The following is a 72,089-nucleotide window of genomic DNA, read 5'->3' as shown; positions in this document are numbered from 1 at the left end:
GTCGCTTCCTCTTCATCCTCCCGTCGTTTTCTTCAGCGTCCCCTTTTTCCCTTTGCTGAGATTCCCCTTCTTTTCCTCAGACCAGACGACGATCACCATGTCCCTCTCAAAATAGTGTTTTTTTTTCCCCCTTTTTGCCATACAGCACGCAGCTTTTTGTTACAGAAAAGTTGCGATTGCTCTGTGGAAATAATTAATGGAGGCACGTGTAATTAGCAGAGGAGATGGACATCTCGTGAAGGTCTCCCCTTCAACTGATGGTCCATACCTGAGAATAAATCATCCTTATAGTCCTCTATTCCACCAAACTGGTGTATGGAACGTTACTCCAGTAAATAAGTCATCAGAAGTAGCCTCTGGACTGGCTTCTACTGCTTCAGTCCACAACCCATCACCTAATAGATCCCCAGCTGGATTGGGAGCTGTAAAACTAGTATCCCCTACATTTGAAGAAACATCTGTGCTGCCCTTAGCATCACCTAACAAATCTGGCTCGCTTGTGTCAATTAAATCAGGCACATCATGTACCAGAGAACGCTGTGGAACATCCTTAACATGCTCTGAGCCTTCTGAGTCATTGCTAATAGGACCATTCCCCACTGTGTTAAGCAGATTGAAAACCTTCTTCGCTTTTTCACGTAAAGATGTTTGTGGAGACTCAAGACACTCCTGAATTGCACCAGCATCCTCTTCAAACCTTCGTGCCGCCAATTCATATGCCCAGAGAAGTGCATTCCACGAGACTAAGTTTGGCTGGACACCCTCCAATTCCATAAGTTGAAAAAGATTCAGAGCATCCTCACAAAGCCCAGATTCAGCATTGCCAAGGATACCCAGAGATTAGGGCATTCCAAGAGACAACATTTGGTATTGCTAGCTTATCAAACACTTCTTCTTCTTTTGCGAATGCACCACACTTAGCATACATGCTCACCAATCCATTGCCTAGCACAATATCATGAGTTTCCATTAGCCCCAGCCTCCGGATCTCAGCATGTCAAACAAGTTCCAAAACAGTATGAACCTTTAGTACCCTTCGCTTAATACCAAAAAGATCCACTTATTCCATATGTAAACGTCTTATTTGCAGACTGTAATATAGTTAAAACCCATGTCCAATGGCTGACAACATCTAGACAGACACCCTCTAATTACATGTGATGATAAAAAGCAAGTGCCTTGACACATGATCCATGTTCAGCATAACCTTTTTGGTGGATTCCACATCTCGGATGCACAGCAGTTCGACATCCACCCCCTCTAATCCTGCGCATCCTATGGATGGGCCAACTACCCATGATCGTTATCATCAAGATCCACAAACAGATCAATCTCTTCATTATGCATTTCCAGTATATCAACAAGATTATCTGTCATATCATCTGTCTCTTCCATTGAAGTTTCTTCTCGTTGCTCTTCTCTTGAAAATTCTTCCAATGCATAATCTTCATCATCTCTTTTCTTGAAAATCTTGATTCTTTTTCCAGTAATAGGCACTGTAAGCACTGTCTCATCCAATTCTGTCAACTCATATGTTGCATTATCAAAAACATGTCTGACTATGTACGGACCAAACCATCTTTTCACCATCTTCCGAAGTGCAGTATACTGATTTTCAAGGCTGCTATCAAAGACTAATACCCAATCTCCCTCTTCTATTGCTCTAGGCCGCAAGCGATGCCTGCTGTCAAACCTGTCCTTATTTCTTAGTCTAGCAACCTTCAACCTATCAATAGCTACCTGAATATCCTCTGGTCTTCTCTCCAACTGCCGAATCCGAAGAGCTAAGAGCTCCTCTCTCGTCAAATCCTCCTGCCAAGGTAAAACTGACCAAGTCAAAGCACAAGTCTCAGTCGGCATAACAGGTTTCTGACCATACATCAACTCTGCAGGCATATATCCTGTGGTAACACTATGAGTCGTACGATCAGCCCACAAAGCAAATGGTAGAAGTCTCGGCCATTCTCCAATCCGTCCTCTGCATGCTTTGGCTAATGCTTTCACTATCGGCGGCGAATGCCCTCTTTCACTTTTCCCATTTCCCTCTGGATTATATGCTGTAGTTAGAGCCAACTTGATTCCTAGCTGAGAGAAAAACTCCCTAGCTTCATCTGCATCCAATTCACTGCGATCCGCAGTGATCTTACCCACAGAACCATACCTGTAGAAAATTTCCTCCAATAAGAACTTACACACTGCACTAGTGGTCTTCGTTCTCAAAGATCTGCCCTCAACATGATTGGTAAGATCCTCTCTAGCCAAAACAATGTATCTCATCTGCCATAGACCCATAGGCATAGTAACCAAATCAACTACCCACTTATAATGAATGTATAGTGGATAAGTTGGATGAAGCTCATCTCGATGACGCACTATTGAATATATCTGGCAGTCTCTGCAAGTCTCAACAAAGTGAGAAACATCTCTATACATGCCTTTCCACCAATATTTCTCCTTGATTTTCTCATAAGTAGCCCACACTCCTCTATGACCAGCCCAAGGACTCTCATGAAACTCCCTCATCACCTGTAACTGTGTCTCTCTATCGCAGACAACCCGCAAAGGTAATCCGCCTCTTTTCTTCGGATGCTTCCAAAGAAATCCGTCCTTGAGAAAATAACCATAGGCTTTCCTTCTGATCTTCTTGAACTCTTCATCTGTCCATTCATCTCTTTTGCTTAGTGTACTAAGGTACCTGCCAATCTGCAACCAATCTCCATAGAGTTCTTCTATGAAAGCCACAATATCATAGACATGACAAACATGATCAACCATAGTGGCTAAAATTTCTGCATCATCCTCTTCTGCAAGTAGAGTCTCCTCATCATCATATTTGGCTCTAGACAACATATCTGCCACTGGATTATCCTTCCCTGCTATGTGTTTAAATTCCAGATTTAAAGACTTGATGTATGCAATCCATCTCAGCATAGCTATATCCGGAGTAGAGCAACTCGTAATCATACCAATCAATGGTAAGCAATCTGTCTCTACCACAATTGAAGCTCCAATAAAGTACTCCTTGTCACATTTGAGAGCCGTGACAATCCCCAGTAGCTCCCTCTTGATTTGCGGATATCTCCTCTGTCTCTCGTTTAGGACTTTCGTCCCAAACCGAATAGCATACCTATTTCCATCTGCATCATCTTGACCCACAGCCCAACCTATGCCAATTGGACTAGTGTCAACTGTCAATACAATAGGCTTCCCACAATTATAATCCGCTTTCCTAAGAGTAGGAGCATTCTGCAATAACTTCTTCAATTTCCGCATGGCTCTAGTGTGGCTTTCATCCCAATAGAATTTCTGCCCCTTTCGAAGCAGCTGATATAAACAATCTGCTATGTGTGCAAAATGAGGTATCCAAATCATATAAAACACACAAGCTCCAATGAATCTTTGTACCTCTGAAGTGGTAGAACAATACTCCGCAATCTTGCCTATAGCATTCACCTTATCAGGTGAGGGTTTCCTGCCATAATACCCACACATATGTCCAACAATGACAACCTCATTCACTCCAAAAACAGATTTTTTCCCTGAAAGTGTCAAGTTCACTTCTTCTAACCTGGCCAAAATCTTCTCACATGCTGAAATATGATCAGCCACAAAGTATCTGCATCCCTGCTCATTTAGACTCTCATTTTTCTCTTCTTCTGCACACCCCTTAATGGGCACATCATCCAAGAAAGGCATAGTAAGCTGAGGTATGTAATCTCAAAGGACCTTATGCATGGCATTCATCATATGCGCAACAGAATTAGTGGCACCTTGAGGCAAGGTATACATCCTAACAAGCCCAATAGGAGTTCTCATGGTGGTTATGTCCCTACTTTCCAAAGCCATCTGAAACTGATCATATCCCAAATACAAATCACCTAAAGAATAGATGGCACGTCCAGCAAATGCTTCTGCAAGCTCATCCACAACTGGACCTATACCAACATTCCTGATAGTAACTCTGTTCACTGGCTGCATATCCTGAATAAATCGGAGAGTACCATTCTTCTTTGGAACTGTAAACCACCTGTTTGAGTATGGTGCAGATGAAGGCTCAAGAATTCCCATCCTGATTTTCTCATTCAATAAATCAATCAGCTTTGGCAGGTGTGCTTTAGGCACTGGAATAGGTCGGAGATTCCATGGAATATGAGGAATAGTAAAAATGACCATAGGAGCAACAATATCAGGATTCACACATCTAATCTCATGTGGGAAAAAAGCAAATCCCTTTCCATGTCGCACAAGCATCTCCTGAAAGCATTGCTTCTCTATGGATAGCAAGAAATCACCATTTCCAATTTTCAATTCAGCAAGAGTCTCTGCTGAAAATTTATGACCAATATGCTCCGGATTCCTCAAAATTGGCTGTTTAGCAGCCCTCTCTATTTGCTGATCACTGTCAGGTGGAAGCGGTACAGCTACTGGCTTCACCTTCTTATCCACAGTTTTGTATTTCGTGTCAACCGTGGCTTCATTATGCTCTTCTGCATTACTCAAATCTTGCTGTAAATCAGCAATTCTGCACTCCAATGGCTGAATATCCTCAGCCCTCTGCTCTATGGACTGCATAGAAACAACCCTAAACTCTGGATGCTGAAATATTTCAGCAGTAAACTCTGTTGGCTGAAAGTTTTCAGCCCTCTGTGTCTCTGAAAGCTGATCATAACCAGCTGGAAACTCTGTTTGCTGAATTTCTTCAGCACTCAACACTTTTTGCTGAGCCACCTCAGCCTCTGACTCAATCTGTGACACAAAATCTGCAATTTCATGAAACATATCCAGGGATTGCACTAATACATTACTGTGACAATTCTGCATATCAGTTTTCAGCATATCTTCCATCTCTTCCATCGTATCTGCACAAATCATACTGTCATACATCCCATCTATGTGCTCATCATCCTCCAAAATTCCTGCATTTTTTAAATTTTTCTCCTTCCTGCATATGTACTGCCTGGCAGCTCTAGGCAACCTAGAAATCTTCTGATAACTCATCGAACTGTTTGCTGAAATCCCAACAAAACCGGAGGAGAAAACACTACTGCCAGGAGGCGAGAACTCCAATCTCCTCTGCTCTGTACCACCGTCGTCTCGCGAAACGGCGGTACCTAATGAAAATCCAAATCCCTCACAGTGGGCAAAGGTGCATCTCTGAGAGTATCCCTGTTTCTAACATGGTTCACACACACAGTCATAAACTGAACTGCTCTCATACCATCTTTACTGCGAATCCGTGCATAAGCAGATCCATCATCCATTACCTTTGTTTCCATGCGCATCTCTGTGATGAATGGCTGTCCAAGAATTATAGGATAAGAGCATGAATCCTGCACAAAGAAATGGAAATCCTCCTCTACATCACCAATAGAAACCCTGACACTAGGACAGGCAGCATACAAATCACCTGCAGTGTTATTGGCGGCTCTCATACGCCACCCATGCTCTACATCCATAGGCCATCTGTTACTCTCATAAACTCCACGAACTATGAGATTAATCTCTGAACCATGATCCACCAATGCAACATAAGGCACCTGTTTCTCTCCAATCTTTACCATCGTCTCTGTAGTTGCCCTAGCCCAATGGCTCCGCGAAAAGTGACTACGCGGTATTAAGACAGGCTCATCAGTTTCAGCATAATGCATAGGCTGAACCCTCTTCTCTACCTGCGGAAAAACAGAAGCATTCTCAACCATAACCTCATCCTCATCCTCATCCAACTCCCCAATCAAAACTCCCTGTGTATTAGTGGTAGGCAATGCATGTCTTTTCCTCTTCAGGACCTCCTGAAACTGATCCTGAAACTCTCTTTTCGAGATGCCCAAAACCTCAGAAATAGTGAAAGTCACCTCACTGCCAAGTATCTTGTCATTAAAGATTTTCTTCATGTCTGTAGATGTCTCAATATCGGACATCAATCTAAACCCTGGCTGCTTTCTCTCTCTAGGCTCTTGCCTCTTTTCTCTCTTTTGAGCATCTTCCATCTGTCGATCTGGCCCTGGTCTTGAAGACGGTCCTGCAGTAGGTGGAGTAACAAACTCACCCCCTCTAGTCTTTTTAGCTGCACTTGGATTTTCTTCATCCCTCTTACGCTTCTCCTCAACAAGTACATCTGCTCCATGAGACTTAGCCAAAGAAGCATAAATAGAGTACCTGTCAACAGGCGAATCCCAACCTGTCTCTGATCTGATGCTAGAGCCTGCACTAGTCAAAACAGTTTGCTAAATTTTTCCCTTGTTTGCAGTCTCCATAGCATAAGTCCATAGTGCTGACTGAGTCTCTGATCCCTTCTCAATTTGTACTCCATATGCAGAAACATCACCTCTAGCTGTCACATAAGAAGTACGCGCAGCCATGTCATCCACTAACTTCTTCATTCCACCTTTACCAAAGTTGGTAGCAAGTGGAGCTCCTGTCTCAGTCAACCAAATCTTACCATCTTGTCCCCAATATACCAAATTCTTCCTCCTTGCATTCTGAAAAGAGTCACAATCCCTGCAATGCTGCCTTTGATTATGTCATCAAGAGAGGTAGGCACCGATGGAGCGGATGGTTTTGGAGCAGAAGGTGTAGGCATCGGTCGTGGAACAGGAGGAATAGGTGGAGTGGAAACAGTAGGCACTGGCATAGGCCAAGAAACTGGCTGAGGAGGAGAAGAAATAACAGGGATAGAAGCAGGCATAGGAGCAGATGATGATGTCGGTGTCATGGAACCATTCTGTAGGCGGGTCTTCCATATCCTCCTCTTGGTCAAAGTCACCCAACTCTTCCTGAAGAGCAGGATCTGCAGCTTGTAAGAAAAGCTCAACTTTTTCAACATCCAATGCTCTTTGTTCAATGGCATCAAGGTGACTATACCTCTCTTCGAATTCTCGAATCAACTCTAAAGCAGCTAAACCTTTGTTTGGCATGTAGACCCACTCTCGGAATGACCGCCGAGTAGCCATACCAAAGTCCTCAAGGAAATATTCTTCTTTTAGGGCCTTCTTAAAATCTTGCCAATGTGTATTTTGAATAAAAAGATCAGTCACTTTTGCCCTCAAAGCGGGTGTGACAAGACGAAGGAAGTACTTACTTCATAAGTCCAGCTGGAACTCCAAAAAAACCCATCTTGATCTCATATGTCTTCAAATATGCTGAAACATTACGGCCATCAAATAGCTTCTTCTCATTCTCAACTGCTTCAATCGCTTTAGTTGCGCTATTTGCATTCTCCTGCTCCGAATAGAGTTGCCTTTGCTGAGACAACTGCTGTTGATGCAATTGTTGCTACTGCTGAATATACAATTGTGTCTGCTGATTTTGGAGCTGCATATACATGGACATATTCTGCAAAATCTGCTTTAGATCCTCTGTTGAAGTACTTGACGCAGCAGTCATTGATGGAGCTGAAGTAGAGGACGCAGCTGGAATCTGGAAGAGGCTGAAATAGAGGCTGAAGTATCTCCCATCCTGAAATTTCTGCGACGCGATCACGTCGGGTTCACCAAAGATGTCGAAGGGTTTGTGAAAGCAAAGTCGCATCTTCAGAAGACCTTGATAAATTTCAGGATAAAAGATCAAACAGATGAATAAGCAAGATGAGGAAATAATGTCAAGACTCTGTTTTATTTCTGTCAATAAGAGATTCAAGATTCAAGATGAAGAAACCCGAGCAGCCTCTGGATTGCATAGATCATCTATACATTTCAAAGAAAATTTTCAAGAGTATGGTCTTCATCGATGAGTAAGAGAAAGTGGATGAACATGGATAATTTTCTGATTCAAGTTCCATCATGATGACTATTTACTGATATTGAGATGGCTTACGGTTAGAAACAGTTTTCAAAATTTCCATTTTTATATATAATGTTAGCCTTCAATCTTCCCTGTTCCTGGATTATCGTCTGTTGCCTTTCAGTTCTTTCAGCCTGTCAACAAGATAAGCCACCATGCTGCTTGAAGTTGCTTGCCAATCTGGATCCCAATTGTCCTGAACATATGAAGGCTGCAATTCAATTAGATCCTGTGGCATTGGCCATTTTTGGATTGGGATTCTCAGGCCGAGTTAGATCTTCAAAGTTTTGAATTTTATATGGATTTCCACAGCCAGGCAAGGTGCATGTTTCCCTATCCAGAGCTACACAGTCCAAGCAAAGTAAATGTTTACAAAGGGGTAATTATCAGTAAAGAGTCTGCATCTGCAAGGTTTTTCAGATCGTCGACAGCAGAGCTACTTTGGTTTCTAGTAGCATCTGCCAATTCTGTAATAAAGAGGCGTCGATGTGGGGCTGCCAAATCAGCTAGCTTATTGAGCACCTCTGAAACTCGTGAATATGCCAGCTCTGAGAGCCCTTCACGTGCAAGAAGCAAGCAAAGCTTTCAAAGCTCCTCACTCGGTAAGCTCAAAAGAATTGCACATGGATCCAACTTTTCTTCAGAGCCAGAAGTTGATGCTTCAATGCGTTCCTCCTTGGGAATAACATCACTGCTCCTGATTTACTGCAGATGCCTCAATCTTACCAGCACAATTGCTAAGAGCTTGCCACAAAAGCTCAATTGCTGTATTCAAATCCCTTACTATAGACAAGCTTTCCTCATGGTCTTGATCCATATTACCCTCTTGACTTCTATCTTTGATTGCAGTCCAAGCACTCAAAGCCAGCATCACTCTTAAGATTGCTGTTCCTACCAATTCTTCTCAACGCCTTCCATCCTCCAACACTTTCACCATCGTCTTTCCTTCTTCTGTGCCTCACAATCTTTGACTTGTGCGCGTATTCTTCTGATGATTTTTTTTATGGTAGAGGATTGTCCTTTGCTTACTTTGTAAGCATGGCACCCGAACAGGTCAAGCTAGTCGTAGCAATTGGAGCACAAATATTTGACGTAGTGGAGTGAGACAATGTGTCTCAGGATGGACAGATTGATGATGTCGCAGTAGTGCCGAGAGAGGTAAAGCGGAGTGTGGCTGACGTGACGATAATGCTCTTAATCCCCCCCTTTGTCTTCTCCATCTTCATAAACAAAGCGTCGGTTGTCGCTTCCTCTTCATCCTCCCGTCGTTTTCTTCAGCGTCCCCTTTTTCCCTTTGCTGAGATTCCCCTTCTTTTCCTCAGACCAGACGACGATCATCATGTCCCTCTCAAAATAGTGTTTTTTTCCCCCCCCCTTTTTGCCATACAGCACGCAGCTTTTTGTTACAGAAAAGCTACGATTGCTCTGTGGAAATAATTAATGGAGGCACGTGTAATTAGTAGAGGAGATGGACATCTCGTGAAGGTCTCCCCTTCAACTGACGGTCCATACCTGAGAATAAATCATCCTTATAGTCCTCTATTCCACCAACTTGTGTATGGAATGTTACTCCAGTAAATAAGTCATCAGAAGTAGCCTCTGGACTGGCTTCTACTATTTCAGTCCACAACCCATCACCTAATAGATCCCCAGCTGGATTGGGAGCTGTAAAACTAGTATCCCCTACATTTGAAGAAACATCTGTGCTGCCCTTAGCATCACCTAACAAATCTGGCTCGCTTGTGTCAATTAAATCAGGCACATCATGTACCAGAGAACGCTGTGGAACATTCTTAACATGCTCTGAGCCTTCTGATTCATTGCTAATAGGACCATTCCCCACTGCGTTAAGCAAATTGAAAACCTTCTTCGCTTTTTCACGTAAAGATGTTTGTGGAGACTCAAGACACTCCTGAATTGCACCAGCATCCTCTTCAAACCTTTGTGCCACCAATTCATATGCCCAGAGAAGTGCATTCCACGAGACTAAGTTTGGCTGAACACCCTCCAATTCCATCAGTTGAAAAAGATTCAGAGCATCCTCACAAAGCCCAGATTCAGCATTGCCAAGGATACCCAGAGATTAGGGCATTCCAAGAGACAACATTTGGTATTGCTAGCTTATCAAACACTTCTTCTGCTTTTGCGAATGCACCACACTTAGCATACATGCTCACCAATCCATTGCCTAGCACAATATCATGAGTTTCCATTAGCCCCAGCCTTCGGATCTCAGCATGTCAAACAAGTTCCAAAACAGTATGAACCTTTAGTACCCTTCGCTTAATACCAAAAAGATCCACTTATTCCATATGTAAAAGTCTTATTCGCAGACTGTAATATAGTTAAAACCCATGTCCAATGGCTGACAACATCTAGACAGACACCCTCTAACTACATGTGATGATAAAAAGCAAGTGCCTTGACACATGATCCATGTTCAGCATAACCTTTTTGGTGGATTCCACATCTCGGATGCGCAGCAGTTCGACAGCGGTGGGTTCGGTCCACATTCTCGGCGCAGATTCATAACCCCCTTGGTTAGGGTTTGGCGGTTTGTGGGGGTGGCTAGCACCATCCTTCCTTAATTATCCCTGTAGAAAATCATCCATAGCTGTAGCAACCAGCTTTATAACATTTACTAGGGAAAACATCCCTTTTGTTCCCATGGCAATTTATCCTTACAGTTCCCACCATGAAAATATAATCACTTGGATATTCATCCAAAACCACATCAAGCATTCACCTTTCTTATGATCCACCAATCCTTAGTAAGATTCTCTCCTCTTATCAACACAACTAGTCGATATCCACTTGGAGATACCTTTTTCAAACAACCAAGCATAACTTGGGTCAACAATCCATTTAGAGTTAGGTCACCAGTTTCTATTAAGCTAGGAGCGTATCCATTTGTGATGGTCTAGAGAAAGAGTGATAAAAAAATTCACAGGAAATTATACTTGACCTCTTAACTTCTTTTGAAGCTCTCTTCCCCTTGGGCATTTCCTTGTGGTAACTTAGCCCTAACTTAAAGCATTGATTGGCCAACCAAGGCAACGGGCAAGCCTTATTCGCAACCCATACAAGAGCCTTTTATTCTTCCATTTCTTTACTCATCTCTCTCTAACCAAGTAAAGTTAACACACTTGGCAACACAAGACTTTTCACCTAGGCCTTCAGGATACAATCTAGATGCATGTGTCCCTTCCATCTCTCTTAGTGCGGTACTATGTAGAATTCTCCAATCAAACTTACCCATCATGCACATGGTGCATTTAATATATTAGTACATTCTAAACGACCTTTAACTCTCTTCATACCTGGCAGCGAATACTTATTCCTAATGCACCGGATCTCATGTGACTTGTGTATATGAAAGTCTAGGTTTCTATCCATCGGTGCAATTGCATCCTATGAATGGAAACTAACATTTCGTGTGTTTAATTTTTATGCAGATGTAAATCGTGATTTTTATTTGTTAATTTAAGCATTGCTCTACGAACACCATATTGGGGAATATGGGAATTTCCCATAAGTTTGGGACACGTGGTTAAATCTTTGGATTTTTCATAACTTGAACACCTTAACTCCAAATCAAGCGCTCTATAGCTCAATGGATTCCATTTTTCAAGAGCTTTCCAATGATAGGTCATATCATATGGTTTTGAGAAACTTATGGGCATGTTATCCTGGTGCCACCTTTTTAGTATTCAAAAAGTGGGAATTGGGAGATTCCCAAACTCATTAATATTGTGTTTACGTGAAGGTCTATCATTTTATGTAAAAATTTATGAAAACCTTATCATTTCATGTGTGTCAATCCATGAAGAATCCATTCTATTTGTCCACTTGACTCCCATGCAATCATCCCGTATTTGTAATATTTTGTGCAACAATATTTCATGTACTAGGCTAGTCAATATTTCATGCAACTCATGCACTTGACTTTTCATAATCATGCACTTTAAGTATGGAAGAAAAACCATGAACAATAAGCGATAAGAATAGTGGGAGGGTTAGAGGACACCCTTTTCAAGTGGGTAGTCAATGTCATCTTTCTAGGTGTCATGAGCCATCCACAGACTTCCGGTCTCATGCGTCTGCGTAACCCTTAGTGTCTTTGATTTCTCGATGGCCGCGAATGAGTCTTCATGCTTGGCCTTCTGATTTCTCTTCAAGTTCTCTTCTTTCTCACCTTCTTCTTCTTCTTCTCCTCTCTCTTCTCCTTCTTCTTCTCCTTCTCTCTCTCCCTTTCTGTTCTTCTTCTTCTTCTACTCTTCTTCTCCTTCTCTTTCTCTCCTCTTCTTCTTCTCCTTCTCCTTTCTCTTCTCTCTTCTTCTTCTTCTTCTCTTCTTCTCCTTCTCTCTCTCTCCCTCTCCCTCTTCTTCTCTTCTTCTCCTTCCCTCTCTCCCTTCTTCTTCTTCTTCTCCTCTCTCTCCCTCTTTTTCTGCTTCTTCTTCTCCTTCTCTCTCTCCCTTCCTCTTCTTCTTCTTCTCCTTCTCCTTCTTCTTCTTCTTCTTTTTCTTCTTCTTCTTCTTCTTCTCCTTCTCTCTCTCTCTCTCTCTCTCTCTCTCTCTCTTCTTCTTCTTCTTCTTCTCTTCTTCTCCTTCTCTCTCTCCCTTCTTCTTCTTCTTCTCCGCTCTCTCCCTCTTATTCTCCTTCTTCTTCTCCTTCTCTCTCCCCCTTCCTCTTCTTCTTCTTCTTCTTCTTCTTCTTCTCCTTCTCTCTCTCTCCCTCTTCCTCTTCTTCTCTTCTTCTCCTTCTCTCTTTCCCTCTTCTTCCTCTCTTCTTCTCCTCCTCTCTCTCTCCCTTCTTCTTCTTCTTCTCCTCTCTCTCCCTCTTCTTCTCCTTCTTCTTCTCCTTCTCTCTCTCCCTTCCTCCTCTTCTTCTTCTCCTATTTCTTTGTCTTCTTCTTCTTCTCCTCTCTCTCCCTCTTCTTCTCCTTCTTCTTCTCCTTCTCTCTCTCCCTTCCTCCTCTTGTTCTTCTCCTACTTCTTTGTCTTCTTCTTCTTCTCCTCTCTCTCTCTCTTCTTCTTCTCCTTCACGGCTAGAGGGGGGGGCTGTGCCTGTGTGATCGCAGGGGCTGCAGCCTGGAATGGAGGGGCTGCTACCAACGCCAAAGGAGGGGGGGTGTACTACCGTTGGAGGGGGAGGGCTTGCTGCTTTTAAGGTGGGGGGGAGGTGGTAAGGGGGAGGGGAGACAGCCGTCTAACGGCCGCCACCCCCCACCTGGGGGGTTGCATGCCCCCCTCTTATTACTACTCTCTCTCTCTCTCTCTCTCTCTCTCTCCCCCTGCCATGCACACGGCAGGGGGAGAGAGAGGGAGAGTAAAAAAATTTACCTTAAATTTTAAAAAAAAAATCATTAAGGGGGGGGTTCTTATGGGGGAAGCACGGGGGGAGGGGGGAATATTACAAAAAATACAAGATTTTTGGATCATTTTAGCCTATTTTTCATATTTTGGATATTATTTCTTATAATTATCCTAAAAAGGTATAGAAAACTTCTAGAATAGGGTGACATGCAAAAAAGAAAGTTGATTTTTAGCGAGTTTTGGGAGATCTCATGCAAAAAAGAGGGCTCCAAATTTTTGTGACGAGAGATCGTAGTTTTTAAGTAGCAAATAGCACTCCGAATGGGAGGAGAGGAGAAGGAGCAAGAATTTTGATCAGGTGTTCTAAGTTTTTACCCTCCTTCCGAAGCCAAGAGAACCATTAGATTTATTGTTTGAGCAACAGAGAAGAAGCTAGTGTTTGGTGCACATTTTTGTGGAGCTCTAAGAGATCTAATGCTAAGAGATTTTTTCCGAGCAGTAGTAGGCATTGTCTAGATAATCCAAGAATCATTTGTCTTGAAGTTTACCCATCAAACAATCATCTTATGGCTATTATAATAACCAATAATACACAAGGCTGAATTGTATTTTGGAGTTCCATATAAGGATTTTGTTTACCTTGCCAGGTTCTATTAGTACAATCAAAGGTACAAGATAGATATAGTGAAGCTTACATGAGGAAACACTCATTCATGAAAAAATAGGTGCAATCTATTATCATTTGCTATATCTTCATGTTGTTGTAGAGAAGGTAAAGGCAGCTACTATGGCATCATTAAAATGTGGGTAGCAAGTATATATAAAAGACAGCTACATGCAAAGATTTTGACAAAAAAAATTACGCACATGTCTACTACAGAATGCAGTAAGGGGGGTAGCCATGAAATAAAAAATGATGAGTAGCATTTAGCTTTCCAAGTGAAGATGGAAGATTGAGATTAGGAGCAACTCCTCCTACTTGAATAATAGTCAACGTCTCTATTATCACTTCTTCCTGTGACCCAAGACATTGATGCTTGTTTTGTGGAAAGTTTTGTGCATCTATAGGATAGGTTGCATTGGTTCGTATGGTTGAAAAGTCATGTAGAGACAAATCCATGTGTGCCATAGGGTTGCCACAAGGCCTCATGTACTAAAGATAATAGTCTATACCCTACAACACCCTGATGAAAAGGGTTTGTATATACATTTTTGTAAGCATAAATATTTGCGTATAGAGTTTTCTTGTTTGTCTTATTTTCTATTATCTAGTTGACCAAATGCATGAGCATTATCCATGTTTGGTATTTGTGGCAACTTGTTGAATGTCTTTAGGTAGTGGGTTGATTTTCTATTTGAGAGTATGCACAAAGGCAATGTGTGAATGGGGATCCATGGCATGACATCCAATATCATAGTAGGCTCTTCTATATGTCATAGCAAGCCCTTTTATGTGTGGATCACTAGCATTCCTTTATCTAGTGAAAAATTTCAAAGACATTTCTTTGCCATAGAAGTAGTCTTTGAAAACTAACAATAAGATCATCATGATCTTGATTCTTACATGTAAATTGGAGCTTAGGCTTTTGTCTTTCCAATTCAAGATGTTGTGAGAATGGTTGCCAATCTCACTACTCAAAGCAAAGATATCCACCATGATATATACAACACATAGTGGGCTTCAAAGTTAATTCCACAAGAAGCGGTCGTGAGAGACTTTTAAGCATTCCATGTATGCATGTTGTAGGTGGTCTCAAAGTAGGATTCACTTATCAACAATTCATTACTGGCATGTTTAAGTAACATTGAGGCAACCATACTTGGAAAGCTATAGTTTATATAGGCACAACCATGCATATGTAATTATAGTTGTCAATGTGCACACATGGCTACAAACTATGCATTGATGATTGATCTCTGTGCATATTAACTTCACTATATTGTTGGTTCTAGTTGCACTTGTTGCATTATCTTGGCAAAGCTACACTCAACTTATTTTTTTTGTATTGAGATATGCAACCGCACTATCATAGTGGCCTTAAAATGGCCTCTATGTTAGTGTGCCTAATCTTCTTCCTCTTCCATTTTATAGTAACGACCTAATCATTCTTGAAGGAGAGAGTGGATTGGTTGAAAGTGAGAACTAGTGTACTGTTGAGATATCGAGCTCCACTCGTGATACGCCAGGGTGACCGTTGTGTATTTATGTCACCGACTTGTCAGTTGCAGACGCGGTTGGTACACCGCCCATGAATAATAGCTACATGATAGCTATCCTTATCTACTCTAGTTCGTGGCTCAGTTAGTATGCCACTTTAGTTATTTGAGTTTGGTTTGAGACCCATATATAGGGTTCTTCTATTTCTTTGTATGAGAGTTCTTTTGGCCTACACAACTAAGAAGAGGAAAACTGTTTTCAGCCTCCACCTCTGTGTGTATTCCCCCATTGTGCAAGCAAGAAAGCTACAAGTGAGACTCCTTCCTTCTCTCCCACAATCTTGACATGGTATCAGAGCCTTGTTCGTGGTAAGGAGCTCAAGAAAGCAAGCCAAGCTCGCGGTGTTCTGGTAAGAGGAGCAGTGTTGCTTTCATTTTCTGTTTTGGGAGCAGATCTCTGCAAGTAGCACAGCCGGAAATTGCAAGAGTGCATTGTCTCAGGTTGAGACGCCCTTCGCGACCTTGTTTTTTTGATTTGAGGCCATTTCGGGGCCTGTTTTGGAGGTGAAAGTTTTCTGCACGCACTCAGGAAAAGGCTCAGTTTTATGCTGTGCAGCCACTGTTTTACAGGTCGGTGAGTAGTTATTGTAGAAATTGCATCGTATGCTTGTGCGCAGAGACTTTGGGAGTTTCAGAATCATCCTTGGTTCCTGTTTATGCAAAATCGTCACTAGGAAGTGACTGTGTGGTCAAATACCACTTTCGCCAGTTTTGCACATTTGCCCTTGTGAGGGTGAAGCTGTGTTTTTTGCAGTGACATAATTTTTTTTGCAGTATTCTGTAATGGCGTCTGATTCTCTTTCACAGATTGTCACTGAAAAGCTTGACAAGAACAACTTCCAGGCATGGAAGTTTAGAATGACGAATTTCCTTATGGGAAAAGGATATTGGGAATTTGTTGCAGGAAATGAAGAAGAACCAGTTCTTCCTGATGTTCCCAATCAACAGCAAATGCAAGCATTCAAAGCATGGCATGAGAGAGCCATGAAAGTTATGTACTTGCTATCTATCAGCATTTCAGACTCTATGATTGTGCATATTCAGGATGCAAGTACGCCAAAGGAGGCATGGGATACTCTGTCAAAGATGTATGTATAGCACAAATACGCAAGCCAGGAAAATGCAGCTCAAGCAAGAGTTGCACAATGTGCAAAGAGAAAATATGAGCATCAATGACTACCACATGAAGGTGAAGAAGATTGCAGATGCACTTGCTTCCATTGGGTCGCCAGTGGAAGATGATGATTTAGTTTCTGTGACCTTGAATGGTCTAGGAAAGGATTATGCACAGTTTTGGACATCCATTTCAGTTCGTGAAAGATTTCCTGATTTTGAGGAGTTGATTGCTCTTCTAATTTCTGAGGAGCAGAGAAATGGTGGTGCATCTTCTTCAGGAGGAACTTCAAAATAAGCTGTCTTCTACTCAAATACTGGAAGAGGTAGAGGCAGAGGTAGAGGAGGCCGATTTGGAGGCCGTGGTAGAAATCAGAATATGCAGCAAACTCAAGAAAACCAGTCCTATGGAGGAGGACGTGGTAACTCTAGAGGCAGGGAGAGCCAAAGAGGTCGTGGTGGATGGCAAAGAGGTCAAAATGCAAACAGTAATGTTGAATGCTACTACTGTGGTAAAATGGGTCATATGGCTAAAGACTGCTATAAAAAGCAGAATGATATTATGAATGGAAAACTGCAACAAGGGAATTATGCATCTTCTAGTAGACATGGTGATGATAGAAATGAGCATTTGTTCATGGTGCAGCACATGAACAATTCTGTGACAAGTGCAGAAGAAAGCAATGATGTATGGTATGTTGACTCAGGTGCATCAAACCACATGACAGGTCATGCAGAATGGATGGAGGATGCAAGGAAAATGGAAAAACTAGGATTTGTGGAGACTGGTGATGATACTGCACATCCTATTGTGCAGATTGGAAAAATTCCTTTGTCTATGCAGGATGGGAAAAAGAAATACCTGTCCGATGTATTTCATGTCCCGAATATCACCAAGAATCTGGTTTCTATTGGTCAAATGGTTGAACAGGGCTTGCAGGTCAGATTTAATCCTCATGGATGCTTTGTTGAGGATATGAAAAATAAAGGTCGCTTGATAGCAAAAGGAAAGAAGAAGGGCAGAATGTTTATGTTGGATGCACGCATGTCTGAATTGAGTGCCTGCAAATAAAATGCCTAAGGTCAAATGGAGGGGGAGAGTACCTCTCAAATGAGTTTGCAAGATTCTTACAGGAGCATGGCATAAAGCAGCAATATTCATGTAGTCATACCCCACAGCAAAATGGAATTGCAGAAAGAAAAAACAGACATATTGGAGAGGTGCCTCGTGCCATGCTCAATGAAAAAGACTTGCCAGATTTTTATTGGGCTGAAGCAGTTGCTACAGCAGTCTACATAATGAACAGGACTCCCACTGCAGCAATACATGGAATGACTCCAGAGGAGAGGTATACTGGTAGGAAACCAGATATTTCTCATTTGAAAATTTTTTGTTGCATTGCCTATGTACATGTGCCAGATGAGTTGAGATCCAAGTTGGATCCAAAAGCTGAGAAGTGCATCTTTATTGTTACTCTCTGCAACAAAAAGGGTATAGATGCTATAACCCTTCTACTCATAAGTTTACAGTGAGCAGAGATGTTGTTTTTGATGAGATGAGTAGCTGGTATAAACCAGTAAATGTGATTGATGATGTAGAAGCACAAAATGGTAATGCTGCACAGAATTCACAGCAGCAGTCACAAAATATTAGTGGACCTGGAGCGTCCTCTAGCAGTGGTTCACATTCTTCACCATGGACAGGCAGATTGAGATCAGGAGAATCTTCTCAAAGTAATGCAGATAGTGGTATGCAGGTATCACGAAAAGGAAAAGAGAAGGTTGATCAGCCCATGTTTGATGTGAATGCAGGTCACTCTTATGTGGATGGTGAATCTAGTGGCTCAGAACAGAGCATTGATGATGAGTTGGGTATTCCTTCTATTGTTACACCTGGAGTAAGGAAGACCAGGGATGTTTTGAGAGCACCTGGGAGTGAACCCACTTTGCGCAGGTCTAGCAGAGTTAGGTATCCTGTGGATAGGCTGAAATATGATGGATTTACAGCCATTCACTATGCATATATGGTCAAGGTGATACAGGAACCAGAACCCACTTCTTTTGAGCAAGCCATGCGAAAAGAAAAATGGGAGAAAGCCATGGATGAAAAAATGGATGCCTTGGAAGCAAATGCTACATGGGAATTGATACCTTTGCCTAAAGGTAAGAATGTAATTGGCTGTAAGTGGGTTTATAAGGTGAAGCACAATGCAGATGGTTCTGTGAACAGATACAAGGCAAGATTAGTAGTCAAGGGGTATGCACAAACATATGGCATTGACTATGAAGAAACATTCAGTCCGGTTGCAAGGATGGCAACCGTAAGAGCAGTCGTTGCTATGGCTGCATCAAAGGGATGGTCTTTACATCAGATGGATGTAAAGAATGCCTTCTTGCATGGTGATTTGCAAGAAGAGGTATATATGGAGCAGCCACCAGGTTATGTGCATGCTGTTCATCCTGAGTTTGTTTGCAGGTTGAAGAAAGCCTTGTATGGCTTGAAGCAAGCACCTAGAGCATGGTCTGACAAGATAGGACAGTATCTTGTCACTATTGGCTTTCAGATTTCCAAGGCAGATTTCTCACTTTATGTGAGAAAAACAGAGAAAGGTATTATGCTACTTGTCATTTATGTTGATGATTTGATTATGACAGGTGACAGTGATGAAGATATCCTTCATGTGAAAATGCTATTGAAGCAGAAGTTTGAGATGAAGGATTTGGGAGAGCTATGTTATTTCTTGGGCATTGAGGTGATTAGATCACCAAGTGGGATACAGCTCTTGCAGAGGCAGTATGGATTGGACATGCTGTCCAAATATGGGATGACAGGCTGTAAGCCTATTTCAGTTCCTTTGGAGCAGAATGTGAAGCTGAGCACAGATGCAGGTGAGCTTCTGGAAGACCCTACTATGTACAGATGCATAGTAGGAAGTTTGATTTATATGACTATTACCAGGCCAGATTTGAGCTATGCTGTTGGATTGGTAAGTCAGTTTATGCAGGCTCCAAGGAAACCGCATTTGGATGCGGCTAGACGCATACTCAGGTATGTGAAGTCCACATTGCAGTATGGACTATTTTATGAGACTGGGGTTCAGATACAGTTGCATGGATACACTGATGCTGATTGGGCTGGTAGCATTTCTGATAGATGATCTACCAATGGATATGTGTTCTCTTTTGGGAGTGCTGCAGTCACTTGGAGCAACAAGAAACAGCCTACAGTTGCCTTGTCGAGTACAGAGGCTGAGTACAGGGGTGCAGCAATGGCTGCATGTGAGGTAGCTTGGTTGCATAAGCTACTTTATGATATGCATCAGTTTACAGATGGGCCAGTTGTCATTTATTATGACAACATGAGTAGTATACACTTGGCAAATAACCCAGTCTATCATGCTAGAACAAAGCACATTGAGGTGCATTATCACTATGTGCGAGAGAGGATTTTACTAGGTCTTATTGATCTAGTTTATGTCAGCACAGAGGATCAGGTAGCTAACATATTCACGAAGGCATTGGACACAGAGAAGCTGCGCAAGTTCAGAGACCTGCTTGGTGTGCAGGAATTGGGATTGAGCTCGAGGGGGAGTGTTGAGATATCGAGCTCCACTCGTGATACGCCAGGGTGACCGTTGTGTATTTATGTCACCGACTTGTCAGTTGCAGACGCGGTTGGTACACCGCCCATGAATAATAGCTACATGATAGCTATCCTTATCTACTCTAGTTCGTGGCTCAGTTAGTATGCCACTTTAGTTATTTGAGTTTGGTTTGAGACCCATATATAGGGTTCTTCTATTTCTTTGTATGAGAGTTCTTTTGGCCTACACAACTAAGAAGAGGAAAACTGTTTTCAGCCTCCACCTCTGTGTGTATTCCCCCATTGTGCAAGCAAGAAAGCTACAAGTGAGACTCCTTCCTTCTCTCCCACAATCTTGACATGTACTTCCTAGTTGACCTCAGATTATGGAAGGTCTCCAGTTTTTTTCAATTGGTATATGCCAGATAAGTAGGAAATAAGGGCTAGTTGTTTGTGGGATTAAGTATAGAGAACTAGTTTGATGGCAAGCATTCCATGATTGGCTAGGTGTGGGCAAAATTTTGGTTGTATATATTAGATTTAATGTATGAGATTGCACTTGCCTGCAATTTTAATGGATCTTCAAGTTGTTGACATTGATAAAGCTGAATAATTCAAAAGCAGGTGATCACAAAATTCTTGGAGTTTGAAGCAATACTACATCACATGTGGTGTCTCTTTAAAGTACCATCATTTTAAAAAAATTGTGATGAATGTACTATTTAGAGACAGGTTTGAGTTATTTGGAAGATCAACCTATTCTTAGAAGGTTTGAGTTACTTGAAAGGTCTAGGTCCTTTTGAATTGCAAAAAGCAGTAGTTAATCGATAAACTCTTATCTAAAATTATGAGGCTGACATGGACATCAATTATGTCACAGAAAACAAGAGTATCATACTCGGATACATCTCGTAGGTGAGGAGCTAGCTAAACTCGATGCCGAAGGATGGAAAATCCACTTGGGTGTGTCTACACAGCCAAATGGACTTACTCATGGCTAATATTTTTTATGAAAGGGCATTACTATAGGGGATCAACATTTGCTATTAGGCTAATGGAGTGTTGCTCAAGTCTGGCATATAAAGTGAAACTCAAAAGAGGTTGCACCTTCAAGCAAATATGAAATTTTTACAATGGCAAGTTCTATATAGTCTTCTATTATGATCCAAGAGAACAAAGAGAGGAACATCTTGTATTTTGCTAGTTGGGAGACCAGAGCATTGTGGTAATCAAAGATGTTTTGTTTGATGACATGGTGTGTATATGTCATTATCTTCTTTTTTCACAATTGCAAGCCTATGTCTTGGTAGGAGACCCCTTTTTCAATAGCACAATATGTGAATGGAATTGCATGTCCCATGCTTGAATTTTTAGTTCAAGTAATTTGGAAAGCATGATTTTGAGTTTGTAAACAAGGTATCGAGTTGTATAAGTAGAAGTATGATGAAGGAGAAGGCCTATGAAATTTTTGAGTTGAAGTAGCTTGTGTCTTTGGCTTCAAGGATGCAGTAATTAATAGCCTTAGCCTAGAAAGCTACTCAAAAGAAGAGTTTCTAGCTTGTAACAACAAAAATTTTGGAGAATTTTCATCTCATTGTACTATCAAATTTCCTTATGAGAAATACAAAGATCTTTTAGTGTCTATTATTATTTTTGCTTAACTCTCATCTTGTTGACTAAGAATCCTTGTGGTTTGTGGCTATTCACCCATTGCCCTAATGCCATCTTCACCACCCTCGATTGCAACCATTGTGGGATGTTGCTTGATCAATGTCAAATTTTCACATGGCTTGGATATGCTCAGCCCTTAATAGGGATTCTTTGGCCGAGTTCCTCCATTGCTCTCTCTCTCTCTCTCTCTCTCTCTCTCTCTCTCTCTCTCTCTCTCTAGCAAATTCATATATTTGCTCCACGATTTCTCTATGGTGCTTGGCAATTGCAAATAAAAAATATTGAATGAAAATGACCTTGAATTTATTTACATTAAAGTGGGAGAACATTTGTACATCAATATCATGGAAACAAAACATTGTTACAAAATGTGATCTTTGATTGCTCAAAAAGCTTGTATAATAAAATCCACTCATATTTGGAAGTTCAAATATACATCTCATGTGAAGAAAGCTATTGTGACCATTCTCCACCCACAATTGACACCATTAGTAGGCTATTGCAGGACTTGAATAACCCATGTAGTCATGTTTTTTACAAGGTGGTGTTGTACCAAAAGGTGATCCATGAAGCATAAAATTTTGTATGTAGCTCTAATGATACATAAAAAGTTATTGATATTAATAACACCATTCATAAACACAAAATAATCTTGAAGAAGAGGTTTAGATACTTTTATTAGACTACTCTTGTGTGCTAAACCCTACCAATAGTATTTCTAAACTAAGATATACTTGTATGTAGATCATACATTATGAAATTCTAGTGATGACTATAAAATCAATTAAATCGGGTAAATATTTCCAAAGCATGTACAAGAGTCAAAGTAGAGAAGCTAGTATACAAAATTAAGATATGGTCTTGATTACACACTTACTCCCCATTTAGATATGTAAATGATTTAAAAATCATCAAGGATAATTGTAGGAAACAAATTCAAATTTCACAAAAATGAGATGTTATTGTTCTGAAGATGAGTTGAAATCAATGGATAAATGCCATATATAGCCCTTCAAATCTCCAATGGTAGTAAATATATTATATAGCCAAAAACAATAAGACATATCTATTAGAAATAAGAAAACAAAAAGTGATTGACTCAACATACCTAGTGAGAATAAGAACAAAGATATCCTAATATTAAGTAGTAAAAAACTATAATTGGACCTAAGAACAACAAAGTCAATGAGATTCTCTTCATTAGTGTGTGAAAGCACCCAAATATCAACAATATTGAACTATACTACCTCCCATTGCCCTCTCAAGGCTAAAATATATTGCTTGTGAAAATTGGTAGTTATTTAGGTATATATTGAGTTGAACTAGATGAGGAGGCTTAGGCTAAAGAAGAGATTCAGGAAGAGGTGGGTCTCAAGCATGAGTTTTCACGTAGGTACAAGTTTAATAGGGATTGAGTGCTAGGATAGGCAGGACTTGGGGCTCGAGCAACATTGACACAAATGTAGGATGGGGCTTGAGCATAGGTTGTCATAAAGGTGTGAATTGGAAAATTGGGGCTCAAGCACTCACACATGTGCATGATGGGATTCTAGCATGGGTGCTAGCATGAGTGAGGGTTAGAGCTTGGGTATGGGCCAGGTTTGAGATGGATATCACTAGGCCTAGGGTTGGGGATTGAGATAGGGCTCTTCTTAAGGATCTAAATTAGCCTTTGGTTGGGGCTTAGATTGGGTCTCAAGCTACAACTCAATCTTGGGATGGATCTCTAATTGGGTCTCGAGCTATAGCATGGGCATGAAAGGGATTGGATTGGGGTCATAATCAACCTAGGGCTCAGATTGGTGCTTGATCATGGATTTGGCTCAAGCAAGGGTTGAAAGCATCCCCCAAGTGCTATTGTGTGTTGTGAGCTTGTGTCTCTCTCATGGGAGATATCAAATCTCAGACTAGCTCATGGGTGACGAGGGAGGATGACAAGAATTTTTTGCGTTGAGGGATTTACTTGAAGATGAGTTGAAATCAATGGATGAATGCCATATATGGCCCTTTAAATCTCCAATGGTAGTAAATATATTGTATAGCCAAAAACAACAAGACATATCTATTAGAAACAAGAAAACAAAAAGATGATTGAGTCAGCATACCTAGCTAGAATAAGAATAAAGATATCTAGATGTTAAATAGTAAAAAATTATGACTAGAGCTAAGAACAATAAAATCAATTAGATTCTCTTCATTAGTGTGAGAAAGCACCCAAATATCAACAATTTTGAAGTGTACTACCTCTCCCATTGCCCTCTGAAGGCTAAAACATATTGCCTATCAAAATTGGTAGTTATTGAGGTATATAACGAGCTGAATTAGATGAGGAGGCTTAGGCTGAAGCAGAGATTTAGGAAGAGGTGGGTCTCAAGCATGAGTTTTCACATAGGTACAAGTTAGGGATTTAGTGCTAGGATAAGCAGGATTTTGGGCTTGGGCATTGACACAAATGTAGGATGGGGCTTGATGATAGATTTTCATAAAGGTGTGAATTGACAAATTGGGGCTTGAGACAAATTGGGGCTTGAGCACTCACACATGTGCATGATGGGATCCTAGCATGGGTGCTAGCATGAGTGTCGGGGGTATGGGCTAGCTTTTGAGATGGATATCAATAGGCCTAAGGTTGGGATTGAGATAGGGATCTTCTTGAGGATATAAATCATCCTTTGGTTGGGGCTTAGATTGGGTCTCAAACTACAACTCCTACATGGGATGGGTCTTTGATTGGGTCTCGAGCTATAGCATGGGCATGGAATGCCCTAAGTTGGGGTCATAATGAGACTAGGGCTTAGGTTGGTGCTTGATCGTGGCTTTGGCTCAAGCAAGGGTTGAGAGCATCCCCCAAGTGCTACTTCATGTTGTGAGCTTATGTCCCTCTCATGGGAGACATTAGATATTGGCCTAGCTCATGGATGAAGAGAGAGGATGACTAGAATTTTTTGCATCATGCATTGAGGGATCTAGATCCATATTATAGCAAAGTCATAAGTGGCACAATTTGTGGAGATTGTTGAGCATAACTATTACTGTTTGAGCATGGATTTTAAGAAAATATGCATCTTAAAAATATTAGACAAGATGTCTTTAGTAATCTCTAACACTCATATATTTCACAAACCAAACTTTGGAAGAAAAGGTATTGTGTTAGACGTTGCATGTGGCATTGTATCCTATGTACCTTGGAAGCACCATTTGGTGTACCTAATATCTTCTATGCCTTGGGTGAAAGCAACCATGTGTTATGAGCCCTAAATAATGAAGCAAAAAGGGCCAATTCAAAGTGATAGAGATTGTGGATGCTTATGAGGCATGAACTACTTGGTTCTGACTCTCAAATATCATGAAAGAACTAAATTTTTCTAAGAGGAGGCACTAAGAGCAGATCACTATAGTAAGAGAGGTTGCTCCATGACAATGTGTTTCCTTCAATCACTTGATGGTGACCCTCCAATACCCTAATAATAGCGAGCCCTTCATGGGAGGAGCATCATTAAGTGAAATTGGGCTGTTGACTATAAACTCATCCAAGAAATTGCTTGACAATGACTCCTAGAATAATCACAACCTTGTGAGACCCATGCATTGGCATTGATGGTTACCTCAAAGAGAGGGTAGCAAGGTAGGTCAATACTAAAAAATAGATGCCTCTCTCAACCTTATAAGGCCCATTCATTGGCAATGATTGGTATCAAAAGGGGGGGGGGGGCACTAAGGGAGGGCCACTTCTAAGCAACAGAGGTTGATCCATGACAATAAGTTGCCTTGAATTACTCTAAACCTCAAAAATCTTGATAGTATTGAGCCCTTTGTGGGAGGACTACTACTAAGCAAAATGAGTTCATTAGCTAAGGCCACTAGCGATCACTTGGCAATATTCCCAAGGTTACAATTTCATGAGGTACATACATTTCTTAGAGGTAAGTGGATTGTTTTGAGAAACAAAATATAATATTACATGTGAGTAGACCATGGGATGGGTGCTATGGTTATGATGGATGCATTTCACAAACTTTTATTATTTCCATGTGATCCTTTCTCTTAGAATTATGTAAGGTGTATATGACTTTGGGGTATATAGCTTAAGTCTTATGTAGGAACCAATGCTTATAAAGGCTTGCACATTTCTACAAAGTAAGAGTCATCTACTTTTCCCTTGGAAAATTTGTTTCTGAAAGTAATCCTCTTTAAAAATATTTATCTACAACGATTCTAGCATTGGGCTTGGATGGATTTGGAGGTGGGCCACATAATATTAAAAAACCTTAGAGTTGATCATGAAAGTCTCCTCACATTTAAAGAAATGGTGCAAGCATACAAGGAAGTCAACGTTAGGATAAGGATATGATGAAAGTCTCCTCACATTTAAAGAAATGGTGCAAGCATACAAGGAAGTCAACATGAGGATAAGGATATGATGACACCTAGAAAAATTCCAAATTTGTCACTCACTTGAAGCCAAGATCTTTGAAAATGAAAGAAGATGGGGCTAGGCTTGGACACACATATCTTTGAGTATTTTAAAAAAATACTCCAATAACTCTCCCATGTGGTGCATATATCTTATTCCCTTTTTCTCTCTCTTATATTTTTATCTTTTTATATGTCTAACTTTTCTTATCCTATTATTAAATTAAATATGACATCTTTTCTTTTTCTCATTTTATAAAGATGATATCTAAACTTATTTTAATATTTGGAGTCTCATAAATGGTACATGTGTATGGAAAAATCTTTGGGCCATCAAAAGAAGGAAAGACATCAATATATTTGCATATGAAAGATCACATCTACAATGGTGGAAATTTTAGACCCTTCTTCTTAGAAAAGTACAAATACATATTAGTTGCATAAGGATTCTCACAAGTTGAATAATTTAATTATTAATCCAACTACTAGAATGACTACTATTCACATAGTACTTGTAGTGGGTACTCATTATACATGGTTGGTTTTGCAAATGGATGTCAAATCAACGTTCTTGAAAGGTGACCTCAAGGAGGAGAAGGTGTATGTGGCTCATCCCACAAGATTTAAGGCCCCCTATTTTGAGAAAAAAGTTTGTAAGTTGAAGATGGCATTATATGGGTTAAAACAAGCCCTTACAGCACGATACTAGCATATAGATAAATTCTTTCTAGGTTTAAATTTCAAAAGATGTGCCTTAGATGTTAATTTATATGTTTACACGGATAATAAAAAGCATGTAGTGATTTTTCTATATGTTGATGATCTTCTTATTATAGGTGACTATAAAGATATGATCCATATGACTCAAAAGGCTTTGAGCTCTAAGAGTTTGAAATGATAGACTTGGGCTTGTTGCACTATTGTTTGGGGATTGAAGTTGCAAATTTTTCATCTCTCAAAAGAAGTATACATAGGAGATCTTAAATGCATTTGGCATGACTGAGTGTAAGAAGATAGCTACACCTTTGGAGGTCAATGTGAAGTTATCCATTGAAGATACATCAACACATTACCATAAGGTTGATGTAATGCTAATTTGCATCATTCTTTAGAAAATGAGAGTTTTTTATAGAGCTCACAAGGCAAGGAGTAGTAGTAGGATGTGCATAAGCCAAATCAAACTTCTCAATAATATCTTCAATGAGCTTTTTTTGATGGAATAATAAAATACCCTTTTCTCCAGAGTGTTGAATTTGAATACCAAGACATGAGTGTATGTCTCCAAGATCCACCATGTCAAATGCAGAAGACGAACCCTTCTTTACTTGTTGGAGGAAGTTGAGATTATCATCCACATATAGAGCATGAATAACAAAATTATCATTGTAGCACTTGACATATAAGTTAGGATCTAAAGAACAACACAGTACAAGAGGTTGATTTTGGTAGCCTCATCTACTTGTGTAACACTAGGCTAGATATTAGTTTTTCTATTGGGGTTTTGAGTAGGTTCTCAAACAAATCACAAGAAATTCATTGGAAAGCTAGGATGCAGGTGCTCAGATACTTCAAGAAAACTCTTGACTATGCTATCATTTATAGTTCCAAAAGTGCTCTTATGGGAAACTATGACAGATTGGGAAGGTCACAGCAGTTCCAAGAAATCAAATTATGGATATTATTTCTCTTTAGATTCAATAAATTTCTCTTGGATTAGCAAGAAGCAACCAATTGTGTCATTGTCTTCTATTGAAGCAAAGTACAGGGTAGCTTGCTTTGCTACATGTGAAGTAGTATGGTTAAGGAGGATCCTATGGCATATGGGAGTACATGATGAAGATCCAATAGTTCTAAGATGTGATAATGACTCATGAGAGTGGCATCACCATTGCCAAAAATCAAGTTTTTCATGCGCACACTAAACATATTGAGATGTGGTATCACTATGTGCATGAGTTGATCAAGGATGAGATAGTAGAGTCGGTCTACTATCTAGGTCTACTATCCAATGGAGGAGAGTGGAGCAGATAACTTCAGTAAAGCTCTTATGAAGAAGAATCTCCTTCACATTTATCTTTAGAGACTCGACATTGGGCTGAGAATGTAGTTCACATGTGGGTGGACATTGAGGTGTGGATATTAGATATACTCAATGCCCCGCCCCCCTCGTAAGATGCTGCCAATGCCCCATGGTACTCTAAGTTATAAGACCCCCATTATGAGAAGAAGCCATGTGTGAGGATAGACGTTGGGTTGGTCCTGATGGCTCGTATATCTATGTGACTGGATGGAAAAAAGGTGACCTTTGTGGATCTAGCCTTTGGATTAGATAAAGTAGTTATGCTAGTAGCAACTCAAAGCCACGGGGGGTTCACTCATAGTAAAGAAGACATGTCACCTGCATGCAAGGAATTCTTAAAAAAACCCTATTTATGAAGCTTGTAAGACTAATATATCCCCCTATTTAAGCTTATAAGATATATACATGTATGACTTTTTATGTATCCCCTTCCTTAAATGTATGTCTTCATAGAACATATACTAACTTTCTTTTTAAAAGTTGGAATTATACTAAGCAATTAAAAGTATCAAAATGGTCATATCACAAAGTGATTTATGTAGTGGCACTTGGATACCATCAAAGTATGTGTCGCAATTTTTTTGAGTGACTGTGCCCCCTTACCACATGAGGAGAGAGAGTAGGGGAATTGAACCCCTTTATACTTAAAGTGACTACACATACCAAGCAGACGCCAAGCTCTCTTTGGAAGAAGGGGAGTTGAATCTCTCTACCAAAACCATGGGAGAGTGCCAGCTCCCCCCTCCCACACTATGATTAATACGAGAAAAAATAATAATTAAAGATTTAATTTTTTTCTCTAAGAAAAACTTGGGTTTAGCCTTTTACCAAGCACCTTGAAACTCCTGATACTAATATCTAGTTAGTAGTCACAAATTACAGTATACATGAATAAGTGAACTCAGCAAAGAGTAGCAATAACACAAGCATCGCATGTAAGTGTTTAAAAGTACTTCCCTTCATAGATATCCTTGAATGAAGTACATGTTGAAGATACCTCCAGAATTGTAATGCTGCTTCATTACCATAAGATTATCAATACATATACTTTTCTTCACCATCAAAGGATTGCCAATGCAGCCATATGCCTTTTCTATTGCATATTGGTGGCTGAGATGGACCCAAAACTACTCGCTATTGCCAAGTTTGGTTGCAAGTTGCTTCGTGCACATGAGTGATGGAGAGAGTTTATGACCTTAAAACTCAAATTACACCCAAAATGGTCATAAATGTTTATGACTCTAAAACTCAAATTACACAATAACTAGATGGCCACAAAAGTTATTTGATATTTCTTGGTAGCATGTATGATGTATACATAGCAGCTTTCAATCTGCAAAAAAAAACATGATTATTAATTTAATACTTATTCATAAGGACAACACATTAAAACTATTATAGATTTGTATTTTACTCCATGTGCTTCAAATTACCTTATGTATCTTTTACATAGTCGTTGAAAATCTTATAGTCATTGGGGTCAAGCTGATATTTCTTTGATATTGGATCATAGCTCAAATTTGCCAGAGCAATTATAGATTCCAAGGACACTGATTGATTATCAACAAGATCATATGTGTAGCATCTACTTCCTTTGTTTTTTTGATACCATTCTAGATGAATCTCCACATTTGGAGGATGATCTAGAATATCAAAAGGGCCCCTTGTCTATTTCATACCATTTCCTAGCTTCATTCTCATACTCGTTACTCTTCTGAGGTACCATATGCCTTTCTTGGCCCCTTGACTAGTATTTGCAACCTTTCCTTTTCTTTTGAGCTTTGTATTATCTCTAAGTATAATATCTTCAAATAGAACCGCCCAATCATATCTTATTCCAAGGCACTGGTTTGAGGTTTTGACTTCATCTGAAATGAGAAATATACTCCACTTTTTACCCTTGTTAATCTATCCTTTGATAACGTTGGATTTCCATTCAATTGGCTCACAAGTGTGCTCTTGCACAAAGTCTTCCCATCAACCTCCACAAAAGGTGATATTTGGCTCACCACATTCTCCTCATTGTCAACTATAGAATCCATGGCATGGCGAAGCTCACTTTGTGCAATTGTATCCTCTTCATCAACATCCAATATTGTATCCACGATTACATCTCTAACAAAATCATCCAATGAAACTTCTTCTTCTTCTTTAAGATTGTCATGTGCATTGTTTTCAAGCTACTCTAAGATATCTTTTTCTTCCCATAAGGCACCCCATGAAGCTTCACCTTCCATACCAAGCTCGCGACACATGAACTTTGCTTTTGTTAAACCCTCCTTCAATATATATATAATTTGCTCATCAGTACTCACAACCATGTAGCCATTTAAATTTGCCAAAGGAATGCCATGCATATGATTCATATCAACCCATATGTTTTCTTGCTTTGAGTGAGCTGCTAGAAAACTTAGATTTGAACCTACTTGAAACTCTGAAATTCTATTCAATGCTCCTACACTACTCAAAAAGTCATAACCATCATAACACTTCTCATTGCTAACCATTCCACCTACTTTACTAAAGAAATTCTCACAAGCATCAGATCTCCTAAAAGATAAAGGAACTGCCAAGTGACTATATCTGTCTCTGAAGATCTTTATGAGAAGAACCAAAAAGTGACATGACAATTGGATGTCCATGAAAGTTTCTCTACTAATGAAGTTCTACTTGAGAATATATACATCATGCTTGGTGATCCACATGCGCCAAATCCTAATAAAACATCATAAATCAAGTGATTAATAAGACATAATGGTGCTACCATAGCAACAACATGAACATACAATATCAGTTAACTATTTATATATGCTCAATAGATAACATGAATTCTGTACCTAAAAAAGAAGATACCATTCCGACAACTTTCACACGCTCATACAAGTTGAGCGTAGGAGATAGAAAAACATCAATCTATGTTGCCACAATTGAGAGACACACCTTTGTACCAAGTGTTCACTCTTGATGATGATTGGATCCCATCTACAAGAGCTCTATACAATTTTGAACTTTACGTTCGGCTATCCTTTGTGCTAATCTCCAATTTTGTCTATCTTTTCTCTCTATATCTCCTTCTTGCAAACCATGATCATCAACCTTGAAACTTTGATATACCAAGGCTACATGATTCAAGGTGACAAGATCATTACCAATCACTAATCATTTAGATGCATTATCTAGAGGATTAATCGTCTTCTTTCCATTATGTATATAATATCGGTCATGTAATCCAATGGTGCTTCCATCATCTTCCATAGAAGCTGTGAATGGCCAACTTTTCCAAGGAATTGAGTATCGAACACGTGTAAGAGAGCTATAATCTTCAATCTCCATTAGAAGCATGACCAAGTATTGGTCCATTCACATCCTTCACATACATATTCCAATGCAATTTGACTTCTTTCCATTGCTTCTTGATGGACATAGAGTCAAACCTATTACAAGTTAGTTGTATAAGAAGAACTAACTTTGCCAAGCATTCAGCAAGAGGATTTGCAATCAATACTCTTGCATAGTGGGCAATCACATTATGCTCAAATGCATCAACAATTCTATGATAACCATTTTCACCATCTCTAACAAGTACTACGAAATTTGAAACACATGTGTGATCCATCTTCTTTCCACAAAAACCAACAAGTTTCTATCCATCTCACCATCCTCTTGATCATAGTCTCATCTTCAGCAACAATGACAAGTACACTTTCCATGCAAAGCCCATTTTTCAACATATGATGCTTATATGTTTCTGCCACATTCTTGAATACATCCTCTCTCAATCCGGTCCTATAACAAATGGATTTTCTCATAGCCCTAGATGTAGTTGAAAGATGTGGGCCTCATGGAGGGAAATTTATGCAATCTTGTACCTCCCTAAATCTTGACAACTTCAAAGAGATTTTTTGTTGTATCAGAATATCACTTTCCTTGACCCACTCTTCCTATGTTTTGAGAGATGTTGATGAAAAGGTCCCACAAAGCTTTCTTCCCCTCAAATAAGCCATGCTTATGTGCATTCACAATATCAGTGCAAAACTTCTTTACATCTCCTCGTACCAAGGCTTCAGAAACACTTTCTTGAAGACTCCTCACCTGTACACTCAAAGTAGCAACCTTTGTCCTTGTGAACCATATTTCTTTTTTGAGTCGTCGAACCATTATGTTTTTAGTCCTAGAAATTCTCAATATCTTAGAATGAGTCAAGTAATCCAATCTTCTACCATCTCCAGTGTCTCTTAATCCTCTTTCCCTTCTAGAGTGCATGTCTCGATACACACCCATGCAAAAGTCTCTCTCCTTGGGAATGGATGCACATGATGAGCAGTGGAGATTGGAGAAGGGAAATCCCTCCAAACTTACCCTCTTGCAATCATTATGACAAAATCTGCCATTGATCTCAACAAACTCTGTTCCCAATAAAATCATTTCCTTTGTGCTTGGCTCACAAGTCCAATGCACACCTCCTCTACTATCATCAAAGAAACACTTTACATTGATCATGTGGTTTCTAAACTTATATGATCCTTGCAAAAATCCCCAACAAAGAGCAGCAAGAAAACTCTCCTCTGCACAGTATATAAATTCTATCACGTAGTAGTAGTAGCCCAATGTCAGTTGCCCATCTTGAGCGCTCCTTCCTCCAACAGAGTAGGATTAATTCCCTTAGCATTATACAATCAAAAGGTTGTTGACTATAGCACATCAATTTGCATTAGTCATCGTCCTACCAGGTAGCAATAATTCTCCTGTTATATCAATCACCTAGTTGCTTCTTGGGTTCCTACTCTAAATTTTAGTATTAGGTCTAGGAGATCTCGATTACCAGCCATCAGCCTACACACTTGTAGCACCAAGTTTGGATGAGTTCAGTAAGTTATTCAGAAGCTAGCATCACCTTCCTCATTGCACCCACTTGTAGAGTATCATGCATGTGTTTTTCTAATGATGGAGGAGTACATATGAGCCTCATGGAGCAATCCACCACTTGCATCCACATGGAGGGGTATATGAAGTTGACATACAAGCTCAAGCAGCCCATGAGTTGAGAATTGTAGTTATTTGAAGGAAGAATGAATTAATCAGTTAATGACCTCATTTTTCCTAAGGTTTCTCTAAGGGTGCCAACTACAATGAGGGCACGTGTGACAATGAGGCTTCACATGTCATATTGGAGGCTGCAAAAACATAGACCAGGGAAAGGCACACAAATGTTGAGCAGATCTCAATGTAGAAAGCAAAAATTGGCAGGCTGAAGTGTGATGCAAGTGTTGACTAAACACTCACAAACCATTCTCTTATTGTCATTTTGAGACCTAGAGCCTTGATGAGCAATCCCATAGCTAAAACTCCAATGGTCAAGTGTAAGGATATATCAAATATTGGATGCTGATACGACATCAACATGTAGAAAATGAAAATTCCCCTCACTTGCCCCTGCACTTGGTGCATCCCCCACAAGGAGTTGCTCTCAACCACATAAGTTCATGATGTGTAAAGTGGATGAAGAGGCTGCCTATATATGGAGGTCTATCTTTACAAAAGACAAGAAGCTGCCATGAACAAAGGTTGATGCCCAAGAAAGAGACAATATGAATTAATGTCTAAATTTTGTTGCTACAAAAGAACAGATGGTGCTCCAAAGGATGTTGGTTCAAAGAAAGGACCATCAATAATAAAGGAAATGCTACTACAAATATGAAGCCAAGAATGTGTTGCTACAAAGATATTGTTGTTGTTGTTATCAAGAACTAAAAAAGGAATGGTTGCTTCAAAGGAGTCACTGAAGGTAGGCACAATTTTGTATATTCAGTGCAAATGTGGTAACTTTCATAATAGAGAGAGGATTCTGTCATTGTGAGCTCATGACAATGTGTCAAATTACGTACTATTTTATAAATGTAGCAAGAAGGAAAAATCAAAGATATTGAGAAAGAGCAGATGTCTCAAGGAGAGGAGATGGTGTTGATCGATGATTCAAAATGAATAGTGGGATGCTTGAAACCAACCAAAGAGCCAACCAAAGAGAAGAAATTTTTTTTGGGTCCATTACGAACAAGATCAATTGCAACACAAGTAGGTCGAACAAAAGCTAGTGCGAGGATCCTTACAGGAGCTTCGAGAAAAAGAGAAGATAGTTAGCAATGCTATTTAGAGAGGAGAATCAAGCTCGCAAGAAGAATGGAGTGGTCAAGGGAAGTTGCATACCTGTTCATGAAGACAAGGGTGTTTGTGGAGAATGGAATAGTGCCATTTTTCTGTGGAAGCTCAGATAGCATATATCCGCCCAATAAAAACCTTTGCAACCTGCAACCCATCGACCAAAAGAGAGAAGGTTGATCATGTTGTACAAAAGCAAGACCTGTAGAGAGAAAGGAACAACAGAATTGCAAAAGGAGAAATCTATGGAAACACTATCCATGGTGGGAAAATGTGATGACTTAGAGCTGCCCCTGCTTTGGATCCTTGTCTCCTCCCCAATTTGTTGATGCAGGTAACTACCTTCCCATCAAGTTGATGAACAATGTGGTAGCTTTGCTACTGCAACACAAAATTGCAAATTAGTAGTGGAGTAGAATTTGTTTTCGAACCCTTCACACCTCCTCACAATGAAGCTCGATGGAAAAATGTTGTAGGAGGTGGGTTGTCATCCCCTGAGCTATGTGGAAAGATTGAGGTAGGAATTTTGGACGTGCACTCCATTGATGACACCGAACTTCTATCATAGGTAAGGTTTCCTTTGTTGCCCTTAGTTAATACGCAAATTCTGTATTCGCATCTCTACAAAGGCAATATTTGCTCTGGCTTAGAATGACCACTACCTAGCATAAGAATTCTACTTACTAGTGAAAACAATTGCTGATCTGTGACACAAGAAGTGAGTCATTCTCTTTTTGGAAGTCTAAAGTTCTCATGCTCAAGCTAGCAGATGAAGGAAAAGAATCTGGAGTTACGAAGGACGATGATCCAAAATTGCAGTAGGAGGAGAAACAACAGTCGATGCTTATTCACAGTTTGCTTATTCACAGTTCTCTTGTATGCCATGGAGAAACCAATCTATGGAGAGAGGTGATAAAATGCATCCCCCTCTTCTTTTTTCCCTCTATGCCCTCCTTAAATTTAAGTTCCATATAAGAAATTAATAGGGGTCTACCTCTAATCTATATGCTTAAGTGGCCCCTTCCAATAACCCCCTCCCTTACACTCACATGATACCATACAACATCTATAGTGAACCCCTCGGGCTCAAAGCGCATCGCATCAAGTCATAGGATGTGGGAGTTAACAGGGGCCTTGAAATGTTCCTTGGAATATTCCTTGGTCGACTAGGAAAGATTCATAATATGGCCAGACATGTTGACCAGACTACCTTCTTGGGACATAAAAGAAAGACTCCTCTAAAGCCATCATTAATCCTTCACCCAATCTGAGTTCTTCCAACTATCCTAAGCTCTTCGCATATCATCTATTTGGATCGCCATCTAAGCTTCATAGTGGAAGCGCATGGGTGGATAAAGCTATCTTTGTATCAGCTTGTTTGAAATTAAAGCGGTTTCTATTCTTCTCATATTTGTTGTGTGTTCTCTACTCCTTTCTCAGATTGTGTGCCATATAATTTCTATAATGACTGGACTTTGCTCTATACCTATGTAATCTCTATTCATCTCTCTTCAAAGCTAGAAACAAATTTATAAACTTTCTCATTCTCTTCTTGAAATATTTTTTTCAAAGATTTCCATATACTCTTAGGAGTTTTCCTCAGTGCAAACTTGGTAATAAAACTAGTTCTAAATTCATTTCAGTTTACTTTAAATGTTTCCCGATTCAACAAATCCCACCACAGACTTGCAAAACTTCAAGTAGCATATCAATCATTCGAAGGTTATCAACATCATTGTCTTTGCAATCTTTTGGGCCATCCATTCCCATTTCCTGATAAACTTATTTGCATCCTCATTTTTAGTACCATAAAATGGTTCATATCCAATCGATACCATGCTCTAGTTTGTGTACAAGCTTGTTGTCAAAACTTACACTTTCCAATTGATATGATCAACAAAAGATCCTCACTAGGGGCACCACACCATTGTGGAAAAATACACATTTCAATATACTCTTCACTAATAGAAGAGCACAAAGTTTCAAGAGCTATTGTAGGATTGCTGCTACATGATCATATAGTATCACTTTGAAAAATGTAGGATATCAAGTAGAAAACTATCTCTTTCTATTTGAAATATGGACTGAGTATGAAAATACATACATTTTAGCATACTCTTTTCAAATATAAGTACTACAAATCTTCAAAAATTGTAAAACTTCAAGAGTTGAAGAAGTTTAGATCATGCGGGAGTGTTAAACATGTCCATGTGAGCTAATCTTTCCATTTCCAAGAAACCTACAATTTTATTACTCTTGTTATCGTAAATCCTTTGAATGTTTCACTAACTCAAGTCATATATTCAACCTTCAATAGAAATACATAATCTTTGGAGATAACAATTGTTGGGAGTAAAGGTGGCTGTGCCTACACACATCGCCTATGTATTCACTATACTAATGGTATCTATACACCTATATAATATAAGTGGTGGGCACCCATCACTATCACTTCATTCTTTATTCTTTCAAGGACTAATGAATAAGGGAGTTTTGGTGACACATTGTGACTGTTGGAGTTCCCACATCTTGAGTCTCTCTCTCTTGCTCTCTTGCTCCATTTGTTATAGCTCATACCTCCCTTGCTTCTGCTTGCTCACGCTTCCACTTGAGCTTCTCACTTCACCAATTCTTCAATCACCAACACTTTCATTTTCCTTCTCTAAGTGATGAGAAACCTTTGATCTGCGACATATACCATCAACAATACAAATTGAAAGAACCCTCCTATTATCTCTCTCATCGATAACAACACCTTTAACAAAAGATTGCACTCATTGCATTTCCTATAGTAGGAGGATAGCAAAGAGAGCCTAAAAGCAAACCTTTATTGTCATAGTCAGAGAACAAAGGAATTGTAGTAGTAGAATTCATCCCATGATTCCATTCTTTAGCCTAGTGCCATTAGCTCTCTGAAAACACATGCAATCTTCAATCACATCTTGTAGATCTCTTGTCCTCACACTATGTTTTTAAAATTCTTCCCACATCTTCCACATTTTTCATTTATTAGTAAGGTCGTTCTCCCATGCCAAGTGTTAAAAAATACCATTAAACACTAACAAGTTCCACTTGAGATTCCAATTATTGCATCAAGATTGTAAATCTTGCCATTAAGACTAACTTTCCATAATAGAGACATTTTAAAATTAAGTAACAAAAACACATGGCAAACCTACGAGTTACCACTTAAGACTCCCATCCATTACTAAAATTCTTGCAATGGGTAAGCATTGAAAAGTCAAAGAAATGACATTTACACCACTTGTTCAATTTGTCCTCATGTCATATGTGTCCACGCTTAAGCATTTTTACACACCAACATCTTCATCATTTTCATGTTTTATCTTGTTATTTTTTATAAAGTGATATAGAGAGGTTGATTCCACTCTTGAGAAAGCAATACATGGTAGTTTTCCATTAGTAAAACATTGGCCATTGTAATTCATGGATGTTATGGTAGGTAATCTTTTGTACACACTATCCAACACTTTGCATGGATTGCCAAATATCACCCTCTCCCCTCTTGCAAAACATGGCTTCACACCCGTGCATGCTTGTACAAGCAATTCATTTGCACCAACTGACACACAATTCAAGGCCTCTCATTTGTGAAACATGCCCTCTTGGAAATGAGGCCACTGACAAAAGGCCACCCATGGTCTCTCTCTCTCTCCATATCTCTCTCCTGTGCAAGAATAGTTCTCTCTCTTTGTCTATCTCTCTCTTCATGCAATAGCCCTCTCATCCCATCGAGCCTACTTCCTTATTACTTTTCATCCTTTGTGTGTGTGAGTGCATGTGTTTGTATATATATATATATACATAGAGGATCCTTATCCCTCCCTTGAGTCTATTTTCCTCTTGCATTCATTCTCTCTCTCTCTCTCTCTCTCTCTCTCTCTCTCTCTCTCTCTCTCTCTCTCTCTCTCTCTCTCTCTCTCTCTCTCTCTCTCTCTCTCTCTCTCTCTCTCTCTCTCTCTCCCTCTCTACACACACACACACACACACATTTATATATGTATGTGTGTGTGTATGTGTGTGTACACATACTAACATAGATAAACACATGCACACACACAAATAAATAGATAATTAAATAAATAAACTTTTATAATTGTAATATTAATAATATAATATCAATTATCATATGTAATAAATGTAATTATAGTATTTACGTATAGTATTTGATATTATGACTTCTTTTTGCCTTTTTCTTCTTGGATTCTCATTTTTAGAACATGTGGCTATAAACTATAAGTTGATTCATAGGGGAAAGAAGACACGTGAAAGACTCAACCAAGATCTAGGCTCTTTGAATGTATGGTACGAGTGAGGTGGAGGAATGATGAGAGAAAAATGGAGCACATAATATTCTTTGTAAATGTAAAAAGTTCATAGTGCAACGTCATCTTTATGGGATCCCATTAGCATTTATTGAGGGAAGGGTGTGTCCTTGTATGATCTAAGACTCACTTAGAATAATAGTTACAATAGTTTACAAATCATAGAGAGAGAATCTAAATGGCAAACAATGAGATGAGGGAGCTTTGATATGGCATAAGATATCTCTTTAGATAGCCTCCAAATCTCTCACATCCTAATTTGCTAGAATTTCCTAAAAGACCACAGAATTATAATGGTTGGATTGCCCAACAATTCTTGGTTAATCTTGTTTATGCCTTTTTAGGCTTTCAATTAGACAGATCCTATGACTTTATGTTAAAATACTTCATATAAAGTGTAGGTTTGGATAAAGAAAGGTTGAGAGATGAATCCATGACCAAAAAATGCTAGATGGAGATGATTGTGAAAAACAAAAAGGCTTACTATGGAGCATGGATATGGGGAGTAGAGTGAGCTTCTTAATCATAACATTTGATTGCACAACATCTTTTTTCACTATGGTCATCTATCCAAGCTCTTTTTATGAGCTAAAAATTATAAGCATTTTTGGCACACATTATGAACTTGATCTTATAACTAGCTACATACTAAGGTTCTTTAAGAGTAAACCTTACACATTCCATGTATGAGGATATATAGAGGTCTATATACATTTGATTATATAATAGCAACAACTTCTAAGCCTCAAAAGGTGTCTTTCATGAATGATCTTAGATCCACAATGCATATCAATAACATTAGTGTAAGCACCCACTTGGTGCTATGCTTTATGCAACCTATATGTGAACTTGCTTGCCATACGAAATGTGTCTTAGGACATGAAGTGCCCTAATTGTTGGTAACACTAGTACAAAGTACTGACCTAAAACTAGGTGTGGTGCTTAGTATAGAGCCCCTAAGTTTCTCTATATTAACAATTTGAGAAAAGCTTTGGGGGTCTCTCAAGGTTTGTTTCTTTGTGCCTCAACCATCCATTGCTTTAGTGGATGCTCACATAATAATATTAAGTAGTTTGTAACAACTAGGAGGGTATATGGCATGACTTTTTATGTGAGTCATAGAACCAAAAGATGATACATTTGTGTGAAGCCTCTTGCAACATGAAGCATGTGTTGGGATGTAGAGATCCCTAATTATTACTAACACCACTACAAACCACATGGAGAATCTAGGCACGCAACACCTAGTTTATGGATATATGCATCGATAGCAAGGATCGTCATAGCAACATAACCATGCCAATGTAGTAATTCTCATATAGTAGTGTGTGAATTCCTGTTCCAAATCTTGTCTATGGATAGAAATTTAGTTTAGGAATTGTTCAATGTCTTATCAATGCTATCAATGAGAGATGCCAATAAAAGTCACCATTGGGATTGGAAAATATAATAGATGACAAAAAGTACTACATCATAGCCAATCGATTTTTAGCCAAGTACTTTGAGTGGGTAATTGAGCTCAATTGGTATGTGGATTCATGCCATGCATATAATAGCACAACACATATCAATTAGATCTAGGGAAAATTATCCAAATTTGCCTACTTTTGATCAAATTCCCAAATTACTACTTACATTTTTTGAAAATAAGCTCTCAAAGTATAGCTTATATCTATTTAAATTTTGATCCCATTATGCCACCCCACCAATTTGGTGAGAACTCCTAAAATGCTCCTCAAATTTCACGAGAGTTTCATCGAAATCACTAAGTATTACCCTCCTAAGCCTTAAAAGCTATTTAATGCACTAGGTTTTGAATATTCTAATTGTTAAGATGAATGTGAGTATAATAAATATAGAATAGAATGACTAGATTATGTGATAATTCGCATAAATGAGATAGAGAAGCTTACGAGCTATGGAGATGAATGCCAATATTCGATGGACAACATTGCTTAAGGAACTCAAACATTTACCTATGATATAAAGTAACATGCATCTTAGTGACATCTACCAACCCCTTCATTAGAAAAGCTAAACATGGATGACAAAATTAATCAAAATGAGATAGAAAAGGTTACGAGCTATGGAGATAAATGCCAATATTCAATGGACAACATTGTCTGAGGAACGCAAACATTTGTCTATGATATAGAGTAACAGGCAATTTAGTGACATCTACCAACCCCTTCATTAGAAAAGCTAAACATGACAAAATTCATCAAAATGATCCTCCATCCATGTCGTTGATCAAATGACCAAACTACAAAAGAAATATTAGGCATAACCAATCCATGGCAGAGGCAATCTCGAGCTTTGACATAGATTTAGACATCACTACAAGGGACTGGGGCAATAGCGACGCCGATTAGCGACGGCGTTTATCGGCGTCGCTATTTGCGTCGCTATATGCGTCGCTATTTGCGTCGCAAATGCGACGCAAATAGCGACGCATATAGCGACGCAAATAGCGACGCCGCAGGGAAAAAAAGCGCGGCCGAAACCAGAGCGCCGTTTTCATTTTGTTTTCTTCGCCTTTTGAGAGCGAGAGCGAGGGAGAGAGCCAAGGCTTTGTGAAAGAAGAGGAGGAAGAGACTTGTTGCCGCTGCCGCCGCCACCGCCACCGCCACCGTCGTTGTTCGCGAAGGAGAGGAGGAGCCCTCGTTGCAAAGAGAAGCCGCCCACGCTCGCCATATCTCATTGGTGAGTCTCCCTCTCTCATTCTTTTACTTGTTGAAGGTTTAAATCGTTCTCTTTTGTTTATTTAGGAGAGGAAAAGAAAGAGAAGGAGAGGGAGAGGGAGAGAGAGGGAGAGAAAGAGAGGGAGAGGGAGAGAAAGAGAGTGAGAGTGCATTCTCTCTCTCTCTCTCTCCCTTTTGCTTGTTTAATGTTTAAATTACTTTCTTCTTTGCTTGTTTAGGAGAGGAAACGAGAGAGTAAGAGAGAAAGAGAGGGAGAGGGAGAGGGAAAGGGAAAGAAAGAGAAAGAGAAATAGAGGGAGAGGGAGAGGGAGGGGGAGGAAATAGGAGAGGGAGAGAAAGAAAAAGAGAGGGAGAAGGAGGGAGAGTGCATTCTCTCTCTCCCTCCCTCTCCCTTTTGCTTGTTTAATGTTTGAATCACTTTATTTTTTGCTTGTTTAGGAGAGGAAATGAGAGAGAAAGAGAGTGAGAGGGATAGGAAGGGGAAGGAAATGAGAGAGGGATATAAAGAGAAAGAGAGGGAGAGTGCATTGTATCTCTCCCTCTCCCTTTTGCTTGGAGGATGTTTAAATCACTTTATTTTTTGCTTGTTTAGGAAATGAGAGAGAAAGAGAGATAGAGAGGGAGAGGGAGAAAAAGAGAGGGAGAGGGAGAGGGAGAGGGAGGGGGAGGGGAAGGAAATGAGAGAGGGAGAGAAAGAGGGAGGGGGAGGGAGAGGGAGCGAGGGAGCGAGGGAGAGGGAGAGGGAGAAAGAGGGAGAAAGAGGGAGGGAGAGGGAGAGGGAGGAGGAGGGAGGAAATGAGAGAGGGAGAGAAAGAGAACGAGAGGGTGAGGGAGAGGGTGAGAGAAAGAGAGGGAGAGGGAGAGGGAGAGGGAAGGGAATGAAATTTAAGATAATATACGTATCGATAATGGTATGCAATGTGCTTTGCATACGGCCACGTACTTCATCAAAATTAACCCAAAATTATTGTTATAGAAGTGGAGATCCCTTAAATTGAGTATAGGATAATTTCTCTCAGGTCTTATGACTATGAGTAGAATTGATTGAAATAAATTTTATTTCTATAGTTGTAAAATTTCATAGATGGCGCGCATTAATTTTAAAATGGATTACTTATACTCAAAGCCGAGATATAACAAAAAATTATCTACCGGGACAAACAAATTGTTGAGCATGATACAAGGCCGAGATATAACATCGGAAAATCTCTCGACTACTATATACAATGCAAGGTTTATGGTCAACTTGCAAGTTGACGTACATCTCCAAAAAGCTATCCATTTAAGCCTCGTTTGCTGTAATGTAGATAAGATGGCAAACGAAGAAGGTCCTATTGTTCAAGACCGCGAGTCGTATCTTAATCAGCGTGTCCCATGTCCTTGCTCTCAATGCAAGTTGGCAATTAGACGAAAACGCCGATTGTCTATAGAACACGTACGACGATTTGGCGAGTTTCAACCTGAGATTATTGATCAGGCGATTGCAGATTTTCAGCAAACGGTATTTTCAAGTTAGCATTTTTCATGCATTGTACTCTCAAGCTAATTGAAAACCATACACAATAAGATTGGGTCTTGTTGGCAAATTTTGTGTCCAGGGGGGTGATGTCTCGACCCAAGGGGGAGTGCACCCTTTGCGGCCAATTAGAAGAGTTCGTGGACGTGAGATGGATGGATGGCAGGAGCCAATAGACCACTTGCAAGGCCCATCTATATCGTCAATGCTAGAGGAGACAGACAACCTTCCCGACTTGCCTACAATCTTGGAGCCTGAGATGGAGGCAATGATCGATGCATTGATTCCCATGGATGTTGAGACATCTGACCCGCTTAGAGAGGAAGCATCCATACCATTATATGATGGGTGCCAAGTATCTCGGTTGAAGACATTGCTTGCACTCTTAAGTGTGCAAGCGAAATACGGTTGGAGCGATACGAGTGTGACTGAGTTATTCAGGTACCTTGCATATAGACTTCATTGTTTTTTTTAAAAACAGTATTATTGTAAATATGGATGGATTTTTCAAGGTGTTTTATGATGTTTTCAGGTTATTGAAATATCATATATTGCCACCTGCAAACACCATGCCTGAGTCTCGTGATGATGCACGACATGTTTTACGGAAGCTTGGCATGGACTACAATAACATCCATGCATGTATCAACGACTGCATATTGTTTCGAGATGAATACGAGACTATGGAGACATGTCCAAAGTGTGGTGCTCACAGGTATCGACAGGACTTGCAAGGGCAGACCATCCCTCAAAAAGTCCTCAGACACTTTCCGCTCATCCCCCGCATAAACCACATGTTTCGCACGTCTGCCATGGCAAGCTTGACAACGTGGCATGTGCAGAATAGGTCTACGGATGGAGTGCAATGAATATCAGCAGATTCGCGCGCATGGAGCCACATTGACTCTACCTTCCCAGGCTTTGCGCGAGAGCCAAGGAATCTTCGGCTCGGTCTCGCCATGGATGGTGTGAACCCATTCGGTCTGCGCTCGACTTCTTACAGTGTGTGGCCTATAGTGCTTGTCAACTACAACATTCCTCCATGGCTTTCTACGAAGAAAGGACATCTCATCCTTAGCTTGCTCGTCCCGGGCCGCTACAAAGTAAAAAATATGGACGTGTATCTTCGTCCATTAGTCGATGAGCTTAAGATTTTGTGGGAGGAGGGGGTCACGGTGCAAGATATGAGCAGGCGCGATGGTCGGCGGTCAGCCAACATTCGAGCCATTCTCATGTGGACGATGCATGACTTTCCGGGATTGGGAGAGTGCTCAGGTGAGCAGACCTTTGTTCACGCCGGTAATATCTATATTTTATTTCATTCAATCAAGTATTCACTAGGTCGTGGATCGCCTTGCAGGTCTCGTTACCTCAGGTTATCATGCATGTCCATTGTGTGGGCCACAGTTAGACTCCCGAAGGTCACGAACCATGAAGAAGATGGTATATCAAGGACACGCCACTTTCTTGCCGGAGGATCATGAACTCAGGGAAGGTTTTCTTGGACGACCTCCAGCACGTATGAACGCTGCAAGCTGGTACGAGCTGAAAATGGTAAACCCGGAATCACATCCAAATGGAATGCGACGGTTCTCAGTTTTCTACGAGTTGCCATATTGGACCCACTTACAGGTCAACCACTTGTTGGATCCCATGCATATTTTCAAAAATGTGGGCAGCTTGCTATGGGACCACATCACAGGAAAGAGAGACACTATAGGGTCACGAATGGATTTAAAGGAGGTAGGTAAGATGGAGGCGCTTTGGCCGCAGTCGAGTGTTGAAGGGGGAGTGCAGCTTCCTCGCGCTCCCTGGGTTTTGTCTACCAAAGAAGAGCGCATTGTGAAGCAAGTAATCAAGTCTATCCGCACTCCGACGGGTATGATGCGTTCTCTCAGGTCCGCATTTTCTAAAGATGACCAAATGTCTGGGCTAAAATCCCATGATTGGCATAAGATATGTCAGGTTTGTGAACAGAATGGATTTTAATTAGCGTGGACATTTTGAAATTTGAAAAGTGACCATTATTCTTAATGCTTTCTCATTTGTGGCAGTTTGTCCTACCGATCGCGATCGCGGGATGCCTAACTCCAGAAATTCGCGGGGCCATTTACAAGCTGTCGACTTTGGTGCAATGGATCTCACAGAAAGAGATTAAGATGTCCTCTATTGAATCCGCAAGGCGGGGAGCAGTTGAGACGGTCTGTCTCTTTGAGAAATACCTGCCCACTAGCATGCTCACGATACAAGTTCACCTTCTTGTGCATCTTGTGGACGAAGTGGAGATTGCCGGACCTGTCCATACGCGATGGATGTTCTTCCTGGAGCGCTTCATGAAAACCCTGAAAGGCTTTGTGCGACAACGAGCTCGTCCGGAAGGTAGCATGGCGGAGGGTTGGTTGGTGTCAGAGGCATTAGTGCATATCTCACAATGGCTACCAACGGTGGAACCAGACAATGAAATGCTATGGACGCTCAAGGACGATGACATGCTGACTGGAGATGTGGTGGTTGGAAATGGGGTAGAAAAAAGAATGGATGCCTCAATGGAAGAGAAAGTGAATCGCTTTTGTATGTTGCACCATGCCTCCATGGAGACGTGGCTCGCCAAGTACCAGATTGCAAGGCAAGATCGAGAGGAAGCGCGAGCTGAATTCCGACGCAGTACGCGTCACCGACCGATTCGATATCCCGAAGGCATGGAGGAGATGCCGCGGTTTATGTCAACACGATGGTTGCATGGAGCCTTGATCGCAGCATCCAGCGAAGGGGCAGAGGTCTCAATGGAGGAGTGGGAGTTCTCGAGGGGATGTAGTCCAAAGGTAATGAGGGGTTTAGAATGTGTCGTATCTGAATTTGTTTGCTACATCTAATTTGAGTGTTTCAATGTGCAGTACAAAATATATAGTGCAGCGTGGTCGCGCGGACGGCATTTTCGGGTGGAGCGTATTGACAAAATGCGCTCCACAATGGACTGTGGTGTCATGGCAAGGTTTGAGCAAGAGAGCCGGCGACGAGCAACGGATCCGAACACGGTTGTGGATGAGATGGAGTATTTTGGGAATTTGCAAAGTATTATTACGGTGGATTACCGTAGCTTCTCCATGATAATATTCGATGTGCAGTGGTTCAAAGTGGTACTTGGAGGAGCTGGCGCAACGGTTCGACGAGGTCCATCTGGATTTCTCGAAATAGATTCCGAAAAAAAATGGACGGATTTGCGCGACACCTTTGTGTTGCCGGCACATTGTGAACAGGTAATCTTCTAGTCATTTGCTTGCTAATTGTAATACGACATGCTTTATGTCACAATGGTTTGAAGACGGTTTGTAAGTGTTTGTGAACAGGTAATCTTCTATCCAAATCCCCGACAACCTCGATGGTGGTATGTTATACCTTCAACTCCTAGAGGTGCGAGAGTATACGATCAAAGCGATGTTCCAGGCATAGATGAAGAATATATGCAAATAGAGGGATCGAAATTACAAGGGGTGGAGGCCACCGCAAGCTTGGAGACCGCATCGGCTAACAATGATGGAAATACAGAAGTCGTAGAATTTTTTGAGAACGAGGCAGACTCGTTCTTTTGTGGTGACATGTCTATCGACCTTCCAGTGTATGCAGAGTTATGTCAGGAGATTAACATGGGACCATAGAATACTTCATTCTTGGAGAATTGTATTACTCAATTCGTTGTTTAGATCTTCCATAAAGGTAGATAAGATATGCATTTTAAGATGGATTTTTCAAAAATGATTTATATTAATGCGCTTTGTATAGTTTCAATTGATTATTCTAACATTATTTTTTATCTCTGCAGGTATCTTTATTTTCAGGATGAGTCGAGGGATGAGCGATGAGGAGTTTCAGGAGATGATGGCACGTATGTCTCCAGATCAGCTCGCGAGATTCAGAGAGATAGCAGATCAGGAGCTGTCTCGTTCTTCGTCAGGGCGCTCTGCTAGATCAGCTTCAGTGCGATCAGATGCTTCAGCTTCGAGCAGACGATCTCGACGCTCGCGACTTGGGCCAGAGGGAGGGACTGCGACTGCAGGAGGATCAGGGGGGTGCTGCTGTGGAGACACGGACGCGGTGTCTCCGTCTCGTCGTTCAGCTAGAGCTCGGTCACCTCCAGGATTTGTCACACCTGTGGGGACGTCCACTCCAGTTACTCCGGCTTTTGCGCAGCCGTCGGCAGATGTCACGCCTTTTGGTGGCACTCCTTTTGGTGGCACCCCCTCTGGTGGCACTCCTTTTGGTGGCACCCCCTCTGGTGGCACTCCTTTTGGTGGCACCCCCTCTCGTGGCACCCCTTTCAGTGGCACTCCGGGAGAGGGTACCCCCGTCGGTACACCGGATGTTCAGGGGTCTCCTGGATATGCCCAGGAGCGTGGACGGAGATGGGAGAGGGCCCATACGAGGCACACTCCTAGGGATTATGGATACCTAGTGGATGGCAGGTCAGGAGCTATCATCATGAATGATGAGGGGAGGAGGGTGATAGCTCGCATGAGGGAGTTGTGCCAACAAGTTTTTCGGCACAACGTCCTGGATCATTGGAGGAACATACCGGAGGGGAGCAAGGAGTACATAGTAGCATCCTTGCATGAGGAGTTCCCGGTGCCAGCCGCAGTGGATAGATTCTCTACGGGCTGGATGATGGATTGCATGCGTGCATACATGTCACATAGACGATCCGACGCACGCAAGGCAATCAAGAGTGGGGCTCCAAAGCTCGAGTGGTTAGATGCAGAGGACTGGCGCCGACTGAGGGAGGAGGCTACAAATTTGCCAGGACGTTGGAGTCAGCAGCGGGAGGCGGCGAGGGCACGAATCGAGGCCGGATCGGTACATCATCTTGGGAGTGGCGGCCACAGGACATATTTGGAGGACTTTGTAAGTTTCTCTTTTGTTTTGCTTATTTGTTTTTTTGAGATATTATTTGTACTGACAATCATATTTCTAACAGTTAGCATTTTGTTTTCTTTGCAGCACTCCATTACAAATCGCGATCCGCAAGGCCTTGAGACTCAATATGCAGAGAGGCACGGTCTCAGATCATTGATCGACCGATTGTACAGACGCGGCGGCGCAGTAAGTCTCTCATCTTTCATGTCCGTAGTTACCATGAGATATTTGAATGCATTATTGTATGGTGGATTGATATGTTGTTTCTTTTTCTGCAGAATCCGTTTGATGCTCCTTTGCAGAGGGACGAGCTTTCGGGGGACGACGATTTGTAGCTCGCCCTCGGATCCTTAGCGCTCACATACCTTTAGTTTTTAGTCGCCCGATCTATGTAGACATTTTCTATGTATTAGTGATATTGTTTTATGATTGTACCAATCGCATTTTATGCGATATCATGTATTTATTTCATCTATCAGTTTTATGATTTCAGTATAGATTCTTTTTGTTTGCAAACGCTTTGTATGCAGCAGTGCAGAAATTATTTTGTATGGCTCTCATACAGCACACAGTGCTATATGTGGCAGGGCAGCTTGCTGCCCTGCCACAAAATTTTTTTTTCCTCTGTTACCGTCGCTATTTGCGTCGCAAATTTACTGCAGGCGTCGCTATTGTCGTCGCTATCAGCGTCGCAAATTCTATATAACTGTCGCTATATGCGTCGCTATTTGCGTCGCTAAATGCGACGCATATAGCGACGCATATAGCGACGCTAATAGCGACGATTCCATGGCGTCGTCAATAACGACGCTTTTTGCGACGACGGGGGCAAATTTTGTTGTTTGTATTTTCGTCGCTTTAAACGTCGCTATAAGGTCTATATCTTGTAGTGCATGCAAAAAAAGCTTGCCATTTTGTAACATTGATCATGCCAATTTAAGAATAAATACACGATAACATCTAAGGCACTTGCTCAATATATTGTTGTCCATATGAAACAAATATCATAGATGCTATACTTAAATATAATGGTAGCTATGGAGCATACATGATCTATAAGTGGTAAGTTTATACTACTAAACATGGATCTAGACAAGGCACATGAGTGGTTTAGTTGGGAGTTCCTAATTCATGGATTGGCTAAAGTAGTATTTGGTCAATGATTTTTCCAATTAGTTAAAATGTTTTTAAGCACTATAGTAGCTAAGGTTAGAGTGAGTGGGTACATGTCCTATGCATTTAATCCTCTAATCAAGATGTTAGATTTCAAATTCACCAAGGTATAATTAGAGGATTGCCTCTTCTAGATGGCCAAAGTGCTACACCCAATTATTTGTGTATGAAATCTCAAGTGTTCTAAAGGCAACTAAGAGTAATATAGAAGGTGTATTGGAAGTTCTTGAACTATATCTTGAACTTCTAGGTGAAATGGTCATCGAAGCTAGGTTACAGACGTAACTTTATCTAGGTTGGGATCACCCACCTAGTTGGCTAAATGAAATTTTCTTTAAATTGGAAAAGTTCTTAAAATACTTAAGAGTTATGTTAGGGTTGGGACTCTCTAATGGGAGTAAGATGCAATTGCTGTCCTGACGTTGCACGTCCACACCACTGCGAACCTGAGGGTGGAGTTTTTTGCCAAGAATTTGAACACATCAGTCAGTGTCATTAGGATTTTGTTTCCAATTGTGTGTGTCTTTTTGTTTGCATTTTGCATGACACACGAGCACATGTAGTTAGGTTAGGCACATCCTTTTCAATGCATTCATAATTTTTTTGTGGACATTGTTTGATTGCTTGCATCGCATGGATCCAACATTGCATAATTTCTTGAATCATGAGTGGATGAGCACAAAGTTCTATTTCAAAGCATATTTTCTTGTTAGGGCGCACAATGCATGAATCCAACCAGGAAGTGATGACAGTGTAGCTTCTTTGGATACGGCTCTTCCTAGCACAAGCAATGAAGGAAAGAAATGGGAGAAACATTTGAATCTTGGATACAACCCCACTACAAACTTGGACACTGGCTTTACAGCTTTTTGTTAATTGGTCTCCCTTTTGTTTTTTGAAGTTAAGATCAAAAGTGATTTGTACAAGCAAGAGCAGAGTATGGACTTGGATGCTCCGTTTAGTCAACAACTGAATGAAAATGAATCAATAGAGTCTGATGGGGCACCACTACATTGTGTGGGAAGTCTTCAAGTTCAATGTCTATTGAAACTAGAATTTCTATGTGGTAGTCTCTTGGTTCCCACAGACAATGATGCTATGACTTGTGGAATCTCATCAAGCTCAGATGCAACAATTGTTCATGCAATAAGTCTCCAAAATGAGAGGAACATTGCACCCCGCTACAGGATGCTCTCTTCACAAACCAACTTAAACACTCTTCTCTTGTCAGGGAAATTCATGGGAGATGATGTTCTGAAGAAAAGCAAGGGCAGTGACTCAAGCAAAAGCTTGAATGCAGGTAGAGGAGGTTCACAAAAATATCATAATTAATGGTTTTGAAATTCTTCAATACCTACGATAGAGGAGAATAGCTTTTAAAAGCCTTATCTTTAATAAGAAAAGCTACAAGCTTTTCGGCAACCGCGCTCTAAAGTGGATCTGTGAGGATTCGCGGAAAGGGGAAAGTTTGAAGGGAAGAGGCATGATCATAGCAACTGTTGTAAAAAAAAGCTTCACGGAATGATTGCAGGTTGGAAAAGAGAGAAGAATCAGAGAAAGGAGAAGAAGACCCTTGCATGGCAAGGATTGCAGGAAGCATCCCACCTGGAATGCTAGTGCCGTAATCACTGTTCTTCTGGGTAAAATTTCAAATTCTGATGCTCAATTTAACTCGTAAGATGGACTGCACCTGCACACGATGTCATCTTGTCACCCTAAAGGATGAACGCCTCAGCCAACTTGACGCTTCCGGAAGACCGCCGTCATGAAGGGCCATGAGTTGTAGGGAGAGCTCTGCATAGAAATCTGAAAGAAGTCCCTCATGCCCGCAAAAAAGTCAATGACATATGCCGGATTATGTAGGACGAGGAAGGTTAAGATGATGCATGCTTAATGGGAGGTGGCAAAGCTCACCACTATACAGAGGTTGTGAAGCAGAGAAAGCAAGTTATTAGAGCCGTCGTGATTAGGGCATGATTTCTTGGGCTGTGGAGGCTGCCTAATTTTGGAAGACCGCCGTCATGAAGCGTCGTGAATCAGCGCTAAGCGGATTGTAGATGTATCTTGGTGGTGATGCGCACTACAAGTGGCATCGGGCCGTGGTTTTATGAAGCCTTATACTACAGTCGAAGTATGGCAGATGGCAACACTATCACGATGGAAAATAGGAGGAAAGATGGCTAAGATTGAATGAGGGCTGTGTTAAACTTTAACTGTCTTTCAATAACCGCCGCGTGATACAATAGTCCTCAACATGCATGGAAGATTAGCTGTTCATGTACCATTGCAAGGTGGTGACAACGTCAGCTTTGTCTCTGAAGATGATGTCCTGAAGTAATGTTGATGGGCATGCTAAGTGACGTAATCAATATTTCTATTAGGAAGAGGCCTTTCTCAACGTTTGGAACCTTATTACTTAGAAGTAACATATCAACATCGTCAAATGCACTTTCAATTTGCTTCTCGTTTCATGCATATCCATGACATATTATGCTCTCCTGTGATAAAACTTTGAAGATTTCTTGTGAATTGATTCATTGAACTTCTTCTAATCTATCCTTTGCATGCATCAAATCAAGAATTCTATGTATGAGATCTTGTGTTATGATGTATTGTGAAGATTGAATTCATTGTATTCCCACTTCTTCTTTTTATGCCGACATATGTAATTGATCGAATGTGAAACCCAAGCATTCTTTTTACTCCATGTACTATATCTTGAGATGAGTACTCTAACATCATCTTTTGCTCCCATCTTGCTAAGTGTACCTACGACGAGTGACTTTCACGAACTTCCTCGCATAAGATGTGTGGCATTGCTCTCAAGGAGAATGCAAATGAAGGTGGCTAGGTTTGCCTCAATCTCCACTACCTCTAAAGCATGACTTACCATTTTTAATAAGATCCTCTCCATGATAGCTATGTTAGTAGCTAAAGGAATAGAGGATTAGGATTAGAGAAGGATTATTATATGTTAGGAGATTATTTTTCAAGATATTATCCAGATAGATAGATAGTGAACCTTAGGTGGGCATTTTCTACTAGAAGGTAAATGACCAATTCTAACCTATGCGGAACAACCATTGGCTTTGAGAGAAAAAAAAATGATTAAAAGGATATGACATTTTCATGAAATTGGTGGATTTGTGGGGATCCTCTCTTCAAAAACTAAGCTTAGAAAGAATAAGAATATAGAAAAGGGGATGTCAGCCTACCACAATGTATTTTGGTTTTGTGTCAATTAGAGGGAGGGATGGTAAGGTGAATAGATATATGGAAAAATGATAGTGGCATTATGAATGTGCAACAAATGGCCGACAAATTCAATCTAGAAGAAGAGGATAAAAAGTATGTTGGGGAAGTTTTGAAGAGAAAGGTAGCTGATAAGTGGTGAGTGGCCTCCAAAGTTGACCCTAATAGTGCATGCCAAAGCTGCCTCTATTGTCGGAGGGAACCAGTGGTTAAAATGAAGAGAAAAAAGGATTTCAAGCAATGTATCAAGGATATGGAAAGATCTATACCCTAAAATACTAGATAACACATCGAAAAGAAAATTGGCCAAATCTTGGGAGGCCACACCAAGCTGAAAAAAATTGAATCTAGGTATTAATTGCTACAATGAATGTGTGCATCATAAATATAGGATAGAATGAGCACTTTTTATGGTGGTATGCATAAGTGGGTTACAAAAGCTTTTGAGCTATGGAGATAAATTCTAATGTTCGTGAGCTTCTTCAATGGAGAGCATTGTCCAAGACACACAAAGATAGCTCCCTAGTATAGAAGAAGAGGGATAGGTCAGACTTAAAGCTCAACTGGAAAGAAAGAGACACACAAATGACTTTTGTTAAGTTTTGAGATTTTACGGGTATCTTAGAGAATTTTAGAAACTAAGGGGCATTTTGGGAGTTTTCCCTTGGATCCAATCATCCAAGATTAAGTGCACCATGCATGACTATAGTAGATCAACTTTTCATGTTTAGGATTCAAGTAGCTTTTTGAGAGCCTAGTAAATTGAATGCAATATTTAGGAAAAATGAGGTTTGATTATTCCTAAAATTAGCTCTAATTAGCAAAAGACCTTGCCAAAATTGTGTGAGAATGGAAAAATCCCTACCAAAATTATATACAAAACAACACAAACAACAAGTATTTACAAAACCCTCAAACTTTTTTGATGTGCCGATATGTTTATAATTCATGAAAGTGACAAGGCAACTCATATATAGTATGGTATGTGGAAGCTTAACTTTCTTGATCATAATATCTACTAAGAGCACAGACATCACTACCATTATAATGCACATTTGTTGTTTATAAACTTATAGATATTGATAGTTCTTGAACGATATACTTAACTTTTAAGTGAAATGGTCAACAAAGCTACGTTCGAGTAACTTTGTGTAGGTTGGGATGACATGCCTAGTTGGCAAAATGAATTTGGCCTTAAAGTACGAAAGACTTGAGAAGTTTTTTAAATACTTAAGGGTTGTGCTAGGGGTGGGAATCTCTAATGGGAGTAACATGCAATGGCTCTCAAGGAGAATGCAAATGAAGGTGTCTAGGTATGCCTCAATCCCCACTAGCTTTGGAGGAAGACATATCATTTTGGATAAGATCCTCTCCACGAAAACTATATTTGTAGCTAAAGGAGTGGAGGATAATGAATTTGGCCTTAAAGTACGAAAGAATTGAGAAGTTTTTTAAATACTTAAGGCTTGTGCTAGGGGTGGGAATCTCTAATGGGAGTAACATGCAATGGCTCTCAAGGAGAATGCAAATGAAGGTGTCTAGGTATGCCTCAATCCCCACTAGCTTTGGAGGAAGACTTATCATTTTGGATAAGATCCTCTCCACAACAACTATATTTCTAGCTAAAGGAGTGGAGGATAATGATTGGACAAGGAGAATAAAATGTTAGGAGACTAATTTTTAAGCTATTGCCGAGAGAGGAATGTAGTGAACCCTAGGTGGGTATTTTCAAGTTTGCTATTAGACAAAAGCCACATTGCTGGAAGGTAAATGGCCAATACTTAACTAAGAGGAACAAGCATTGGTCGTGAGAGCTAGACTGATGATTACAAGGGAGTTGTGGGATCTATGGAGATCCTCTCTTCAAAATATAAGCTAGAAAGGAGAAGAATATAAAAAAGGCAATGTCGGCCTACTACAATGTATTCGGTCTTGCCCATTTGCATTCGCTCATAAATCAACCTCAAATACAACAAATCCAATAAAAAATGCTGAAATAGCAGTCAGAGGGATGCTTAGGTGAGGATAGATATTTGGAAAAGAGATAGCAACATTATGAATGCAAAGCAAATAACAAACAAGTTCAATAGACTAGAAAAAGAGGGTAAGAAGTTTGTTGGGGAAGTTTTGGAGAGGAAGGTTGATAGGTACCTAGTGGCCTCAAAGGTTGGCCTCAAGAGTACAAGGCAAACCATTCTCCACCAACGAGAAAAACTCGTGGATAAAATGAATAAAATGAATGAATTTGGCCAATATAGCAAGGGCATCTACATTTATAAAGAAGTTTAAAGTATTGAAGATTAAAGAAGTTTTTCAAATACTTAAGAGTTGTGCTAGGGGTGGGAATCTCTAATGGGAGGAAGATGCAATGGCTCTCAAGGAGAATGCAAATGAAGGTGACTAGGTTTGGCTCAATCCCCCCACTATCTTTGGAGGAAGACTTTATCATTTTGGATAAGATCCTCTCCAGGACAACCATATTTGTAGCTAAAGGAGTGGAAGATAGCGATTGGAGAAGGAGCATGAAATATTAGGATACTAATTTTTAAGCTATTTTTGAGTCTACAACAAGGCAGTGAGCCAAACCCTAGGTGGGTATTTTCAAGTTTGCTATTTTGCTATTAGACAAGCCACATTGCTAGAATGTAAATGGCCAAAGCTTAACTAGGAGGGACAAGCATTGGCTCTAAGAGCCAGACTAATGACTACAAGGGAGTTGGTGGATCTATGTTGATCCTCTCTTCAAAATCTAAGCTAGAAAGGAGAAGATATAAAAAAGGGCATGTCAGCCTACAGCCTACTACAAAGTATTTGGTCTTGCCCATTTTCGTTTGCTCATAAACCAACCTCGAATCCAACAAATCCAACATAAAATGTTAAAATGGAAATTATAAGGATGGTTAGGTGAGGATAGATATTTGGAAAATAGATACTAGCATTATGAATGCAAACCAAATAACAAACAAGTTCAATCTAGAAGAAGAGGGTAAGAAGTTTGTTGGGGAAGTTTTGGAGAGAAAGGTTGATAGGTAGCCAATGGCCTCAAAGGTTGGCCTCAAGAGTATATGGCAGAGCGTCCTCCACCACCAGGGAAAACTTGTGGTTAAAATGAAGAAAAAGAAGGACTTTGGCCAAAATAGTGATGAAATAGAAAGGTCTATACCCTCATATACTAGTTAACACATGGAAAAGAAAATTGGCCAAATCTTGGAAGACCATACATAGATGTCGAAACTTGAATGCATTGTTAAATTAACAAACAAAAAGTATTTACCAAATCTTGGAAGGCCATACACAGAAGTCAAAAATCAAATGCATTGTTAAATTAACAAGTAAAAAATATTTACCAAACTGAAACTTTGTGATGTGCCCATATGTTTATAATTCATGATAGCAACAAGGCAACTCATATACATTATCTTTTAATGAGACAATACATGACATTAGAATGCTTCTGTCATTTGTATAACCTGGCATATGTCTTCTAATTGTTTGGTGGATTAAGAAGAGTATTGGAGACTACTAAATGCTGAAGGTTGAAGATGGAAACACATGCATTGACATCTACTTGAATGGTTACAAATAGTAAATGCATTATATGATATTGCTTCTTGAAGACATAGTTTATGGATGCTGGTATGGTCATGTATTGATCCCTACGCATAGTAGCAAATGCATGAAGTGATTTAAGGGCATTCTTGAGCTAAATTACACCTTGGTTTTTAGTGCCTTGACTGTCTACAACCAATGAGTAGATTGATAACACTTGTACTTGATGTATATGCACCAATTTGTGCCCGTATGATCATGTATGGACTTCTACATGTACTAGCAAATGTTTGGGACTTTTTGGAGCATATATGACATGTATAAACTTATGTTTTGGTTGTGAATTAGCTACTGGTTATTGAAAATCTGCAAATTTTAGAATGCATGTTTACTTGACTGCAATAAGGTTGCATGAGACAGTGCTAAAGCACCTACATGGTCTATGTGTTGACTGATGTACCTACGGGTTATGCCACATGTTTGTGGATGGAATTGAGATGTTAAGGGGCTAAAAAAATTTGGTTGCAGCAGTGAATTTGTTGCAAAAAACTCTCATAAACAGTTAAAGAATGCAGTTTGTCAATTAGACTTGTTGGCTTGCAAGAAGTCAAGCAGTGACTAGATATTGTCTAGTATAGTATGGCTAATGCAGATAGGACCGACAACATAACCCAGATAGTGGGGGAAAAGCTTGATAGTAACAATTATGCCATATTGAAGTTCCACATGGAGAACTTTTTGATATGTAAAGAATACAATATTAGTGAGTTTGGGAATCTCCGAATTCCCATTTTTTGAATACTAAAAAGGTGGCATCCAGATAACATGCCTATAAGTTTCTCAAAACTTCTCAAAAACATATGATATGACCTATCATTGGAAAGCGCTTGAAAAATGGAATCTATTGAGCTTTAGAGTGCTCAATTTGTGGTTATAGTGTTCAAGTTATGACAAATCCAAAGATTTGACCATGTGTCCCAAACTTATGGGAAATTCCCATGTTCCCCAATATGGTGTTAAATGATACTAGGAGTTGGTGACTGGAGCAAAAGTTGAACCCAAGCTCCTAGAGAGGCCTACAGTTGATCAAAGACGAGCACACAGAGCTTGGATAGAAAGAGCTCACAGGGTTTTACATTGGCTATCTCTATGTATCTCGGATGCTATGGTGATGTAGATCATGAACTACAAGTCACCAAAAGATGCATGGAACATTCTGATCAGATATTATGGCACAACTACAAGTGCCATGAATATATAGTTAAAGTAGAAATTTAATAACATAGACAGAAAATGCAAATCTATATAGGATTATGTCATAGAGACCATTGTGGATCAGCTAGCATCCATTGGCACACAGGTTGCGGATGAAGACATGGTTGCAATGACATTAAATGGTTTGGGGCATGAATATAAGTCATTCGATATCTATGTACCTGTGTGGACCTCAATGCTAGATTTTAATGAGCTAGTTGCATTGATTATTCATGAGGAAGTTAAATTGGGTTTGGCTACAAGCTCTAGCAATTCTAAGAACAAGGATGTTGTCTTTTATTCCATTCAACGCGGTTGTGCAACCATGGTAGAGGTTATGGTTTTCTAGAAAAGCATGCTAGCAAAATGTCTCGTATGGCAATAATAACTAGTAGGGTTCAAATGCATGAGGAGGTGGAAATTTCAGAGGCAGTAGGAGATCTAGCCCTAGAGGTAGAGGCTCTTGGCAGTAGCAGTGCCCATCTTATAATCCTAATAAGGATAAGGATTGTCACTATTGTGGAAAGTATGGTCATATTGCCAAGGACTACTAGAAGAAGTAGGGCAATCAAAGAGGCAAATAGCATGGGCATTATGCATCCTCCAATCTGGCAAAAGATGCATCTAGGGATAGATTGTTTCCCATGACATATGTGAAAGATAGGGCTACTAAGAAGTCTCATGAGGATGTAGTTTGGTACATTGATTTGGGGGCATCGAATCATATGACACCTCATGGTGACTGGTTTATAGATATGGTGCCTAAGAAGAATGGCTATGTATGCATAGGGGATGACACGCAACATAGCATAGAACATAAAGGCAAAGTACCTTTGGTAATCCACAATGGCGGGAAGAAGAACTTACATGATGTACTACATGTCCCATCAATTACTAAAAATCTATTGTCATTGGGTCAAATGACTTAGCAAAACTTTTAGGTCTGATTTAACAAGCACGGATGCTTCATTGAGGAGTTTGGTAACGGCTGCAAATTGATTGTTCGCGGTCATAGGAATGGCAAGATGTTTACTCTTGATGCCACTTTGCCACAACTGAAATCAGCAATGTTTGTCCATGGCTCTAGCATAGTTAGAGACTTGGAAATATGGCATAAGAGAGTGGGACATGTTAATCTTCAGTATAGCTGCAATGATGCAAAAGAAAGAACTTGTGACAAGTTTACCCAAGTTTTAGTAAACAAATATTGGTCATGTCTGCGATGCTTGCCAATTTGGTAAACAACCAAGGTTGCCATTTGTCACGCATGTAAGAAATAGTATGTGACCATTGCAGTTAGTTCATTCTGATGTGTGGGGGCTAGCCCATAGCGCATCCACGGTAGGCTCTAAGTACTATGTGATATTTATTGATGATTACAATCGTTATACTTGGGTTTATATCTTGAAAATAAAGGAGGAAGTGTTTGCTATTTTTTAGCAGCTTAAAAAGTAGGTTGAAAAGGAATTTTATTATTACATCTCTTGCTTGAGATATGAAAGTAGTGGGGAGTATGTGTCAAATGAGTCTGACAGTTTTTTGGTTGAAAATGGCAAACGTAGGTAGCTTACCTACAGCTGCACTCCTCAACTGAATGGGATAGCTACGAAAGAACAGGGTATTGATGAAAGCTACTCAAGCAATGATGAATGAGAAGAGTATGCTACTCTATTATTGGGCTAAGGATGTTATGACAACCATGTATATCTTGAACAGCACTCCCACTGCAAGTATTCATGAGATGACACCATTTGGGAAACTATATGGCTACAACTGTGATGTCAGTCACATGAAAGTATTTGACTATCTTGCTTATGTGCAGATACTTGATGAGAAAAGCAAAAAAGCTAGATCTGAAAGCACATAAGTGTGCCTTTATTGGATATTCGCAGGAGAAGAAGGCATACAAATGCTATGATCCCTCTACTTAGGATACATTAGTGAGCAGAGATGTCATCTTTGATGAGATGTCCTCTTAATATGCATCACCGGCTACAGTGCTATCAGATATTCCTTCTACACATGTACCTATAGTAGAGTATTTCTTTGACATGTTCTAGCAGTCCGATGATATCTCCATAGACAGGGACATTACGGAGCTCTAGCTCACCGTCCATAGACAGCAATATGTTAGTGAGGGGGAGATATGATGTGATGGACAGCAAAGGGAAAGAAAAATCTTCTGATAATGCATCTGGTGTGATGACACTTGGCACTTCAGGTTATGACTCAACTAATAGTCTAGACAGTAAGCTTAGTATTCCGATAGTATATCGCCTCTAGCACTAGGCACTGGCACTAGTTAGAGCAGATACATTCTACCTCATGAGAGAGGGGAATCGAGTAGTGCACCAAAACTTAGAGGATTTCCGAGAGTCAGGTAGCCTATGGATAGTAGGGTGACTTACAGTGGTTTTTCTACAAAGTACTTTTCTTATATAAAAATTGGTGCACGGCTATGGATGAGGAGATAGATGTTTTGGCTAAAAATAGTACTTGGGATCTTGTCCCACTGCTAGAAGGAAAGAAGACCGTTGGCTACAAATCGGTCTACAAGATTAAATACAAGTCGGATGGAAGTGTAGAGAGGTACAAATCCAGGCTGATGGTTGCAAAGGGATATGCCCAGCAGTATGGGTTAGACTATGAGAAAACATTCAGCCTTGTTGCCAAGATGGCAACCATAAGAAGAATGATCGCATTGGCTACACCTAAAGGCTGAAAATTGCAGCAGATGGATGTGAATAATGCTTTTCTCAATGGTGACTTGGAAGAGGATGTTTATATGGATTAGCCCAAAGGGTATGCACACCCTGATTTTCATCATTATGTATGTAAACTGAAAAAAGTGTTGTATGGGTTGAAGCAAGCTTGAGAGCCTGGCATGCAAGGATCAATAATTACTTGCAGAGTTTGGGATTTACTGTTGGCAGGGCTGATCACAGTCTATTTATGAAAAAGACAAAGAAAGGCTTGGTACTGCTGGTCATCTATGTTGATGACTTGATAATCATAGGTGATGATGACTTGGGGATACATCTCTGCAGAGTTTGGGATTTACTGTTGGCAGGGCTGATCACAGTCTATTTATGAAAAAGACAAAGAAAGGCTTGGTACTGCTGGTCATCTATGTTGATGACTTGATAATCATAGGTGATGATGACTTGGGGATACATCATGTTATGCAGATGTTGAAATCTGAATTTGACATGAAAGACTTAGGTGAACTAAAGCATTTCTTGGGTATTGAGGTGATCAAAGCTAAAAATGGTTTATGGCTGATGCAAAAATACTATGCCATGGAAATGCTGAAGAAATATAGCATGGTTGAATGTAAACCACTGTCTACACCTCTTGATCAGAATGTCAAGTTGGACATTAGCTAAAAATTGATGATTTGACTATGTACAAGCACATGGTTGGTAGTCTGATCTACTTGACTATCACTAGGTCGGACTTGAGTGATGCAATTGGGCTCATAAATCTGTTCATGAAGAAGCCCAAAAAGACACATTTGGATGTTGTTAGGCATATTATGAGATATGTTAAGTCCACTGTAGATTATGGGCTCTTCTATGTGAAAGATAAGCCCTTGACACTAGTTGGATACACATATGCAAATTGGATAGGATGCTCATATGATCGCTGATCTACAAGTAGTTATGCTTTTGGCTTTGTAAGAAAAATGATCAGCTGGAGCAGCAAGAAGAATTTGATTTCATTGTCTAGTAATGAGGCTGAATACAGGGGTGTTGCATTGGCAGTATGTGAGATTGCATGGCTGCTCAAGCTTAGGGTTGATTTGGACATACAGGTGGATGCTCCAACGACCTTGTTGTGCGACAATCTCAGTAGTGTACTCTTGGCAAAAAATCTAGTTTATCATGCGAGGACTAAACACATTGAGATACACTATCACTTTATCAGAGAGATGGTTCTTTCAAGGAGAGTAGATCTCATGCATGTGAGGACTGATGAACAGGTTGCAGATATCTTTACCAAGTCTTTGGGTAAAGATAAGTTCAGTGGTTTTTAGACAACTGCTTGGTGTACAAATGATGTCTTGAGCTTGAGGGGGAGTGTTAAGGCTTCAACCTCAACTCCACGATCTTTAGGTTTTGTGTCCTCAACATTTAGCTTTGTCCAGCTATACTACATGCAGACATTAAATAAGTTAGTGACTTTAGACTTAGTTTGTACTTGGTGTGAATGGTCTTGCAAACCTTAGTGTGTTGTATTCACTTCAATTAGATGAGTTAGTGATATAATGAAAAAAAGATAAGAGAGCATGTAGCTCCTCTTTGTTGGTTCAAATATCTACCTCTCTCTTTTAAACAGATACTATTTGATTGCTTGGTGTATGTGTATGTGTATGATTTCATTGAAGGTCGCACATTGCATTGTAGGCACTTAGGTGCATGAGAAGAGTTGAAATCCTGATTATGCATAGCTTGTTGAAAGAGAGGGAGAGAGATAGAGTGGAGCAAAAGATGATCCTCATCTCATTCTTGTTCTTCTTTCGTTTATCTTCCATCATACTAACTAAAAGAGATTTACACACATAGGTATGACTAACCAAGACTAAGTCACTGACTACACCGACTTATTGAATGTCACATACATGTACAGTTGTATCCAGCTAATGTCAGTCGCACACATAAATATAAACTGATTGAAGAGTAATGAGAGCTTGATATTCTAACACTCCCCCTCAAGCTCAAACCATCTGATAAACTCCAACTAGCTATCTGAAATATATGAACTTTTCTTGACTAAGAAACTTGGTAAATATATATGTTACCTAGTCTTCAATCTTCACATGAATCAAGTCAATCTTCCCTGTAAGAACCATTTCTTTGATGAAATGGTAGTGAACCTCAATATATTTGGACCTAGCATGGTAGACAGGATTGCTAGCCAACATAACACTAATGAGATTATCACAATGCAATCTCACTCTACTTTCTAGCTGTATTCCCAAGTCTTTCAACAGTTTCATTAACCAAACTGCTTCACAAGCCACTAAGGCAGCTCCTCTGTACTCAGCTTTTGTACTAGACAATGCAACAATAGGTTGTTTTTATTCTGCCAACTGATCATGCTGTTGTCCAATCCAAATGCATAACCATTGGTTGACCTCCTGTCATAGGCACAACCAACCTATTCAGCATCAGTAAACCCTATTAAGTCAAGATATTTTCCATATGCATAAAATATCCCATAATCTGTAGTACCCTTTACATATCTCATGATCCTCTTGACTACATCTAAATGTGGTTTGCGAGGCTTCTGTATGAAGTGACTGATTAGCCCCACTGCATAACATAAGTCAGGACGGGTAATAGTCAAAGTATATCAAGTTGCCCACCATCTGTCGATACATGGTCACATTCTCTATGTCATTCCCAACATCAATCTGTAGCTTGACATTCTGATCAAGAGGTGTCTCCATAGGCTTGCATTTAGCCATACCATAGTTCTATAACATGTCATGAGCTTATTGCTTTTGTGTAGCCATATACCTTGAGGCATAGAGACTACCTCAATCCCAAGAAAATACTTTAGTTCACCAAGGTCTTTGACTCTGAATTCAGCCTATAAACATGATTTAATTTCAGCAATGCCCTGTTCATCATCTCCAGTGATGATAAGATCATCTACATAAACCACTAGAAACACATATCCATGATCTGTCTTCTTCGTGAACAAACTATGATCTGCATCACCCAATCTGAATCCGTGTTGCTATAAATAACTGATGATCTGAGCATTCCATGCTCTAGGTGCATGTTTCAGTCCATATAAAGCCTTTTTCAACTTACATACATGTGTAGGAAAGCCCGGGTGAACATAGCCTTCAGGGTCCTCCATATATACTTCCTCAACCAAATCACCATTCAAGAAAGCATTCTTGACGTCCATTTACCATAATTTCCAGCCTTTGCATGTTGCCAAAGCAATGAAAATTTTGACTATTGCCATTTTAGCCACCAGATTGAAAGTCTCTTCATAGTCAAGGCCATATTGCTATGCATACCCTTTTGCAGAAGCCTGGTCTTATAGTGCTTGCACTTAACCTTATATACCCATTTGCAGCCAATGGGGACTTTACCTTTAGGTAACTCAACCCATTCTCATGTCTCATTTTCAACCAGGGCTGCATACTCCTCATCCATGGTAGCACACCAGTTATCATCTATAACTGAATTATCAAACTATGTAGGTTCTTTGTAACCTGTCACACTAGCCATATATGCATAATGGCGGGCTGAATAACCAATGCATGTAAACCTATTAATTGGTTTTCTGACTCTCTCAGATCTTCGTAACTATGGCTCACTTTGAGCTTGCCTCTCATGAGGTGGTACATAATGACTCTGCCTTTCTCCAGGTGTCATAATAGACGGAATGCCCAACTCACTATCCAAACTATCACTACGGGATGACTCATAACCTGCTATAAGTGGACCTGTCACATCCTCAAGCATATTTTATTTTCCCTTATCCGATATCCTCCTCACTGACATATCTATGTCAATGGACATAGGAGTATGACTTCGCAAGCATCCTGACCAAGGACTTAGTGTAGGTGACCCGTCACCTGTAGGACCACTCATAGATGTACTCATTGTAGGTGTATTTTCAACATTACTAGTGCTGGCTGAGTAGCCATTGCAACAGGATTACCATACCACGATGTCAGCTCATCAAAAACAACATCTTTGCTAATCAATGTCTCATGTGTAGTCTGTACATAACACTTGTAAGCTTTCCCGTCTTGTGCATAACCAAGGAACACACTCTTGACAGCTTTAGGATCCAATTTCTTCCTCTTTTCATTAGGAACATGCACATATGCAATGTTGGCAAATACCTTCAAGTGTGAAATATCAGGCTTATGACCATACAACCTCTCATATGGAGTTACATCATGAATCCCTACTATAGGAGTTCTATTCAGCACATAGACAACATTCACTACTGCTTCAACCCAATAGCCATTTGGAAAAATCTTCTCATTTAGTATAGCTCTTTCCAATTCCATCAGCACCCTATTTTTCCTTTCTACTACACCAATTTGCTGTGATATATAGCTGCAAGTTAAGTGTCTTATGATCCCATGTTTAGCAAGGTATCTGTCAAAGTAATTAGAGACATATTCTCCACCTCCATCTGATCTAAGACATGAAATTTTATAGCTCAACCCATTTTCAACATTCTTCTTGAAGTCCTTGAATGCATCAAACACATCATCCTTATGTTTGAGTATGTAAAGCCCAGTATACCTGCTGCTGAAATCATCAATGAAGGATATTTAGTAATGAGCACCACCAAATGAAGCATTATAAGACGAACCCCATACATCTAAATGTACCAACTATAAGGGTCATGAGCTATTCTATACATGTCTCGTAAATGGAAACCGTGCTTGCTTTCCAAACTGACATGCATCACATACATGTTCAAAGTCATGATACTTGAACTTAGGTATTCCAAGCACAATCTCCTTCTACTGCATAGATTTCAGCTTTTCTACATTCACATGGCCAATCTGCTTATCCCATATCTCACATCCCGTATAGCACCATCATCATGTGCAAACATGGATGCTTTCAATTCTGGAATTGACGCATCAAGAGTAAACATTCTACCATCTCTTCGGCCTTTAGCAATCAATTTGTAGTCATTACCATATTCTTCAACAAAGCATACATCTCTATTAAATCTCACATGCAGATTTTGTTCGGCCATTTGTCCAACTAAAAATAGATTCTTGGTTATTGTAGGTACATGGAGTACATCATGCAAGCTCTTTTTCTTGCCATCAAGCATCAATAAAGGTACAACTCCTTTATGTTGAATAGTATACTGGGTGTCATCTCCAATACAAACATGTCCATGTGAATCTGCAACCATCTCATCAAACCATTCTCCATAAGCTGTCATTTGATTTGAAGCTGTTGAACCAATGTACCATCTCTCATCTCTGTTCTGCCTAGATGCATTCTTAGACACATGTTGTATGGCAAACAACCTGTCAACCTGCTCATCATGAGCACACGCTAGGAGATGCATAGCGCCCATGTTGTTTGACATTTGCCTTCATATCTCGCTACTTCTTGTAACAATCCTTTGCAATGTGTCCATATTTGCCGCAGTAATGACAATCCTTATCTCTGTTTGATTGATCATTTGACATCCATGAACTAGATCCACCACCTCTACCATGGGGTGATCTCCCTTTGCCTCTAAAGCCACCAGATCCACGCTGGCCTTGAGTATTTATGCCATGCCAGGCATTCTGCTGATGTTTTCCATAAGTGTTTCGAGTGTCTCCTTGACCTCAAAAAAATTCATGGCCTCTGCCGCCTCTACCACGCTGGCTAGAGTAAAGAATAGTATCTCTACTTTGAGATGTACTAGAACCTACATTCATCCCAAGCTTAACTTCCTCATGCAGCAGCAAAGCAATCAGCTCATTCCAATTAGGGGATTAAGCTCTCATAGAAATAGACATATCAAATGCTTTATACTCTTTGCCAAGTCCATTCAATGTCACTGCAATCATATCATCCTCAGACACTGAAGATCCAATGGTGGCAAGCTGATCCACTATGTTCTTGATCTCTGTAGTATAGGCCTGAATGCTTCTGTCATTCCTAGACATGTTATTGAACTGTTGCTTTAGTTGAATCTTTCTTGCATGTGTTACATTTTCATAATTCTTCATGAGTATGTCCCATGCATCCTTTGGGGAATTACATCCAATAATCTGTATAACCAAATCATCTGATATACATCATGAAAACCAATGTAAAATGTTGCATGCTCTCTCAGTCCATAGCTTATGAGCCCTTTTTTTATCATTTGTCAGATTCCTTTCATGCATTTTAGGTTCAGCCTCATCACATGTACATAAGTCCCAATAACCTCTTCCAACCAAAAAATTCTTCATACGAAACTTCCATAAACCAAAATTATTGTTGTCTAGCTTTTCTTCCACAATTTGAGTGATAGTTAGTGCCTTGAGCATTTGCCATAGTTGCAGCTTAGATATTCAGTTGATGTATACAACCTATAAGTATCTGACTCCTTTTCCTACAGTTCAGGACCAGTTTCCTGCTATTTAGGATAGTTTCCTACAATTCAAAATAGTTTTCCTAACAAACTGCTTGCTATAAACGGTATTCCAACAATGAAAAAACACAATCAATTGAGCATAAATCAAGCTTAAATCAATTCAAAACATTCTATTGTAGTGGCAAAACATCCCAGCAACAAACTATCCGTACAAGGATCAATGTTTGTGATGTATGCAAGTAGCAGTAGCAAATACAGCTAGTCCACTACTATAACTAGCAATATTTTCTCTGTTAAAAAAAGAGTATTCATACCTCAAAATAGCCCCAAAACATCTCATTAAATTGCCACTCTATGCAGGAGTTGATACATGTCCAACCTATCAAAACATATTGCATGTATGTCAAGTGAAGATGATAGGTATCCTTCCTACAGACAATAACTAGTCAATACCCTGGTATAACCAGCAAAAAATCAGTCCAAAATTTAGACTTTCAGCACTCACAATATCCCAAAAATCATCTACCACTCAAGTGGTATGATCCAAGCATTTGTTAGTAGCAAATAAGCATCACAGATACTTCAACCCTGTAGGTATATTGTTTCCAAATTTAGGATAGCAACCAGTTCCATGTTTCCAGCCTACAAATAAGCTCCAAAACTGAGCATTTGATACTCCAATATCATGCTCAAATGCATGATAATAAGGGCATATACATTGTTAGGATGAAAGCCACTAGTTCCCTTGAATCACATGCTATTTACTGCAGTAAACATCCAGTCTGCACAGGTTGGTACTCAATATCTCAAAATCTGTGAGGAATTCGAAAACACTTTCTTCTGAAAGTTGTTGACCATGTCGAAACGGCCCAGAAGAGAGGGACGTTTCTCCAAAAACCATTTCTATAGAAAGATATAGCTTTTGCAAAAAAACGGGCTGTAGGCACAATCTCCTTTGATGACGTTTTCTTCAGATCTGACGTCTTGATGTCAAATGGCCACTACCAAGCCTTCAGTCTTTAGGCGTTCAAGCTCTGATACCATGTTGAAAGAGAGGGAGAGAGAAAGAGTGGAGCAGAAGATGAGCTTGAGGTCATTGTTGTTCTTCTTTTCTCTTTCATTATTCTTCCATCATACTAATTGAAAGAGACTTACACACATAGGTATGACTAACCAAGACTAAATGTGGTTGAGTCACTGACTACGCTGACTTATTGATTGTCACACACGTGTACAGCTATATCCAACTAATGTCGGTCACACACATAAAGATAGATTGACTGAAGAGTAACAGGAGCTTGATATTCTAACATAGCTCACCTTGTATTGCACCATCCAAGTAAGTGAGTAAGTATAAATCTATGAAGTGATTTGATTTTAACAAGGAAAACACTAAATGGAAAGTAAGCTAAGAAATGAATCCACAATAGGACTTACAACATTCCTGGGACCATAGGGACAAACCAAGAAACCCAACATTGAGAAGTGAATAGCCTTAAACAACTTGATAACTAAGTGAAAAAAGAAACGAATGACAATTAGAGACATATCCTTAGACAATCTAATCACCCTCATTGACATCTTAGTGGTTTAAGAGACCACTAACATAGTAGGTGCTAACACGGACACAGGCATCCAAGATCTCGACCTAAGTGATTTTTCAATCAACATACAACAGCTCATATCACAATATGATCGTTAAACAAAAATAGCACACCACGGGCCTAGGGAGATCTGTCATAAATATATGTATATATCACATGGGTTTAATATAAGAGATTTTTTAAATACCATTTTTGCAATTTTTTTAACATATAGAAGAATCCTATATAAAGGGACTACTTACAGATTGAATAGAAAATATTTATGTTTTATTATAGAAAAAATCACACATAAGGATATTTATAAATAGGCCTTGAATGCTCGTGATATAGAGGGTAGACATATAGTGAATTTTTGAGAACCATGGGAGATCCACTAATGAAATCATAGCCAATCTCAAGGAGGAGAGGAGGCTAGCCAACTACAACCAGGACCAACATGCTCAGAGGCTACACTAGGAAATAGAGCTTAACGAGGTTTAATGAGTTCTAGCCATTGTAGGTGGAAACAAAGCGGGAGGAAATTCCAATAGGGAGAGAGCCTTAGATACTAATCTTACATTGCATAATCTTCTCACAAAGCGATTGTTAGATAACATTGCCACATACCAAAGTGGAGCAACCCTAGCAACTTCGTTGCTAGCTGAACTAGGAATCACCCCAAATGGTAGAAGCTAGACCACGTTACCTATAGTTGCAAAGTAACTTAATTAGTAGTATCAAAATAGTAACAATCCTTGTAGATTCATTGAGTAATTTATGTAGGAGTGTGAGGCAAATGGCCTCATGGACCTTACTCAACATGCTCAAGATCTTGGACTTTGCCTAGGAGACAAGGGACGAACTTGGTTTACCAGCCTAGACAACGTTGAGCACAACAACTTCAACAACCTAGATGATCTTTTCATTGAAATATTTTTTGAGGCCAAATACTCAAACAACCTCGTTGTCAAGCTAATGAATGTCAACCAAAAAGACACAGAGAAAATCTGAGACTATGTCACTCACGTGAGAAGTCTCTATAAGAGGATTCCAATGAGCAGCCCAATGAGAGAGCAATCTCCACCATATTTATCAACAAAATCCAAAACAAAGAGCTCTATAAGGGCTTAGCTAGTAACTCAAACATGCAAAGAGATGTGTTAGCTAGGGTCTTTGAAGAGGCAATATGCATGGATGACTTACTAAGAGAGAGAAGCTCAAGAGTCACATTGCAAGAGAACATCACCTCTAGGAGTATCGAGAGAACCATAATCCCTAGTGATTGATGAAGCCATGGCATGACGGAAAATGGAAAAAAAATCAACCAAAACCAAGAAATAGCTAACTTGAAGTTAGATTTGGCCAAGCTACAAGACATGTTGAGAAGGCCAATGCAACCCCACATATAGTGTGTACATTATGGTGGGAACCATCTCCTAGCTAAATGTCCCAACCCTACATCATAGCCTTATGACTCAAAGCCAATTTCACATAGGATTTGACATGAACCCCACGATAATCCCAAGTCCACTTGGACTCATACTGACCCATCCATCGAGTGATGCTCCAATATACTTTATAAAGCAGACACTAGAGGACGAAATGTATGTGAATCTTTATGTATCCTATTATGAGGAGGGTAATCCTATATTAATGGACTTTAGACTAGTGCCATTTATGGCTTTAGGCGCAGGGGAAAAGGTAGAGGTCCAGGAGGAGGCCCGAACAAAGAGCCACTAGCACATTGGACTTGTGGATATCTTGGCCACATTTTGTCTTTTTGCCGTGAAATGTAGCAAGAAAACAAGGACAAGGCCAACTTGATATGTCCAGAGTGTGGAGTTACACATTTGTATGCTGATTGCCCTAAATGAGAACCCCTCCACTAGTACATCAATTGTGCCATCAATATCACTTGGACTCTTTAGCATTGAAACACCTGGCAATGGAGCCACACCAATCCCACTAAATGTCATGACCCGATCTCAAACAAAGCAAGCTAATATCTTAGTACCTGAACCTAGCAATTTTGATGCAACATCTGAGGAAAAATGAGCCAAAGAGGGAGAAGAATGAGGGGGGATGCCAAGATAACACTCAAAACTAATAGTGTCACCACAATGACCAAAGGGAAATAGGTCACAAATACAGAGGCAAAAACACCTCCTCCTAAGATAGTGGAAAAGGTAAGTGCCAAGGTTGGAGATCAATATCCCAATCCAAAACACCAAATAGAAGTTGTAAACAAAGTCAAAGAGTAGGTGAGAGAAGCGCACCTATAGGATGTAGAGCCTATCATGGAAGATGAGATTAATGAACTCTCTAGCATGAATCCACCACTCTCCCCTATGCACTTAAGATTAAGAGACACATAAATACCCCATGTAGCACCATACAAACAAATCCTAGATGCTGTGCCCAAGAGAATTGGTAGAAAAGCCATGAGTTAGAGGAAAAGGAAAAGGTTGGAAATTTTCTCGCAACACTAAATCAACTCCTATAACGTTGTCATTGTAAGAATTCCTTAGGAAAGACTCCATGCTATGGCAAGTGTTGAAGCAGTGTGCGTAGAAAGACCTGATGAACATAGAGTGACCAACTTTTTAAACCATGACGCATAGATGCATATACCAAGCTTACCCTTGAACCCATTATTTAGGTCCCTACAAGTGAATGTCTTTTGGGAGGGCACGAAAATGCATTAGTCTTACTTACTGTTACATTAGGTGATGCCACATGGAAATGAATTATGGACACATGAGTAGGAGTTAGTGTGCTTAGCCACACAGTTCTGCAAGCTTGGAAAAACCCACAAGTGGAAAGTGCATGGTTTAATGTTATACTAGAAAATGGAATGAAAGTCAGACCATTTGGAGTGCTAAAAGATTAGCCTCTAAAGATAGCAAGAATTCAATTATTAGTTAACTTCATAGTCATGAAGAAGGGAGTGGACTACGATATTCTGTTAGGTAGGCCATGGATGAGAAATGCTTGAGTGAGAGAGGATTGGGATAATGGCATGATACTCTTGGGAAACATAACAAAAGTTGTTCGAGTAGAGATGGATATTTGTAAAACCTCACTAGTTGACCTTGATGCTATCTCTACAATACTAAAGGGTGACTCACAAGAAAAGTGCAAATGTGGACTCTTAGTTATACTCATTGCCTTGAGGATGAGCATAATTGGATGTATGTATTGGCAACCATTGACTTGCCATTCTCAAATGATGAGGATGACTATAAGCAAGTTGTAAAAGCAGCTAGTAAACCCAATAGAGTCACAACTTTTTAGTTATCGAAGAATGATTCTAGATCATAAGTACCTCTCTACATAATGGCCATGAGTTCCACCAGCCAACCAACACCTATCACCTACCATGTACCAACTAATAAACTTGAACTCTATGGAATTCTTGAGTACCTCACAAGAGAGCTAGCTGGTAACCCAGTTGAAAATTTTAAGCCTCTTATCTCCTGAAGAGTTGGCAATGAAATAAGTTGCATGATCTAAGTATGTTGTACAACTAGACTCTCATTGTGGATGAGAAAAGTCCTACAAACATTAGTTGATTTTCCTTGGTTATATGTGTCAACATCAATCTAAGCTTGTTAGAGCTTGATGACTACAATTTAGTAGAGTGACATGATCAGAATCTGCTCTTATGTATGACTGAAAGGACCAGCCATATTCAATTATTAATGCAAAAAGGAATAGAACTTGGACATTGAGAAAATTGTTGGCATTGAACTTGTCATGCAGCATATGTAGTTGAATACTCGGGCAAACAAATTGGAGAGAGAGTTGCATGTCATATGTTGTAAGGAAGTCTAGACAAGTTTTTTCCCACTACCAATAGCTCATTAAAGCATGACTTGATGCTCATACATGCTTGGGTGTTGCTATATGATTATGTCATGCTATTTGAGTTGCTATGAGCACAAATTGTGAGCTAAGGTTGTATTGAATACTACAACTCCTGCAATTTCTAATTGTTGGAAGATTTTCTCTTACATGAATATGAGAAGCTTGTGTTACTATTATGATAGGAATATTTATGTGTTGATGCTCAACTAAGAGCATACATGTTGGAACATGTTTGGACAAGTTTGGAAGTTGAGATAATGTGCATACTACAATGAATTTATTGCTGAAAACTAAAGGACTGAAACTATCCTGAATATATAGTGAATAGAATAATTGTTCTGAGCAAAGTGTATCTTGGTTTGCAAGGTGTTAGGTAGTAATAGTTTATTACTCCATTGAATATATAGAACTATTAAGATGGCAGATGTAGAGAGAATAGATAATATAATTTAGATAGTGGTCCACAAACTTAATAACAACAATTATGCTATTTGGAAGTTTTGTATGGAGAACTTCCTGATTAGAAAGGGT

At 39.9% G+C, this 72,089-nt stretch overlaps 1 protein-coding gene, 1 long non-coding RNA gene and 2 pseudogenes across 2 annotated transcripts; 2 read left to right on the top strand and 2 right to left on the bottom strand.

Moving 5' to 3' along the window:
* Nucleotides 1-29,605: 29,605 nt before the first annotated feature.
* LOC148036445 (uncharacterized) lies at nt 29,606-30,876 on the bottom strand (annotated as a pseudogene).
* A 617-nt stretch (nt 30,877-31,493) lies between these two features.
* On the bottom strand, nt 31,494-32,434 carry LOC148036444 (uncharacterized; annotated as a pseudogene).
* A 13,426-nt stretch (nt 32,435-45,860) lies between these two features.
* Nucleotides 45,861-46,547, top strand: LOC148036443 (uncharacterized). The gene is made up of 2 exons (XM_087678935.1): nt 45,861-46,148; nt 46,239-46,547. Exons 1-2 carry the CDS (start codon nt 45,861-45,863, stop codon nt 46,545-46,547), a joined length of 597 nt encoding a protein of 198 aa, XP_087535061.1.
* A 1,134-nt stretch (nt 46,548-47,681) lies between these two features.
* Nucleotides 47,682-48,259, top strand: LOC148036442 (uncharacterized). The gene is made up of 3 exons (XR_015691022.1): nt 47,682-47,787; nt 47,884-47,985; nt 48,078-48,259. It is a non-coding gene; the product is annotated as an uncharacterized LOC148036442 (long non-coding RNA).
* Nucleotides 48,260-72,089: the final 23,830 nt, after the last annotated feature.

This window comes from Lygodium microphyllum, chromosome 5, assembly GCF_053477565.2.
Source record: "Lygodium microphyllum isolate KBCC chromosome 5, Lygodium_microphyllum_v1.1.10, whole genome shotgun sequence".
NCBI lineage: Eukaryota > Viridiplantae > Streptophyta > Polypodiopsida > Schizaeales > Lygodiaceae > Lygodium > Lygodium microphyllum.
Note: the sequence above shows the minus strand (reverse complement) of the source record. Positions and strands in the feature narration are given on the sequence as shown.

Coding starts and splice junctions, on each gene's coding strand:
- LOC148036443 (XM_087678935.1), top strand. CDS start 45,861: ATGGACTGTGGTGTCATGGCAAGGTTTGAGCAAGAGAGCCGGCGACGA. Junction 46,149..46,238: donor TGCCGGCACATTGTGAACAG/GTAATCTTCTAG, acceptor GTTTGTGAACAG/GTAATCTTCTATCCAAATCC.